Source organism: Numenius arquata, chromosome 6, assembly GCF_964106895.1.
Source record: "Numenius arquata chromosome 6, bNumArq3.hap1.1, whole genome shotgun sequence".
In the NCBI taxonomy this organism is placed as follows: Eukaryota; Metazoa; Chordata; class Aves; order Charadriiformes; family Scolopacidae; genus Numenius; species Numenius arquata.
In genome coordinates, this window is record NC_133581.1 from 4,902,444 (window position 1) to 4,973,966 (window position 71,523).

Here is a 71,523-nt window from a genome sequence, read left to right on the forward strand (position 1 = left end):
ATTTGGACTGGTTTTCTCTGCCTAGAATACAGACATACTGCTCCCTGGGCATCCTTCTGTGGAGATACTGTTGTGACTCTGTGCCTCCTCTCCAGAAATAAACAGCACATTACTGGTATCAAGATGGTAGCCACCTTCTCGACATGCAGCTATTATTTTTCTTGGACCACAGAAATGATATATCCAAGTAAAATAAATATATAAAAAGTAAAGTTGCTCACATGTTTTTGCCTGAATAATTAATTCCTCAGCAAATTTTCCCATAATAAAACATGTCCTAATGAGCTATCAAGAGGAGAGAAAATTCATCACTTACCTCACAAATATCAACTTGAGAGCACTGCTCATGTCAGATGGCAGAATTAATGACTTGAGAGGGAGCGTGGAGCAGCACAGCCAAAACCACAGTCCCCATCAGTCATTCCACATCAGTCCAACTCTCACAGTGATATTTTATCTACAGAGGATTAGCCAGGCGACTAGAAGGACATACGGGGCTGAAGGGAATACAGGCAAATATGGTATATCTGATCTTGATTTATCCAGGTTGGTTTTCTGCTTATCACTGAGGTACAATGGCAGTTGATCCTGCAGCCTGTTTTATTTTTGTGGCTTTTTTTTCCCCCCAGAAAAATAGAATTTACAAACTTTCAATATCACCCTCCCTGATGCTGAGTGAGCCATCTTCAATCCCATGTCAGCACATGGTCCTCTTGGGGTTTCTTCCCTACGGGAGATGGGACTTCAGTTCCTGTGCAGGAAGCCCAGGTGGGTGCCCAGGAGCGAGAAAGCCCTCTCTGAGCTGTGGGCAGGAGGCTCTGGGGTGTATGGGGGGTGCTTTGGAGGAACTGCTGTCCCTGCTTCAATGACAAAGCTGAGACAGCAGGCGAGTCATGTCAGCTGTTATAATGAGATCCTGGAATGGCCATAGCAAGTCAGACCAAAGGACCATCTCACCTGGGATCCCGTCTCCAATGACAGCCAGTAACAGATGCCTGGTTTAGGAAAGAATGGAGGATTCTGGCAAATGCAGAGTGATCATTTTGTGGCTCTCGTTGCTTCCCAGCAACCTGCCGTTCAGGCACTTCCTGAGCTGAAGGTTACTTCCCCAGCTCCGTGTTTAGCAGCCCCTGATGGGCTTTTTTCCCATCAGTTTTCTCTAATGTGAACCGGTATTTATTTTTGGCCTCTGCAGTGTCCTGTGATGAGTGCCACAGAATAATTACGTGCTGTGTGAAAGATGTGCATCTTTTCCTCTGTTTTAAAATTTCTACCTGATCTGTATATTTGATTCCCTGCAATATGTGAAAGAAAGAATAATTTTTCACCTTGCCTTTTACCTTTCTTCCCCAGTTGCACCATTTTAAGGAAATTAAGCCTATTTAAGTCTTCTTTGTAAAACACCGTAGAATTTATTCCACTAAAGCAGCTGTATATTTCAGGCATTAAGTTCCTGCCTAGTGTAATTTTTTTTTAAGGATTTACATGAGAGAAGAGTATGAGAAATCCAGGCAGCTGTGAAAGGCGTGATGTTTGACAGGTGTGATACCCACCTCTTTGCTCACTCTGGTGTGTGGTCGCTCCATCCGACCAAGGGCTGTGTTTCAGTAGCTGTCAGCCTGCTAAGTGCAGCTCTTTTACGTGTCTGTTAACATTTGCAGATGCCTAACTGCATTTTCCAAAACTCTCCCATAAGTGCCCGCTTGAGTTTGTTCATCAGCAAAGGCAACTTTATACGTTCTACAAATGACCCTCATGTTTCACCTCTGCAATAACCCTCCTGCAGCTGAGCCCTGTGGTTGCTGGTGGTAAGATCCGAGCACTGGGCTTGCCCGAGGCAAAGCGCCCTGGGCATCTGCTGGCCCCTTCTTCGGGCTCCAGTGTAAGCTATAATTGAGCTTTTATGTTGCTGTTGACCTCCCAAGTTAACTTCAGAAAGCATTATCTGGCAAATCTGATGTGTCAGGTTTCAAAGAAAAGAGTTTTCCACCTCAATCCAGGTCTGATTTCCTTCCAGATAAGCAACAAAAACCCGTTGGGAACCCAGTACTTTTTGGAAGCAAGGTTAAGAGCAGTAAACTTTCCTCCTTACTACCAGACTGAAATATCAGCAAAATCTTTCCTGTTAGGCGTGCACATCTATCCCCGCAGTGCCAGGCCAGTGCCTTATAATTCATCTTGCAAAACCACAATACAATTTTTAACGATCAGAATTGGGTAAGGATCAGAAAAATGGCCTGACGCATTTCATATATACTGACAAAAGTTTTTATTCAAGAAGTAGGTTCCACAGGAGAAAATACTTTCCCTGTATGGGTGGAGCAAGATTTCAAGATAATATGCATTCCATATGATTTACAATGAAACTGAATTAATGTCTTCTCTGAGAATCTCCCCAGTGCCTGCCTCAGGACTGTATCTGTAACCTCTAAACAGCATAGAAAAATAATTGTTTTGCTGTCCAATGGAAACACAAGCCTGAAGTCCCATGTGCAGTACATTTGGGGTCCCAGTCCCTCGTCTGCTCTTCTGAACACTATGCAGGAAGTACCACGGTGCCTAAAATGAGCAGAAACAACCCTGGGATTAAGAAGTCATCTGATACTTGCAGTTGATCTCAGACTGGATATGCCTCGGAAGTTGGATTAGGAAATGACTTTACCTGGAATTGGAGATGAACTGCGGAGCCTTGTGTTGAAGAGAGGATTCACGTTTAGATGGAAAAATGAAATCAAGATTGAGGGGAAACTCTGATTTGGGGTCAGTTTAGTTTGAATTTTTGTGCCAGGGGAGAACTGAGATTTCACAAGGCAGCAGCACAAGCGGGTGAGCACAAGTCACACCCCTCTTTCTGATGCCTTTTGCTGTCTTGCATCCTGGCCGTACAGTTTGGGGCCCTAAAGCTGAGGGGATGCTCTGATGCCTTTCCAAGAGCAGTGTGGGGCAGGAGACTGGTCCCTGGCAGCGCAGAGCAGGGTGGATGCCCACCCTTGGGAATTGGGTGAGTGGTGACCGTCCCTGCCACGCACATGCCATTGCTGTGCTGGTCCCTTCTCATCTCAGCGTCCAGCTGGAGCTCAGGGTTATTTTCTTTTACCCCTACTCCATCTGCCAGCCAGGGGACAATGCAGGTGACCCCAGCCCTGGGCAGCTGACACCGAGGCTCAACAAAAGTTATTCTACTTCTGGTGAGCCCTTACCACCACTTGCAATATCTTCTGTGTGTGTGTGACCAGCTGGACTAGGAACAAACCTACTCGGTCTTCAGGCCCCAGGGTGGCTGTGCACCCTGTCCCTTATTGCCACCATCTGAGGTTGGTGGCCAGATTTTTAGAATATGGGGCCAAAACTTGCTGGGATCCAGCAGCCAGGATGAAGCTGGTTTTCGTTTGTTTGTTTGTTTGCTGGTTTTTTTTTTCTTTTTTTTTGGTGGATGGGGGTATGTCATGGCAACCAGTGACATCAGTGTCCTATGTCATTAAGGGGATACCCCACTGAGAGCCGGGTTGTACCCAGGCCTGCTGGGGAAGCACGGACTATTTTAACCCCCTGGGGACCAGGGTGTATCAGTAGCCGGATTTTCCTGAAGAAGAGGGATCCCCTGCACCAGCTCTTCCTCTCTGCTCCCCCCACAAGCCCTGAAGCTATCGGCGGGGGCAGCTCCAGCCGCGGGAGAGGCAGCGGCTGTGTCTGGAGGAGTCATTGCATTGCATTGCATTGCATTGCACTGCGCATCCTCCCTCCCCACCCCCTGCTGCTGCAGGCTTCCTCCCTCCATCCCTCCATCCTCCCCCCACCTCCCGCCCGCATCCCTCCCTCCTGCATCTTTGCCTCCTGCATCCCTCCCTCCCTCTATCCCTCCCTCCCTCCTTCCCTCCCTCTGCCTGCGCAGAGCCGCGGACATGGCGCTCAGCAATTTCCTCTTCGCTCAGTGCATCTGCTACTTCCTGGCCTTCCTCTTCAGCTTCATTGTGGTGGTGCCACTCTCCGAGAATGGCAACGACTTCCACGGCCGGTGCCTGCTCTTCACCGAGGGCATGTGGCTCAATGCCAACCTGACGGTGGAGAGGCAGCGCTTCACCGTGCAGGAGTGGGGGCCCGAGGCTGCCTGCCGCTTCAGCATCTTCACCGGGCTCCTCTCCCTGCTGCTGGCCACAGTGCAGGCCTGGAGGACCCTCTTCTTCCTCTGCAAAGGGCACGAGGAGTAAGTACCCCTTGGGGAGGGCAGGGGGTGCCCATCCCTCCTGCAGGCTGGGGCAAGTGGGAGCAGCCTGGGGGTGAAACATCGGGCTTTGCACCACCCAGATCATCCTGCTCCCTAGAGGGGTTTGGGGTAAGGCGGTGTACTGCCTGCATCCATCTGCACGCACACCATGTACTACCCCCCACCTGTGTCTAGGGCCCTCACAGGAAGATGCTCCTCCGCAGGGGTTTGAGGTGGGGGGGCCAGATTCACCGCTATGCACCCTTTGGCAGGCTGGGAGCAGCATCTGGCCACATCTCTGCTGTGGTGGGCATGGAGGGCGCTGGGGACCATGGGGCGATGTTGGAGGCTGGGGTTCGCAGGTGCCTCCTGACCGTGGTCCCACTACGTGTCCCTGTGAAGGGGAAGCCAGACATACACTGGGTATGTCAAAACCCTTGAAATAACACAGCTGTGCGTGGGAGGGGGAAGAAGGGAGCGGTTGGTGGTCCCCCTCTATTTTTATCCTGCTTTTGTGGTGGACATGGCAACTATTGCGGAGAACAACTATTGCTTGGTTACGACATGAGAGTGGCGCTGAGCTCCCTGCAGCAGCCTCAGGACTGCACTGGCAGCTGGTTACTGTGCTCAGACAAACTGAGGGGCTCATTTTGCTCTCTGGTGGCCTGTCCTGCCACCTTGGGTACAGCCCCTGGCACAGGTAACCCAGCCAGGGCCCTCTAAGCATCTAGCTGCACAGAGGTGGGAAGGCAGCAGCATGCGTTGGTAGCTGGCTAGGCTAGGAAAGCCATTTTCCCATGTTTAGGGACCATACCAAGGGTAAATCACTCATTTCCAGGTCTATTTGGATCAGAGGTTTCTTGAGTCAGTGGCTGTTATGCACATTTGGGCTTGTACAGCACCCTGAGGTTGTTAATATTGGAGACTGGGTAGCAGTGCTGTCTCACTGGCTCCTGCTCACCACTCTCAAGCTGTCTACCACTAAACCAGTCTATATAGTCCGTAGTCTATAATAAGTATAGACTAGAAACTTAATTCCATATTAAAACTTGCCATACAGGTTCTAAATATGGCCATATACTTAATACATTTGAATTCAGCTTCCTCGGGTGACCAGATACCTGTAGAGGATTAGTTGAATCTAGATGCTTTTTTTTCAGTTTTTCTGTTGAGAACTAGTTAATATTTGGAAGAAACCAGCTGTGAAAACCTTGTGATAGTGAAATTTGGATCAGATGTTTGGCCAACTTCCTAGTGCGGCTATTTAGTTCAAAACTGTTGAGCAGGCCCCTGAAAATTGCCCTTTTAGGAGTTACCTTCAGGCTAACTTTGGGCTGAGGGTTAGCAGTTGTCTAACACTGTTCCTAATTGTTCCAGGCAAGAAAAAAGGCAGAAGGGCTGTGGGGCAGTGGGGAGTAAAGACAGAGCAAGTTGGCAGGATGAGACAGCCATAGAACATCACAGAAGGGTCAAAGGGGATGAGAGGGAAGCTGCTAGAAACCATCAGTTTTCTAGTAAGAAGGAAGGTCCGTCCTGTCCCAGATATGCCGCTGTCTCTCTGAAAAGCAGGCAGGACACACGCTGTTCTGATTTTAGACAGCTTATTTGTTAATGCTGCAAACAGGTGTGAAAACAGGTCTGTTTGCATGGAGAGATAAAGGTGAGCTCCTCACTGTAAATGAGGAGCTCCTTACCACAAAAAAGACATTGAGGTGCTGGAGCAGGTCCAGAGAAGGACAATGAAGCTGGTGAGGGGTCTGGAGCACAAATCTTATGAGGAGAGGCTGAGGGATCTGGGGTTGTTCAGCCTGGAGAAAAGGAGGCTGAGGGGAAACAACCTGAAAAGAGGGTGTAGAGAGGTGGGGGTTGGTCTCTTGTCCCAAGTCACAGGTGATAGGACAAGAGGAAGTGACCTCAAGTTGCACCAGGGGAGGTTCATATTGGATCTTAGGAAAAATTTTTACACTGAAAGGGTTATTAAGCCTTGGAATGGGCTGCCCAGGGAGGTGGTTGAGGCACCATCCCTGGAAGTATTTAAAAGACAGGTTGACATAGAGCTTAGTGACATGGTTTAGTGATGTTTTTTTATCAGACTTAGGTTGATGGTTGGACTAGATGATCTTAAAGGTCCCTTCCAACCTAGGCAATTCTATATGATTCTATGATAATGAATATTTCTGATTACAGGCAACTGAGGAACAACCAAACCAACATCACTGCTGATGCTATTGAGCAGGGTCACTGCTGCTGGGCCACCTGTGGAGTAAGTTGGCCTGAGGCAGTCAGGGTTAGCACCTTATGCCTCCTAGCAAGGTGGCCAGTCTTCACGTGCAATGGCTTTGAATGATTGCTGTCACATAGTTAGGATTGCTAAAAATTGTTCTTAAAAGGCTCTGAGCATCCCTTGCCTCAGGGACAGACTGAGCTTGAGTTGCCCACAGAAGTACGAAAACCAAGTGCTGGCTGCCAGCCATGCTCTGGGCCTGGAGCTGTTCACCTCAGCTGAACGGTAGAGATTCAGCTCAGATACTTCACTACTAGGACTGCAAAGTGACTTCTACTTTGCATGTAAGTATTTATTGTTACAAGGCGTCCACTCAATCTGGAATGTGTAGCTTGAAGTTCTGATCTTAGGAGCAAAACAGATGAGGCAGAGAGAGTTCTGTACAGCACAGCTCTGTACTGGGATGTGCTGGCATGAGGAACCTCCACCACATGGTGATGGTTACTGCTTGCCTGGTGCAAACCAAGTGCAACACTCAACCCTGTTTTGTCGATGGAAGGTCAGATGTTGGACTTGAGACCTCTTGTGCTGCAGGGTAGGAAGCAGAGGGAGGACTAGAGGACCTGGGATGGCGATGATCCACTGAATACTCCAGCAAACCGTTCCTTTTCAAGAGCTGTTACTAATTCTGGTGTCATCTCTGTTTTTATTCAGTGGATAGCTCAAGTCTTTTCTGCCTCTCAAGCCAGCATACCATGCACTGGTGCACACAGTGGATATAGTTTCAGTGACACTTGAAATGAAATTCAGGCTAGATGTGAAATCAGGACAGGGACAGTGAACCTCCAAAATTGTGGTGTGCTCATACCAGCTCCTTCTGCTATACGGTGACCCCACTACTCTGTGGAGGTGAGCTGATCTACTCCACCAAGTCCTGTGAAGCCAATGTTCATCTAGAAGTCAGGTGTCCTGACATCCAGTTCCTACTACAGTCTGTAAGGGCACTTCTGGAAGGTGGTTTATTTCACTTTTTCCTATCAGTGTTGGGATGGGATGACTGTCACTTTGGAGGGAACCTCCAGAGTCTCTCTAAAGCCACATCAACCCAGGAACAAACTTTCTAACCCCACTGGTAATTGTTTCCTCATCACATTTTAAAGAAGTCTTCCTGAAGTTACATATGCCTTACGATGTATAGCCTGTACAAATTAGGATCATAGAATCATAGAATCATAGAATGGTTTGGATTGGAAGGGACCTTAAAGATCATTGAGTTCCAACCCCCTGCCATGGGCAGGGACACCTCCCACTAGACCATATTGCTCAAAGCCCCATCCAGCCTGGCCTTGAACACCTCCAGGGATGGGGCATCCACAGCTTCTCTGGGCAACTTGTTCCAGTGTCTCACCACCCTCACAGGAAAGAATTTCTTCCTAAAATCTAATCTAAACTTCTAATCTAATCTAAACTCTTTCAGTTTAAAACCATTACCCCTCTTCCTATCACTAGGATTGGCTAGCCAAGAACAGGATTCAAACACTTACTCAAAAAAACTCTTAGTTTTTCATTTAATGAGCTACCAGAGGAAAAAAAATATCTGCTTTTTTTGTTCTTTGGCTTGAGTAGACTCCTTCTGTCCCCAGCACTAGTGGGAAATTTGTCATATTCATCCTTACCACCCAACCTGAATAGGATGACCTGTTTCCTGGAGTTGCTGGTCTTTCTCCAACCTAGAGTAGAGGTCCAGTTTTCAGACAATGAGACTTTCCAAGTGGTGCCTGGAGCAGTTTCAAGTAGCAAAAGACTTGGTCTGATGAATGAAAAAAGGATTAGAAAGTTTTCACGACCTAGAACTAAGGGGGAGAGTTAAGCGGTGAGGTTGGAAGATGAGTGGACATTTCCTTGGCCTTATGGCATCTCTGTAAGCATCCCACCCCACTCCAAACACAGCATGTGCCTAGGGCCGGCTCTGGTTGGACAGACTTAACGGGCCTGAGGTAAGTTGACATTCGTCTGGCAGAAATAACATACTGACACCAAAGTCAGAGAATTCCCAGGAGAAGTTGGCCTGCTCTGCAAATTGCCCATAAAACTGAGATTCGTGTCCTTTGATGGCAGTACCTTGAGTTACATTACTTAAAATGATTATAGCTATCAGTACTGTGTTGTTTTATTTTTAGTTTCCCTCTCCTAGGCAATTTTTGTCCCAATTATCACTTTAGTCATGAAATAAATTTAGCTCCAGTTACTATATAATTTGAGCTAATGACATTTATTTTAACAATGGTGATTTTCATCATTACAGCTAATGAAAGTCACGCTGTGTATGAACAATCACCACTTAGCATTTATGATTTAAAGTCCCATCCTCTTATGCTGAAAAAAAAAAATCAAAATCAAAAGCAATTACAAATGAAGATAATGTGAGACAAAATCATAATCCATAGTTTTTCAATGTATTAGGTGTTCTTAATTAAAGCAGATGTGTTTCAAATGGAAACTGCTATCTTTGTGCCCAGTGTATGCTGCTTAGAGAGACTGCTGATGTAGTGTTTCAGCTGTTTATGAGTTACATTTTTCTTCCCTTTTATTGCAGCTCTTTCTTTTATGCCTTCCTGAATCTGCTGATCAGCGTCTTTGTGGTGTTTATCACATTTATTGCTAGCACTATAGTGAGTGTAGGATTTAACATGTGGTGTGATGCAATTACTGAAAAAGGAAGCATGCCAAATAGGTTAGTATTGAAGAATACATTTTCTTCCTTTTTTTTTTTTTTTTTCATACATGCACAAATGAACAGTGGTCTTACAAACTGTAGTTATTACATGCTAGGTGAGCAAGGGGGAGAAAGCATTTGTAATGTGGAACTTCAGGCTTTTGTCATCTGGAAGAAAAAAAGCAAATTAAACTTTTATTTTGCATTTATTACCCCACAAGAAAAAAGTACATTTCCATGGTGTTTCACGGTCTCTTTAAGAGTCACTATCATATGCAAAAGAAATCCATTAGTTTAAAAATTTTTATTTCCAAAGCAGACCTAAATTTGGAAATGCTCTAAGAATGGGAGGAGTGTGAGCAGGGCAGGGGACTAGGAGTCAGGACTCCTGGCTTGCTGTCCTGGCTCTGCCACTGACCTACAGCGTGACACTGGGCAAGTCACTCATCCTGCCTGTGCCACAACGTCATCCAAAATTTGGTATAAAGATGCTGGCCTCATAGCGGTGCTGTGGATGCCCTGAGAGCCGCAGAATGAGAAGTACTTTGTAAGTCCAAAGTAGAGATGGTTGATACTTTCTTACGGTGCACAAAATGTACAGCTCCTAAAATGATTGTATCTACAGTTGTATCCCACAATGCTTATACTCCTTATAGGAAACATGGTAAGTTGAGGTAGATTTTTTTTCCTATCAAAGAAATAACAATGAAGAGAGAGGAAAAGGTGACATTTTATGTCATATGATATTGAATAGACGTACTACTTAAAGCATACATTTATGTTGCACATTGTCATATGTTGTAAAATGCCATAGTACATGTTCTGTTTAGGGCTGCAACGATTAATCGAATTATTCGAATATTCGGTTAAAAATTCAATTACAAAAAACGTCTAATCGAATATTCGGATAAGAACCCAAGATGACCGACAGCACTGAAAAGGAGAGAGAAGAGGCTACAGAAATCAACCAAGAGATAGAAAGACAACCTCAAAATCCTGGGATTTTTTTCACACCAGTAAAAGTCCAAGTTATTTGTAAAATCTGTAGGCAGCCTCTATCTTACCATCAGAGTATCGTCTCCTTGCTGGAGCATCCGAAACAAAAACACCCACACAATCCCTTCTTCTGAGGCTTTTCCTGATGAAGTCAAAAGGTAACGGAGGCTCATGCACTTTGTTTCATTGAGGGGTGAAGCAACCAACCTGGGGTGATGCCAGATGTGTGGGAGGCTCGGGGGTAGTGGGAGAAGAGGGTTTTACGTATACTGTTTTCATAATAACTATTACAGTTCCACTTGTGGAAGATTGGTGTTATCACTTACATAATTATACTTCTTCTTTTCTTTTTTTTTCAAAGAAAGTAATCACATGCCTCTTTTAGCCTAGTTTTAGAGAAGATTGGCAAGCAACCTCGTTACTGCAATGGCTTAAATATCTTTTGATAGAACATTCCATTGTGACTGAAACATTTAAAATGTTGTTTCATTTTATGTTTGGCTTGCCTGTTTGGAGTCTCTGAAATAATTTTCTTTTTTCCCCTCCAAATGCCTTCCTTGGGTAGCTGTGAAGAGTTACAGGATATAGATCTTGAACTGAACTTAGAAAACTCTGCTTTCTACGACCAGTTTGCTATTGCACAGGTAGGTCAGACTAGGTCATGGTTCTATTTCAGTTCATTTACCATTTGCTCATTGATCTGGGATTGCTGGAGCTGAACTACCATCCTTTGAAATCAATGGGAATGTTTCCACTGACTTCTGACAGTGCTCTATCAGGATGATAGTGACAGGCATATTTGTATTTTAAATTCAAAATAGATAGTTTTGAATGTGGACATGTCAAAACCTGACTCTGCCGCTGATGTAGTTATTCATGATGGAAAATTTATTGTTTCTCCAAAGGATGAACTGTGCAAATGTTGGAACATCCTGGTGTCTTGGAGCCCTTCGTTGCAGTTCAGAATAATGTCTGGCATGCACTAGATCATGGGGCTATTAGCTTTCATTTCCATGAGTTTGTCTGAGATCACCTGAGCCCATGTAAATATCAAAACTTTGAAAATAATTAAAGATCACTTTCATTTAGATAGAGTTGTTTTCTGACGAATCTTTGAGAATTAGACCTCTAAGGTTGTCAGACCTTTCTATTGAATATGCAAGCTCTAAGTCAACATTCAAAGTCAGTGAATTCTGAGACTCGAGCACTTGTATACCTGAGCATGTGCTGGTGCTGGCGCTACAAGGAGGACAACCCCATCCATGCACAGCTATACACATCCATACACATGCTTACGTTGTCCCACATGGGAAGAGGCATTAGCTTGCCTGGGACACTCCTGTAAGGTAACTGTGCCTCTTGGAGACAAGCTAATTTCGTGCCTTTGTTGCCAGAACTGGCATCGAGACACCCAGCTCAGACATATCTGTGTGTAGGATAGAAGTATGTCATATAAGTGACCCCTCTATATCGTGCTAGCCCTAGGCCAGGCTGTATTTTGTAGCAGAATTTGCCATTAACTCCTAATCTTCCAGCTAGAGAGAGGGCAGAGGAATTAAAGTTGGTATCTGTCCGTAGCTTTGAGTTCATGGGAAATAAATGTTCATGTGATCTCAGATGGACAGTTTGAAATCTATATTCAGGAGAAGGAATTTCTCTGACAGGGAGCCATGCCTAGAAAAGTCAAGGTCCATGCCCGTAGCACTTCAGTTGAAGGAAAGTTGACATATCACAGCACCGGGGCTCCCCACACCGATCCACATGGTAGTGTCAAAGTGAATCCTAATTGTGACTGTTTGAAGAAAGGACCAAGTAGGGAACAAAATGATGCATTTTTCTGGTATCTGGGATGTGGTAAGCAGAGTAGGATAAAGGCATGATAATGGGTCTGTCTATGGAGGCCAAATAAGTTTCTTTGAAACATTAGAAAGAAGAACCCAAGAATAGACTAAACTTAACTGGCTAAAGAAACCATTTCCTTATAAGTGCAATAATTTCCTACAGTAAGCTTTACTTAGAAACAGTGATCTGAATGGAGATATCAAGATTTCTGACAATTTAAGAATTACAAATACGGGTTCTGGATAAAATCTAGAAGGGAAGAACAAGCAGCTTAATTAAAGCGTTGGACACTTGTCACGTGTATTTGTGCGTGTACAAACACAGACACAGACCCCATCTCTGTCCCCTTTCCTCCATTCAGATGCTTCCAACACATCAGAATGTCTCTGGTAGTTTCACTGAATTTGGCTAAATCCACTTAGATGTTTTCATATCAAACATGCTGAGAAGACCACAGCAGTAGCAGCTATCTGAATACCATTAAGATAATATTTCATTAATGAAATGGTGGTTAAGAAATGAATGCAAAGTTTCCAATTCTTTAGATATGGTCATATAAAGCCTAATTAATACCTCTTATTTCCAAAGTTTGTAGAATAACTCAAAAGTATTTACCAGTGAACTGAGATAATTGTAAGTTTGGGCATACATGTTGAAGAGAATTTCCAAAGAGCACAGGATACATAGGAACATAAACTCCCTTTAAAAAATAGTAGTCCTTGCTTATCTGAATTGGCTATTAGAGTAAACAGCTGTATTACTGTCTGGAAGTGTTCAAATTGTTGTATTTTTTTTTTAATTAAAAATGCAATATGTCAAAAATGAAATAGAGGGATTCAATTAATGTTTCTTTGCTAAAGGCAGCATAGAATTAAAATGGAATTTCAGCCAGAAAGTCTTACTACAAATCAGTGTCCTCTGAGACAGGGAGGCCAATGTTCAAGTGCCTGTACGAATCAAAGTGTAATTACTTCTAAGAAGTTGAACAAGAGAGACTGGCAAGTTAGTGATGGAACCTATTGCAGATCTGAGGCTTTAAGCCCAGGTCTCTCATGCCAGGTATAAATGAGCCATCAGGAACTTGGATGGATTGGAGCGGGTTTCTCTTGCTCTCTGTGTTTATGCTAATGTGAACCAGTTACCTCAGAGTGTAACACTTCAATTGGTAAGATTTTATCAACCAAGTTTTGAATAGAAATTTGACCTTAAAATTTGTACTTCTCCAGGGGTAGTGGGAGGCCCAAAGGACTTGGGAAGAAAGTTTTCCAAAATGTCTTAAAACATATTGCAGTGCTAAACTAACAAAAGAGAAATAATCCCAAGAATTTTGGGCCATCCAGAATGTCAGATATGGGAAGTTCAATGGATGCAAATGGATTATACAGATATCTTTTTTTCATTATTGTACTTAATGCATTTTTGCTTCAATTTTTCTAGTACATAAAGAGTTTTTCCTTTTAAGCTAGGAATAGCTTGACAGAGTTGAGGAACACTGGGGCCAGGACTTCACTTGGTGTGACTTCATGGGTTTTAGTCCAGCTGAGATTTCGATATTCACCTGGACAGTTGACTTTGTTTTTACAATACGGTACTGACCTCTTTATCATTTCTTTTCTTCTCTAGTTTGGTCTCTGGGCTGCCTGGCTGACTTGGCTGGGAATTACTATTCTGGCTTTCCTGAAGGTTTATCACAACTACAGACAGGAGGACCTGCTAGATAGCCTGATCCATGAGAAGGAGCTGCTGCTAGGAAGATCCTCTTCACGAACCTCTTTGCAAGATGAGAAAAGTGGCATGATCTAAAGTGTAAGCCAATTTCCAGGGCAGGATCTAGATATTATTATTCAGTAGTGTGAGCTGCAGTTGAGTCAGGGTATTGAGTGTGTGAGATCTTTTCTTTCCTGAAAGGAGATGTACTTGTGAATCGCCCACTTCCTCCGTGAGAAATTGTTGGCAGAAATACTTTTATTAGGATACAGAGAATGAATGGCCCCATGTGCCACTAACACAGTAAACTTTCTGTCCTGTGCAGGCAAAATCTGTAACCTACTCTTGCTAGCAGAGCTCCTGCGTGCTATCACCGGCTTTTGGGGAAGGGGATCATTTTTGAGGACTGTGCTGGCAAGACCCGGCTACAGAGTCTAGGCTAATTCTTCAAACTATTCTGCATCAGCAGTTGTAACTGGGGCTGGGTCTAGTCCCTCTTTTCTTCCTCTCCCCCCTTTTACCAGTGAAGCTGCCCCTATTCTCACTTAATTCTGGGTAATTGCAGCTCTGGTCCAGGTACAGACTCTTGCTGTCTCTGCTTTTGCTATGTGTGGACACAGTGCTGACAAACCAGTTGCTCTTGCTCTGATTTTGAGTTCATTTAGAACATAGAGACCTGTGTTCCAGACTTGATATTTAATATTGGACAGCGTTAATGAATTTCGTGAAACCACTAAATTATTACATTATCTGTCAAAAGCTGTTTATCGTTTGGAAGGATGGTGGAGAATCTTTGTGGTTTTGTTTCTTTTTAGATTTTGGCATGACCAACATTTATTATGACTCCTGAAGTGTAGTGTAGCTAGCAACTGCTGAAGCTTGCATTCTAAGAAATTAGGCTGAATAGATAGTATTAATGCTTGTGCATTTATAAATGTAACTTGGTCCCTAACATTGTATACTATTCAGTTTTGAGTATTAGAATTTACTTGTGATATTTATTTCATATAGGGTATGCAAAATTACTGTAAACATTTGCATTGTAGGTATCTCTATATATCTGTAAACATACCAAGGAGATCAAACAGCTGAGTTATAGGTAGTTCAGTGTTGAAAGTGTCTGTACTCCCCACTCATGGGTAGGAGTTGCAAGGCTGATGAATTTTGCGGTGGAAAGGGAGAACTGTTATTTTCATAAAGCTCACTAGTGACTTTGTTGTTGCGTTCAGTTTTGCTTGGCTAGTGCTTCATCAAATAAGGTGGATGGTTGAGATGAGTAGATCCGATAATTAAGGAGAGTCACTCAGATGAGTGTGGAATTTGCATGGCAGAGAAGTGAAGTTGTACTAAAATTAAGCAGCTATCCCTGGGTATGCATTACACAGAAGACCCCGATTCAGCAGAAAACTTAAGCAAGCAGTTAAGTTTAGGTTGAAGAAGAATTTTTGTGATTACACAGGCACTGTCTGTGGCAGCTGTTTTTGAGTTGAGACTCACATTATTGCAACGTGAGTGCAAACCCTGCATATCTATATCGCCTGGTGAATAAGAAGGTTAGGGAGAGAAGACAGCAGGCTTCAGAGCCCAAGCCTGGGGCTAGCACAACCATATAGATTTACTGTTGTCTTCTGGGGATGATCTGGTGCTTGAAGTTAAGTACCTGCTTAAGCATTTGGTTGAAACAGAATTTGAAGTCCTAAAAAATCCCTGAATTTATAAGCATTCAGGCCATAAAATCTAACATTACATTTAACAGACAAATTCTCATAGGTTTAGGGAAAAAAACCCTCCATGGGCTGTAGGCACTGAGCTGGTCCTGTGAACATCGTTTACAGACCCAGCTGGCCACAGCTATCTGTAGAGAAATCTTGTTTTTCAGTGTAATTTCTGCCCACAAGGGAATGCAATTCCTTTGAAGGCTTTACAGTGGTGGCTTTGTTGTAGTTGTGAATCAACAGCAGAGGAGGAGATCCTGAAGAGGGAATCAGAGATCAAGTTAGTTAATACCAATTTAAAATTCAGAGATCAGGACTGTTGGAGTGCCTTTTTTTATTCATCTGGTCTAATAAGAGACAAACTCTTGCAGGTACCTAAGCCCTTTGCTTAGGTATGTCCTTTCTCTTCATACCCTGAAGAAGGGCTTGGGTCCTGAAAGCTACCCTGCTTCCTCTGTTTCCCCAGTTGTTTCTCCAACTGTAAAAGACACTACTTCTCCTTCCAGTCTCACTTTGAATTTAAGATTCATCAGTGATATCTCCTCCCACAGATTACTTCAGTGCATGTCTTACTCCTCACGTGGAACCATGCTGCTGCTGCTTTGTATAATATATTTAATGTATGTGCCAAATCAGGCTTAGGCTGAAGTAACATATGGGTTGCGACCACCATTCCTGGTCTTGCTTGGGGCTTTGAAGAACCAGGAGGCTGAAGATAGCAAGATGTCAAGTGTCTCCTCCTCAATCTTGCTTTGAGATACCAGGGCTCAAGCCTTGTCTCTGGGTCCGAGCAGGAAGAAGGTGCTGCTCATTGGTGAGGTTGTCCGGAGCTGATACTCTCTTCTACCTCTCTTTTCTCCTGTCTTGGGGTCTTTTCTTCCTTTCCACTTCCATGAGAAGCAGCAAACACTAGTCCCGGGGTTTCTACACTTGTTGACTTTTGTGGTTATTATTTTCACTAGCATTTGTCACCCCAACTATCTCCCTGACACTTATCTTCATTGTTCTGCAGCTCAATCGACAAAAAGTGGGATCTTTAAAACACCTGGGGCAGCCAGGATCCCACCTCCAAATAAAAGCCAGTAGGAATGAAATACTTCAGCCTTTGGAAAGTCCAGCCCAACACAAGTACATGTAAAGACTGACCTGTTAACTGTGGCATCAGGCCAACCTGGTGATACCAGGCTGAAAAGGTGTTACAATAGCAGTATTATTTATAGACACATACCTACCTGTGCTCTCTCTCACGTGTCTCTCTTTTGTACACTTCTGACCTCAGCTTTTAGTCATCCCTTTCCAAACTCGCTTTAATAAAACATGCACTTGTCCTGTATTTTCTTTTAAATCCCCAACGTAGATAGTAGGCTAGAAGGCCCTAGGCTGTTTTATCATCTCCCTTCTCCAAAGCCTCCCACCTCAAACACATTGCATGTAAAATCACTTTTACTATTTACATGATAAATTTAACAAAACTCTAGACAGTCATTCATACTGACAAGACTTACAGTATTTTGTGACAAGCTAATGTGAATTTTGACAAAACTTTTATCTTTTCTTCTAAATCAATGGCCTGGGTGTGAACATCCTTGAGCTAATGGGAATCCTGTCTGTATCCAGAGCCTACATTTGTGCCTCAGACCATTTCCTTTGCTGATGGAAACAGCCCATTTTTCTCTCATTGGAATGTTTGCTTTGGAGACCACAAATGTCCTTTTCTTATGCTTAGTCAATCTGGGAAGGGAGGCAGGTATTGCCTGGCTATTTTCCACACCTGCATGCAGTGAGAAAAAACACATGTAGCGTCACGAGCACTGAAATTTTTTTAGAATTATTTCTATTCATGGTCCTAATGCCTTGAAGTAGTGAATGCTTCTATTTTTGTCCTCCATAAGAAAAAGGAAAACTAACCTGACCTGTATTTTAGTATTCACATATACAGAACTAAAAGTCTTTTTAAATTTTTTTGAAATGACAAAATTCTACTCAGTAGTTTATGAAGCTCAGAACTGCATAGAAGACAGCTCTTTGATGTACTGCTGATGTAGAAGGGAAAAAAAACCACTGCACTCTCTCAGAAAACCTAACATTTATTTCTGCGAGGTTACACAGCAATTTACTTAATATATAGCAAATACTGCTTATTTCAATGCAGGCATGTACTGATAGCATCTTTCCATTGTAGTTGGGAAGAGTATTTACGTAGAAATGCTTTCTCTTTAGTCTCTTGTCCATGCCAAAGAGTGTAGTTGAACTGCTATTGCAAACATGGATTAATGTGATTGTATTCACCCGAGTGCTTAAACTTTTCTACCTCTCATAGCTGCTATAACTGCTTGAACTGTTATTGCACACAATAGTCAAAAGAACTGAATCCATGTGAGAGTCTAAATCCTATCTTCATAGATTTCTAAAGGATTTAGGATTTAACTCTTGTTAGCTTCCTGCCAGGTTCTCATTCCTAAAAAATGGGCATAGACACCCAAGAAGGGCTGTGTGAATAGCCCTTTTGATTAGTCAAATAATAATTTTATTTTGTTTTGTTTTGGGTTGTTTTGTTTCTTTCAAGTTTTTTTTTTCTCACCAAAACAAAAAGCCAGCAACTGTGATTTGTTAGACATGAAGGGTTATATGTTACCTGAAAAATCTGCATTTCACAAGGGTGAAAAAAGCCTGTTACGGTCCTTGCCCAGCTCTCCCCGCTGGCAGGTAACCACAAGCTACAGGTTTACTCCCCCCCTCTGTTTTGGGAGACACAAGCCTCCATCTCCATGGCAAATGCTTCCACCATGGTGTTATCCTGGATCCCCCTCAAATCTTCCTGCTGGAGCTTTCCTACATGGCTTGAAATTCTGAAGTAACAATGTTTTAGCTGGTGATTCTGGTGTCTATCAAGGAGACAAAGTACTTGGCAGGAAGCGCTGCTCACTGAAATAGCTTGAGTTACTTATATGTGGTGGAAATCCAATCTGAGAAGTTTTTGTTCCCCCTTTCACTCGACTATGTTGTAAAGTGAGGGCTGAGACAACCTGCCAGAGGTGGGAATGAAGAGTCATTGTTGCTATTGACCTCCTGGGTGATTTCTCACACAAGTGAGTAAATAGTTGTGTGGCAAAACTACTCTTTATCTACTTTATTTTCCCCTCGTTTCCCCCCAGATTTTGGTAAGTTTGACTCCAGTTTGTATACAAATTCTGAAGAGTAGTTGTGAATGTGAGAAAAACTGCAGTTCCTACGGTGAACTTCACGTTTTGTCAAAAAGTAAGAAAAAGTGTGGCAGATTTTCCCTGTTCTCACTTGGGGTCTCTGGGGTATGACATCAAACCCTTCCCTTTACACAAGCCAGCCTGATTTCAGTGCCATGTTACTCTAGGAGGTTCCCAAGGCTGGTGCCAGCAGTCCCTCGGGGAACCTGGTGGAGTTAGATGAGTGCTATGTTAAACCATAGATTTTAAGGCAGGGAAATGTTTGAGAATCGTGTATCCCACATAACAGAGTCCAGCGCTCTTCCCCCACTCACTCGTGCAGCAGAGGGAATTATTTTTCCTCGTTAACACTGTGAAGTCCAAGAGTTTGTATCTGAAATACAACACATCTTCCTGCAGCACACTGGATCTCGGTTTCACCAGTTAACCCTTTCCACTTTCTAGGCTGCTGCAACAGTTTTAACCATCATTGTTAAAACAGTGTTCAACATTTGATATCAGAAGGTGCTAACAGTCTCCTTATTAAACCACGGTCTTCTAGAGTTGCAAGCAGTCCTTTTGCTAAATGATGCCTGGAAGTTCTGTGCTGAACAGCATCCTTCCAGGGTGAGGACCACTGCATTGGGGTCCACGGCCAGTGCAGACTGATGGCACCAGGGCAATTCCGGTCAAATACTCTCTGAAAAAAACTATTGCTATTTTTCAGCCCAAGCTACACAACTGAGAAATCAATATATTGTGATCTGAAGTACACTCCTAAGAGATTTTTGAAGGTTTATAAACAAAACAAAAGAACAACAAAAAAAATCAACGGTTCCACTGCCATCTCCTTCCCCTGGATCATTTCATCTCCAAAAACATTCCTGCAAACCTCATGAAGGGTTTTATTGCCATCAAGCTGATCAGGCTTTATTTTTCACGTCTCTTCCTACTGGGGACAAGACCTGGTAAGGGGGACAGGAGAGTGCCAGAAATAGGTAGTGAGGAGAACCGTTAGTGCATGTGCTGTGAGGGAGGGACCCAGTGTGGCAGCACCTGCGCTGGCAACACTGACACCAGTTTCAGCCCCAACCTACTTACGTGGCTTCGCAAACTGCAGAGCATCTCCTTGAAGCATGTGTTTGCCTGAACTCAGCTTCTGGAGTGAGCTACCCGTGTCAGCTGTGTGGACACCTAGCGTAAAGGTGCTGGCATTGCCACCAGGGCTGGAGGGGCTGCTTGGAAAACCTCTTTTTTTCCACATTGGCACATGCAGATACCCTACAGCTGGCCCTTCGCCCTGTGGCTTGTGTGGGGAAGGAAAGACTCTTCACAAATCTCTGTAGACTTGTGTTTTTGAAAGGAGCTCATTAACATTCATAGTTTTAAAAGGTTTGCGTTTTTGTGTGGTACCACCTGCAAAGATCTGAAGCTGATCTTTCTTGCTTCTAAGTCAAGTGCGGAGCCTGAAAGCATTTCAGCCTCTCTGAAACGTATGTCCTGTGACTTACGTATTTGTGAGCTGCTGTCTCTACTTTTAGCCATGTGGGAAAAGCTTTATATGAGTCTAACCATCGCGTTATGCTGCTAAAGAGGTCCCCACATCACGGGTATTTGGGGACAAAACTGAACACTTCTTCATAATTTGTTTAACCATTGAAAGCAGTAGAGGGGCAGATCCTTCGCTGGTATATATAGCTTAGCTTTGTGAGCCACGCTGGAGCCACGCCAGTCCACACAAGCTGAGGGTAGAGCCTGGTCTGTTTTGAATATTTTCTCTTTTGATTTGTATGGTCTTTTGCAGTGTAATGACTGCTGATTTGGAGCTTTAATTGCATGCATTTGACAGAAACAGAATCGGAGTGAGGTTTATTATTGTTTTGATACAGTCTCAGAAAGGAAGCTTTTTACTAGCATTTTAATATAACCCTTTGTAAACACCTAGCAAATAAAAATTCAGAGTCTGATCCTTCTGCTAATTGAGTCACCAACAAAGTTTTCTTTGGCTTTATTAGGAGTTGGACTGGGTTCAGTATAAGTGATACACTCTAGTGTTCCTGAAAATGAGTTAATGTGTTTTATATATTGATGCTTTTTGCTGGACAGTGCATTGGCTTTTTATGATTTGGTGATATATACAAATAAATTATTTGAAAAGTCAATATTTCTGTGCCTGTTTTTTGAAAGTGAATTTAAATTTTTACAGTGTAAGATGAAAAATTGTTCTCAAGATAAGTGGTAGCGTCTTAGTTTGTGTACTCATTCCCCAACATCTCCATGCCACAGCTTGTATAGTCATGGATATGGGCAACCACCCTAAGCTGCCTGAGCCCTTTTGGCACCATCTTCCAGCTGTGAACCCTAACGCCACAGGAGTCAGGGAGAAGATGCTCCCATGTAAGCATGCAGCTGAAAGGCAGCTTGTTACCAAATACAGAGAAGGACCACAGGCTGCATGGGCAGGTTCATTTTCTAAATGCCAACTGGTTAATTTTCTTCATGTAGCATCAGTAGCATCAGCCTTTCTCATAAGATGTGAGCCTAAAGGTTCCCAACAGCTATCTTGAAGCAAGGAATTGATAAGAAACTAGTCCACACTATTATCTTAGAGGTTCCTGAGTTATTCCTTGAGGACAGCTGGTAATACCGTTTTCCAGTCACATGCTGCCAGCCCTTCAGTTTGTTTCTGAAGAGGCAATAGGCAGAAATGACAATTAAAATTGCTGCTATGGGCTTCTCCTGCTCCATTAACTTGTTTCCAGTCTCGCAGGGTTGGAGAGATGAAGGGAGGGGCTGGAACTAGAAGCAGTATTTGGGGCTGCCTTTCACCAGCGTCAATGCTGAGTGCATTAAAAGGTTAATGCAAAAAAAATCTAGTGTCATCTCACTGTGTCCTTCTCTATCTCTTCTAATCGTATGGGTACGGCCATGCCTGCTTGTGCAATCAGGTGCCGTTGACGAGGTGAGCCTGCCTGAAGAGGCTGTTGGCAGCTGCCCTCCGTTCTTGCCGCAGGAATGTCCTGAACACTGTCAAAACAACACGTACCCTGTACTGCTGTGGCCTGCTGATTTGTCTCCTGCATTAATTTCATACTCATTGCATAAGGGATATTAGGCATCATTTCCACCCTTAGGCCCTGTCACTAGCCTGTTTTCATGCACAGACCTCCTTCTACTCTCTTCTGGCCCCTTGACTCCTGTCACCCCAGGCACTGCTCCTGGGAAGCCCACCTACTTGCTGGCTGCTCAAAAATTCCTGCAAGGGTCCTGTCCTCCACCACTCCCTCTTTCAGCCCTTTAGAGCTAAAACATGATCCTTTCCAAGCTGGATTAAATAGTTTTTCAGAGCTGGTTGGCTGTAAGACTCTTGACTTCTAAAGCAATTCACCACACTGTCACCAGCATGAATTCAGGTGAGCATCTTGACTGTTTGTAATAAATTATATAGTCCTCCTTTTTTACCTCTTTATGAGCAATTCTTTGGAGTTGTACTAAAGGGAAATACTACCCAGTGTGGCCAACAAGGGAAATATTACCCAAAATAGCTGATTTTGGGTAATTTTAGAGCTCCTAACAGCTCTTCCAAACCCATGGATTCACAAAGACATCACACCTAGAAAACCAGAATTGAAAAGGAGAAATCCCATCCAGCTGACAGCAGTGAGGATAGATCTGTGATGGATAAAGAACAGGAAGAAGGGGCAGAGTGGGAAAAACGTGTGTGTGTGTGTGTGTGTGTAAGCAGGATGCATGACCGGGAAAAGAGCTTCATTCTGAGAAGGAAATAAAACAGGTGATTCCACAGTGAAGCTGTGCGGCAGTAATTAAATGCAGGCCCATGAGCTGGGATTTTTGCTCCTCTTCCCAGCCTTGTTATTGATCTGCTTCATTGGCTTTCTCAGCCCAAGTTTCTTCACCGGCAAATTGCCACCGCTCTCCCAGGGATGGGGTCTAGCTTTTATTTATTTCAATTGTTCTGGCTTTGCAGCAAATTTTTTTGTGCTTTCTGCAGCCTGCAACCTTTCTGACTGACTGCAGTAAACAATCCTGACCCGGGAGGCCTTGGCACGGCCATGGCGAGATCTCAACAGACAACTCAAGTGCTGCCTTTACCCATGTCCAAAACTGTCCCAACCAGAGCCTGGGCAGAAGCCAAGAATAGCTGTTCCTCTGCTTAATTTCCCTGACAGCCCAGATGCGATAGCCGTTCTTGCTCACAGCCATAAGGCTGGGCCCCCAAATGGAGAACGTGGCAATTCTCCTTTTAGAGCAGACCCGAGGAAAGGTAGTCCCAGGCCCATCTCCTGGGGATTAGCATGCATATGGGCTTCACGCTGGCTCTGCGTCTTCCCTCACAGTCCTAAGAGGAGGTCCTGTTTTACCTTAACCCTTTAGCTTGTGTTAAAGTTACCGAAACCAGGTTGCTGACATACTGGAAGGATTCACTCTATTGCTCTCGCTCCTGAGATTGTTCTGTTCTTGTCAGCTCAGGCTTCGCTTTCTTGTTGCAACATGTCATGACTTGCAGTGAGGGAACCATCCTTTCAGAAAAAGGCTCCTGTTTTGAAGGGGCTATTTGCTACGTGCTGGGAGGATGTGTCAACCCACAGCCAGAAAAAGAACGCCACAGATTTGCCAAAGCATTTCAACATAAACACTACAAAGATCATAAACATGAAAAAATGAAAACAGAAGTTGTAATGACCCCCTCGCCCCTCGCATGTACCGATCCAAACTTTTTCATCAGAGACTCACCAGCCCACAGGTTTAAAACCTTTCCTATTTATTACCTAAACAGCAGGGCTGAGGGAGGGGAGAGGGAAGGGAAAGCAGTGGTGAAACTTGCCCTCGGAGCTGGGGTGCACGAGTGATTTGCACAAAGACCCCCCCGAGCTAAACACTCCTCCTGCAGCATCCTCTGCCTCCAGTTGCTGTGGCCTTTGGCATCTTAGGAGGAGCAGAGAATAGCCACAGAAGTCACTTCCATCTCTTCTATCTTCTCTGCAGTGTTACCTTTTTTTTTTAATCTTTTTCCTTGTCTTCAGCTTTTACAGGTTCTAGTGTCAATCTTATCACACCAAATAAACCTGAGCACACATCAGGGGCTACTTGAAAAGAATCTAAGTTCTAAAAAGCTGACTGTGCCAGTTTTGTTTAGGAAGAAAACGTAGCTGAAGCTCATAAGCTTGCACTCACTTGTTCTCCTCTCAGAGCACCATTCCATGTTTGTTGTGTGATCTCCATTAAAAGGATTCCCTTCAGAGAGATGCATACTGTGGTGGGGCAGTGGAGGGGTAAAGGGGCTTTACCTCCCGCACCTTCATAAACAGGTCGTATTGCCATTATACCAGGCCTTGAACACCCAGGCATAAATGCATAACCTCTGGCTGAATGCAAGCACTACCATAAATCCTGTAAGCTCAGCTCGTGCAGTTTATGGACTGAATCAAACCCAGAGGATTAAACTACTGATTTGATAATTAACCTGGGATTCAATGCCGCTATTTATTATGTTAGGCAAATAAACTATTTACTGCTTAAATGAGTTTTCATGGGTTTTTTCACACCTGGGAGTCAAGTGAAACATTAAGAAACAGCTTTTGCCCATGGAGGGAAAAAAATGGATGAAGGGAAACAAGAAAGCCATTTGCCAAGATTTTACTAATAATCATTTCAGGTGTATACATATAGCAGCTTGCCAAGCCTTTGGCCACCAGAGCAGTGTTTGTGCAATAGCTCAGCTTTATTTTAATTTTTGCAGAATAGCTCTTAGGAGACTTGAGGGGAAACATGGTTTGATAATGTGGAAAAAAAAAAAAAAAAAAAGAAGAAAAAACCAAGGCGAACAAGCTACTGCTGGACAGTGCAAAACAAGGGTGGTTTTCTCACTCTTCAAGGTGGATGCTCACATGTTCCCTGCGTGTGGCTGGAGGAGACGGGGAGGTTTGCACTGCCACATGGTGGTTAGCAGTGCTCTGAGATAGGTATCTGTCAGGCCGGAGGACATTGCTACTGCCTCATAAACCAAGTCCAACATTTCTGAGCAACGTGCCTTATCTGAAGAAAGAAGATAACAAGTCGAGATTGAAATTCCTCCAGGACTTTGACTTCTTGCTTCATGCTGGTGTAGTAGAGACTCACAGCAAGGATCAGCACTGCACAAAATGAGAGCCACAGGAGCACGGGCAATCCAGATGATGACCTGTCATCTACTGAATGGTGACAAGGAGGAAAAAATAAAGCAGCATTATTTTAGTGTCATCTTAAACACTTCCCAAATTCGACCCCCTGCTGATGCATTTGTCCCAGTTTTCTGGGAACAGCAGGGTACACGGGGCTCTGGTTGTGAGTACTTCCACAGGCATCAGTTAAGTGATAGTGAGTCACACCTACTGGTGGAGGGTGTTGAGTATAAAAGATCTCATCTAATGGAGCATTTAAAGAGTTTATTTATATACAATAAGAACAGGATTACCATAGCTAATGCATGACCTCAAATTTCCCTCCAGCAATTATTTTTTTATACCTTTAAGTTAGATGTTAGGTTAAATACTAGGACAATATTAAGCTACCTCATCTAATTATTTAACGCTCACAAATGTTCCATAAAGAGAGAAGATCTAGTTTTCTGTCCTTTCCACTGGCAACTCAGCTTGTTTGGGGGTCCTGCTAATTACAGTAGGAACTGAGATTAATTACACTGGAACATACTCAACACTTGCTCTTAAGCAGGATAACACCATAAACTTTTTTCGTGCCTTTGAGATATAGTTCAAGGATGTTTAAAGTGCCATAGATCGGGCACAGTAGACATGTGGAAATCAATGGGCTACATATAAGTCACTGACATCCGTGCCCCAGCCCTTGCATGTGCATATCCATCCATGGGCCTCGGGGATCCAGTTTGGTTCAGATCTCGCTGCTCTGTTTGACAGCATGGTCATTGCACAATCAACAGTATTATATTATAAAGCACTTTGAGTATTAAACATGCAGTATAAAGCCAAATTCATGCCTGAATAAAAACCTGTAGTGTGCAGCTATTTTCCTCCCATATGCACATAATCAATAAGGAGATAAAAATGTGGTACGTATTATAATGGGTAAAGGGCCAATATTATCTGTAACATATTTAAATTAGCTTCTACTACGAGCCCTGGAATACACAGCAGTCAATTAAACTGTCATACAGATGTACAGAGAGGAAGGTAGAAGTCATAAAACCAAGCAAGAAACACATAATAATGTATCAAAAAGTGTATGGGGAAAAGGTAAAATGTTAATAGGCAGTTATTTTATAGCTAACCAGAAACCAAATCAATGTCCCATAATAGATCTGTGTGAATTATTTGCAGCAAATAATTTACTCATTTGAATTTAGCCCCTCTTTCTGTTTGCAAATTATCCATGATCAGACTTCAACTTTTATAAATTTGTTTATTTGGCATTATTCTATGAACGGTTTATATGCTTTTCAAAGCATGGGGCCTGGCTGACGAGTATACCTGGTGATAGTGAAACTTTTCTGTGAAAGCTAAACAGCTTTTCACATCAGCCCTTTTCTATGAGCTGCTTAGAGCCTTTTGCAATCTTGAAAAAGTTGCTTTCCATGTGAAATTTCTGGGTGGTCTCAAATGCAAACTTGGCTTTCTCTTATATCCTCTCAATTAGGGAGTACGTTCAGTCCAGGAGCAGGAAAAAAATAACGTGGAAAAATAATACCACCCACAAAACAGCAACGAGCTACGATCACAACAGCTTCTGCACATCACTACAATTATGTGCTTAATTTTGTTTGCTCTATTCTGGATTACAAATAGAAAATTAATGCTTAAATTTGTTAGTTGAATTGTTTGTTGGAACAGCACACTCAGCCGTAGAGATGTGCCCAGTCTAAGAAAAAGACAGCTCATCTGAGAAAAGCACTGGACTGGGATACGGGAGATTTTGTGTTAGTTTCTGCCTTGGACACACATTTCCACTGTCACCTGAAGGATATTTGGTCTTTCCTTTTCCACCTGGTTCTTTCCTGCCTATAGTACCTTGTTCCTAGCCCAATAACCACCTTAGCTTATATTGCCATTGGCATGAGCATACAATCCCTCCTCCTGGGCAATAGTAACAGCTGGGGGTGTGGGGACACTTGCTTCCTTTGGGCCTCTGAACACTATAGCTCTGTCTGTGTGTGTATACATACAGGTATATATGTACCCCTCTCCCCTAACTGCATGGCACACAGCAGGGGCTGGATATTGGCCAGGGCCTCTGGAAATGATCACCATCATAAGAACATCCAGATACACACATTTGCTTCAGGGTCTGTGAGGCTGGCTGGCCTCAAACATCCTTGCAAACAAAAAAGAAATACCAGATTATTTTTATTATTTCTACCCTGCTGCCGGCATATAAATGAATTGTCTCTTCCCCACATATGAAAGTCAGCAGGGAGAACTATTGTTTCGCTTGGGGTGCTTTCCCTGCATATCTTAGTGAAAAACCTGTACCTATTCTATCGCCATAAAATATATTAATTATATTTAAATTAAAAATAGCTTCAGGGATTTCATTTTTGTTTCCACTATTTGTCTGACTAGATGTCTTGTTTAAAATACTGCACCAGACCTCATCAACACCTTGTACTTTATATGCCGAGAAGAAAAAGCAACAACCACTGACAGCATGAAACGCTTTCTATAGGGAGGATATATTTGTACAGTGCATCCCAGCAGCCACAAAGCAAACTCGGGTTAGTGCCACGGATGGCTCACAGTTATAATGTGAAACTTTGACTTACCCACCACGTAGTCACAGCAGGAAATGGCTAGAAAATAGAATGAAAATGTTCTTACATGCCTGGAAAGGCCTCTTTGCAGCAGATGAATAAGAAACCCAGCACCAAGCGGTGTCTCTGAAATTGCCTGTTGCCTTATAGAGGCTGGGCTACCTCTTACACCGCTTTTGTGTATACAGATTTATGCCAGATGAGGATCTACCCACTCCATGCAAACATGCAGTTGTAGGTTTACTTCAGAAAAGTGAGAAAAAGCTATTGTTTGGGGGATTTCAGAGGCAGAGAGTGCTGCTGTTGCAAGGAGGTCGGGAGCCAGCTCTCGCAAAAAAGACCTCCCTGTTCCACAAAATTTCTAGAAGGGAAAGGAGACAGACCAGCAGACTGAGAGAAGAATGAAAGTGAAGAAAGCAAAGCCCACTGGCAGATGCAACTTTCATCCAACACTATCCTGGAACTGCCTCTGCTTGGCAGCCAGGACCCAAGAGCAATCCAGGATGAAAAATCCACGCAATGGAAAAATTCAGTGGTGCCAGCAACCTTCATCTTACCAGCCTCTACATTAATAACATTGCATGGGCAAACAACAAATTGTCTAAATCACAGGCTATTTGCAACACAGAATGCTAATTACGGGTTGGGACATTTCTCATGTCTTCATGGAAAAGACTCCGAGTCTTCTATGTCCTTGCAGCTCCCTGGAGCTCAGTCGTGGCTGTGCTGAATTCAGAGAAGGTGAGAGATGAACCATGTCTCCTGAGCTGGGCTGGGCTGAAGGACTACCAGTGCTGATAGAGGGGCATGGACCCTGGCAGGGAGCTGAAGGAGGTATTACATCTCATCAAAATCCTACTCTTGAGCAGTCCCATGACCTTTGGAGAATTTAGGGCCGACTCAGTGAGCATTCCCAGGAGTCCAGTTTTGATGGGAAAGCCCAGGCTGTGTCAACAACCTTATCAAGAAACAGCTTTTCACTCCTGCATTAGGAGGCAACAGAAACAACGTGTTGCAAAACCAGTGCAAGGTCTGTGTAGAAACACAGTAGTGGCTGCCAAGCTTTGATTTTAGAAGCTGAGTAGCCTGCCAAACAGGTGGCTGACATAGAAATGTCACCATTCTGTCACCTGTGTTTTTGCTGACTGATGTAACAAAACCAAACAATTTTAGTTCCATATCAATAAATGCAATTTTTCTTAGTTGGGTCAGTTTGTAAAGGTGGGAATGAAGCAACAGCTCTTATTTGTTTGTGAATTGTATATAGCGCGTGCAGAAGTGCAAACTGGATCCTTGTGCCAGACCTCTGCCTCAGGTCACTCCCAGTTGACCTGCAAACTGGTTTTTTTGGCTCATGAGTGAAAGACCAGAGGTTATGTTAGCTGTATCATTCATTGGGTGCCCTCCTTGGCGGAAATGGTTGCATCCTGGCTGCTTTTCACCCCAGTGGGCCCGCCAGGCTCAGACCTTTACTATTGTATCCGATGGCGCGCATGCTGCTCAGAAACATGAAGGGGCTGGCTCCCTCCTTGCCATTACATCCTCGTTATCCAGAGGATAAATTTGGTTTAAAAGTTGTGTTTAAATTTGGTTTGAGATCCTTTTCTACCAGTGGAAGCATTGTTCTGGGGTAGACCTGGGGCTCAGCCAAACCCATGCTCTACAATGATCCCTGCGGGGGCTGACTCAGGAGCTCACCACAAGAACAGCCCTGAGGCTGCTCTAATTTGATGCAGGAGCCTGTCTCCTCCCAGGGCAGGCAGGCAAATGGACCAGATACAGTTCTGCAGAGAACACAGCAAAAATTGTCTGTCCTCTGCTCCGTGCTGAGTTCCAAATCACACATAACGTTATCAGAGGGGGAAGCTAATGCAGACAGACAGGGTGAATGTCAAAAGCTGGAAAGGTCATGCCAAGGCTTAGTAGCTTGAGCGTACCATGTTCAATGACTTCTTCTGGCTCACGAAATCGAACCCTTCTCTCTGCTTTCCTCTTTTCCCCCACAGCTTGGTCCACAGGTGGCCTTTTCCTCAGTATTGAAGGAGGATAGTTACTGTCATCTGTCTAAAGAGTTGATCAAAACACGAAACACATGGCCATTCAAACTGGAGTAATACATCTAGGGGAAGCTTTGAGCTTTTGTGGCTATGTTACCATGTCCCCCGAAGGGCATGATATGAAACACATCTGTTTCGACATTTATAGTCAGACCACTGTAATATTTACAGCAAGACGATATGGATATTCCTTCATTGTCATAGATCTTCAGTACTCTAAAGCTGTCTTCTCAGGGAAAAGGCTGGTTAAAACAACGGACAGCAAAGTGTTCAGAAAGGATTTCTCTAAATTGGAGTGAACAGTTATTGAAGGTGGCTGCTCAACAGCCCTGGGGTAGACGAACATAAATGCGATATGAAATATATGAACCATATCATTGGGAACACCTTTGAAATGTTCTTCTGAGCTAAGCATCTCTGCTCTGAATGCAGTGTTGCTATTTCAACAACTGAGACTATGCAGCAGTCTTGGGTTTGGACACTATCCTGATGGGTACAAGAAGGTAAATTATTTGCCCTTTAATATCACCGTTATGTTGTTGCTCTCTTTTTCGCTTGGAAGCCACATTCAGTCTTTGATAACAGAATCAGATTGCTGTGGATTCTGCCAAATGACAAGAAACAGAGCTGCAACGATAATAGTAAATCACTCCTCTGTGTAGGAATACTCCCCAAAATGAATCCAAAACATTTTGGTTCAGAGACACCCACTGTCCTCTGAAAGTGGAGAGCAGATAGCAAATTTTCAACTTTTCAAAGACCTAAGTGGGTGGCAGAGATTCTTCGTGTTTTATTTGTACTTTAAGATCAAAGTCATCTTCTCTCCTCCTTTCCTCCCCTTCCTTCCCTTCCTCTGCTAGGTAAAGCGTATTATTTCTTAGATGGTTTGTTTGGTCCTTCTGATCACTGTCCCTGCTCCTTTGTTTTTTTCCCCTTGTGTGTCATTTCCCTGTGTGTGTCACTTGGTGATTGCCCACTTCTTTCTCTATGTTTCTCTTCCTGCTTTAATCTTTCTACTCCTCAATGCCCACTACTTCTGCCCATTTTGAGGCTCAAATAGCCTTACTCTACACCTTTTCTCTTTGGATGCTTTCCCCACACTCCCCATTTCACACACCTGCTCTTTGTGCTGCAGAAGCAGGATTAAGTCCTGTTACCTGCAGTCTGGGGGTGTCAGATCCCAGAGTACAGAGGATAAGTAGGTTTCTCTATGCATCACACACTGGATAATCTCAGAAAAGCATATGACATTAACAGCAGAAACTGCCATGGAGTGAGGAACATTTTCAGCTTTGATACCTTCTTCTGAGGGATTTATAAACCAGATTTCAGCTTAATTTGTCACTGATAAAGATGATTTCTCTGAGCTTAGGGTCATACAAGCATCCATTCTACTTCTGTCTCATTACCAGGGACACTGTGCATTGGAGCTCTATGTTTTTCATTCAGCAGCTCAGAAGATGGAAGACCCATCCAGGGTATGGGAAACCTGGATTCAATTTCTTTCTAAGTCCAAGGGAATATAAACCCACATCTCTTATACACACACCCTCATCATCAGAGGTGTGGTGCACATGTGGGAGCAGGGAATCTCAGACTCTGCCACTGAAGCCATCTTGTTTGGCCTCTTGAATAATTAAATATTCATTGAGCTAAAGAAAGAAAGAACGAAAGAATGACTTTACAGCCTGGTGTTTTGGTGCTCCCTTGGGGGTGGGAGAAATCTGCTCCTATCCTTGCTCCAATGAATACTTAATATGAAATACTTAAATATTCATTGGAGCAGTCACTGGGAACAGGGTCTCTCATCTACCAGGTGAGTACCCTAATCACTCTGCTATAGCCACACACACACACACACACGTTTTCTGGCATGATGAATATTTAATTACTCTGTGTAAAACGAAACAGGTTTAGGGAGACACAGCAGAAGATACCCAGCTCACACTAGCAGTGGTTTTAGTTTTAGCTGGGAGGGCTCCTCCCATGGCACAGCCAAGGAAACTGAACCTTATATTTGAAGAGATTTTTAACTCCACGTGCAGCTCTTGTCCATACGAGCTATTCCAAACACCTAACAGTTATATCACATCAGAAGAGAAAAACATTAAACAACTGGCTGGTTGGGTAGCACCTAGCCAAAGATGACCTTAAAAAGGAAGTGACATCTACAATATTTACTAGGCTTTAACAACCCGTGGAAATCAAAGCTACGCAGTGTCAGGAAAAAAATGACACGTTTTTCCCACAGACAGCGACCCGGTGTTAACATACTGTGACAAGTGCTGGAAACCTACCAAAGTGCTAGTCAGGAAATTAGATACCCTTAAAAAAACCCCGTTTGTGAAAAGCTCTGGGTTTTGGACACAAGGACTCTATCACTCGTCAAGAGATTACTCACCGGCAGCTCCTCTGCACTAGGATCGGAAGGTGGGGCTGGACATATTTGGGACATGTACTCTGGATGCCAACATGAAGCCTCCCACACGAAGCTTCTGTTGGAAAGCCACTTGCTCAAGAAAATGGGAAGGACCAGGGCAGAGTGTCTGGAGATCCCTCTGCAGCGAGGACTGAGCAGGCAGTGCCCCTGAGCAGATGGGAGCAGCCGCAAATGACAGAGGAGTGGAAAGAAGAGTTTCCGCCCTTCATACCAGCGTTGGCTTGGGTAGGATGACGTTACTTGAAATGTACTCAGTAGCCAAAAATAGCACAGAGTGATAATAGTGATTGTGCAGCTGGAAAGCATGGCTTTCCTGGCAACTGGAAAGGGGCTGAACAGAGCAAATCACAAATAACACCTACATATTTATATGCATAGACATGAAGTTGAGGCTGTTCTTTTTATCATGATTGACTCATTTCCATGATCATGTTGATCTCCTTTCCAGAAACTATTCCCAATCTCAAAAGTTTTGCAAGTGGGATTGCTTTTAATCCATTTTCCATTCAAAATATGTGGGTAAGGCCATCAGAAAATGATACAGATATAGTGGGATCACATATATCTCCCTCCAGTACAGTTATGGCCTCACTTTATATGTTTTACAAATTAGATCCATTATTATAGTAATAAAGTGGGTTTTTAACATTAGACATTTCTAAAGGTATTATAATAAGATTATTGATAGGAAGAGAGGTGATTTACTGTTCAAGAGGCTTTAACAGCCCTTGTCAAATGCTGAAGGCTGGTCGTCATCAAATATACAATTTCCAGTCAGAAATACCTGCCATGACTGCTGAAATATGACGGTTTACTGTCTCTACAAGCACAAGTTTGAGCCTTTTTTTGTTGTTCTTTTCCTGGAGGTATTTATTTGCTGTGGCATGTTCAAAGTGCTTAGTTGTGTGTAATTTTCCAGGAGGAAAATGGCATGCTCAAACTGGCCCTCATTTTGCACCTACCCAGTGGAGTGAGGGTTGCAAGATGCCTACATTGACTCTGGGAACTAGAGGGCACAACAGCTCTGCAGGCTTCACTAGTTTAATCTTTCTTTCGGGGATCTGGGAAGTGAGTGAGTAGATGGAAAGGGTCGGGATTTTCCCCCAGAGAAAACTGGCCCGGCACAGAAGGGGAGGCATCCATGGCTGATGCGGGGCCAGCAGCTCCCTTTGAGCCTCACTGCCCTTGCGCTTATAAGGGCTGCTGTCCTCAAACCCTTCCCTTTCCAGCAGTGAAAGCAGTAGCAACATGGAGAAGGACACATTTTGATGGCCTGGGGCTCTTCACTGAATGCATTGTATCTAAAAGCCACCTGGAGAGAGTCACCTTACCTTCTCTTTCCTGTACATTGGGGTGATGGAGGGCTTTTCCTCATGCTGCAACCGGCTCACAGCTGCAGGCCTTGTGAAACGCTCTCAAAATCCCCTCTCTGGTGTGTCCTGCAAGTGTTTCACAGCGGTTATTTTGGGATATCTAAGCTGAGCTTTTGGTGGGGAAAAGTAATGCTTCAAAATTTTGTTCGTAGTAGATCCTAGACAGAAAGGTGACAAAGCCTTTCAAACCATGGGCCCTAGCTTTTCCTCTGGTTTCTCATTCCTCCTATTGTTGTCCACTTGCTACTAATTAATATAAGAAAGAATTTACCTGTCTACTTTGGCCAGAAAAACTGGTGGAGGTGAGAAGAGGGAAGTCAAACTCTAGTCTTCATCTAGCTTTGACTTTCTCCATGTGAATTGTCTCATTTATTTTTATTGGTGTCATCCAGAAAGGCATAAGAAGGTCTCATGCAATCTCTTATTCCTGCAGAGAGCGGCAGTGAGCTTGTGAGCTTTTAGACCTGAATTAAAAATCCTGTTCCTGTCTTTTTCACCGAATCTGGTTTTATTGAAAGAAAGGTCTCACATTTTTTCTAAAAATTGATCAGAACATTTTTGGTATTTTCTTAAAAAAAATCCCTGTAGAAAAGTTGAGGAGGTTTGTCGTATTCAAGAAATGGACATATGGAGACAACATTTATCATTTTCGATGCCAGAAACCATTTCTTTACAGTTCTAGAGATTGCCCTTAAATGTAAACAATTTTTCTGTTTATGTGATTGAAAAATAATTAGGCAGCTTATAAATGTTTTCATGAAAGATTGCTGTCCAAATGCTACGAATGATCATTTCATAGTGCCAGTCTCACTTTTATCCCACAATGTGTTAATTATATTGATAGTAATGGTAGCAAATGCTTGAATAATTAGTAGTTACCTGGGCACTCAAGTTCCAGTGGATAAAGATGTCGGTTCAAATCTCATAACAGGGGCAGATCCATTCCTCCTAAGTGCTTTTGATTGCAGTTTAACAACCTAAAATTGGATACACATTAGGAATAAAACACAGTTTAATGCATGAAGTGAAAGAAAAAGGAAAATAACTTTACTAGCCTCTGAAATCACTGGTAATAAATAATAGTTACAATAGTGGGATAATTTCTGCTTTGGAAGCTGGAAAAATTTCCTTTAACATTGCCCTCCTTTTAAAGTAATTTTTCATCTAAGCTTTGATCTCATTTCATGCAACATATGTCAGAAGCAAAGCTGGACAAAGAATTCATAAATGAATTATTTAGCTGATGAGTGTCACCTCTATTTCTCTCAGCTAATTGTTCACAAATAGATAGCGACTTTTGTGAACGTATTCATTATTCAGATTTATTCAGTGGATAATTGCTGGGAGTAATTCTTTGTCTGTAGATTGCTTGGAAGCATTTTGCTAGTAACATTTAATAGTAAAAATCTATTCAGGCTTTCAATACAAGACAAAGTAAAAATATCTGTAACTACTGATGGAATCCTTAAGCACAAGCAATATACTGCAGTCTTAACGAGCAATGCCAGCATTTTCAGGAAGAACTCCACTACTTCTCATGGTACATAGGAGGGAAAGCAAAGACATCTCAGCTATCAGTGTGGTGCTGACTTTGAATGGTGCTCGTTGTATATGCAAATAAGTTTTTACAAGAAAAGCGTTGCTTAAGTGTTCGCTCAGCAGAAAAACAAAACAAGCCTGAACAAAACATGATTGACTTCCCAGTGAATAAATATGAACAGTCCACACAAAGGAACTAACTGCACATCCAGTATTTTTCCCGCAAAACCCCAATGGAAGATGTCTAGGAAATAAACATAACATGATAAAACAATTTTATGCTCAGAGGATAGCTGTGTAACCATATGAACTCTTTTTCCATTTCCTTCTGCAGGAATAAATATTTTAGACAAGCAAAGTACTTTGTAAATGATGCCTTTGTGGGGATTCGTCTGGCCTTGCTCAATTATTTTGAAACCTAGCAATTTTCTCATATCATTGAATCTGGCTTTATTGCAAATAGGGTCATAGAAATAGTCACTCATCGCGATAATGGACTTAGTTTATCTTAACTATGAACACTTCCAGCAGGTTTACACACACGTATATATTCAATATTCATGGACATGCACAGTGCATATATATTAATAATGAAGTAACTTTATCTTCAACAATCTGAAAACAAAATCACGTAATACCATACAGTGCGGGGTGCAGTGGTAACTGGAAGCAGCATATCAGGATAACAGAACAGAAAAGGAATAAATAAATTAGAAGGGAGTCTTCCATATCTTCTTCAGCTTCCAGAGTGTCAATTGAGCCTTTGTTCAATATTCCACCTTTCGTGGTTCTATGTGCTCTTGATTAATAATTTAGAGATGCACCTTTTGGCAGCAAGGTAAGTTTTGTATTTGCCAAGAGTGATTTTCCACCAGTCAGGGAATACATCAGGAAACACAAAGGCAATTGCCCCACAGAGCATAATTAGTGTGTGCCTTCTTCCTTTCTCTGCCTCTAGAGAAACAGATTTATGGCTGGAAGGTGTGGGACACCCATGAGGTGTCATACGGCACCGTTTCTGCTCCTCAGACCTTCTAGGGAGGAAAGCACTGCATAAATCCCAACCTTAAGATAAAAATCAGCCCTTTGGACTGTGCGTTTTCATGTGTATTGCATGACCAGAAGGGTCATGGTTAGTCTCTGATCTGATAGTCACTCCAAAATGGGGAGTTTTTGTGGAGTTGGGGAAAAAATTGATCAACAGCAAAGCATAATGGAGACAGAGAAATGAATGGTCAGGTCGTCTGATAACACTTGGCGTGTGTAGCCAGCTAGCAATCAGTTTTCACTGAAAGCAATCAGTTTTCATTTCTGTGTATCCATTAATTATTGTGGTGCCCAGAGACTTGTGTACCCAGGTGCATTTCCCCCCAGCCAAGGAAGGGCAGTGTGGTCAGTACGAAGAACATCGACAGTCCCTGTGGTTCTCCATGAAGGACCCACAAGATTATCCTCCTAGTGAGGTCTTCTCTTCACCCTTTATATGTTACTACCCTGGAGGTTTTCAGGATCACACAGATCTAGAAGTTCCCTTTTGATGCAGATAGGCAGACCTGGGGCTATCCATCCAGGAACTGCAGCCTTGCGTTGCTACTTTTGCAAAAATTAGATTAGGCATGGAAATGTCACATGCAGCCATCTGATCTAGCACAACAGAACTCATTTCTGAAGCAGAGGTCTGGCTTTATTTTTGGATATAGCAGGTAATTCTGAGAGACGATCATCTGCCTGGACCTGTGGCACCCCAGGGTGCAGGGGTTTGTACTGGTTCTGAACTGAGTTCTTCTCTAAGGCAAAGACATAAACACTGAGCAGAACATGGAGTAGGGGTTTGCACTGTGGTTAGAACATCCTCGCTGCAGGGCAGAGTGATTTCTGCTCTATTGGGACTGGCTAGAAGTGATTTAACTCTGTTGAGGAACTTGGTCTCAATTCATCCTTGGCATGAATCCATTGACTTATAAAAGGCATGGATCCATCTCCATTTCTTAAAATTGCCTCTCTTATTCATGCGTCTTTCCAAGTAGATGTTACAAATAACCACAGAGTACTTGTGGTGATATATAGTAAATACAGAGAGAATTTCTGGGCAGCTGAAATGAACTTTCTAAATAATTACAGAATGATTCCACATCCATTTCATAATTAGACTCCTGAGATTACATCCAAGCTATTATTTGTGATTCAACATGCATTTTTATTTTGGAAATGTCCCATAAGCCATTAGGTTTATCCCACCTGAGATTTTCTAATTCATTCTGTTCATCCTGCCGCTGGGATCTAAAATGTAAAGCATGTATTGATTGAATCAGAGTTACCAAGTAACCAAATGCTAATATCTGTTGCTGGCTCACTGTTTCCACACCAGCCAGTCCTGTTGATGTGGGATGTAGGAGATGGACAGGGCTGGAGTGAACGATGTCATTCTGAGTCAACTTTTGTCACATGCATATTGTATTTTAGGAAGAAAAAGGAGTGGAACTGAAACCTTTGTTTAAAGCATCCAGGATGCAGTTGATGGCAGGGCTGTCATCAGCCATGAGATAGAGAGGGATAGAGCCATGAGAATGAGAAGGATTAACCCACTGCCAGCAAGAGGATGGCTGAGCTGGCATAAAACAGAATGGGAGGTTAAAAAGAAAAGAAAACCCCTCAGAAACAGCCAAAAGAGAATTATCTTCAGGAATTACATTTTAACAGTAATCACTTTGTGCTCTCTGTTGTGTTCTGGCTCTTTCTGTAATGATTCCTCATTTCCCCCGGTGAGTTTTGCCCTGAGCAGAACTCAGGCTGGGATGACTGCAGGGTATAGCCTAAAAAGGGGATTAGCCGTCTTGTCTAAATCCCAGATATCAAAAGACTCCTGTTGACTTCTGCGAGCCGCTGTCAGTCCTCAATGGATTTTAGAAACCTGGTAGCCATTAATGCCAATCTGGCCCTGAAAAGGGCAGCGAGTGGGACTGACGGCAATGGGAAGGGAAGAAGCCAAGGGAATCATAAAGCACCTAGATGCAGGCATCGCTGCATAAGATGATTTGAAGGCACTGATGTAAATGCTCTTGAGCTCTATTTGCAGTGTCACCTTGGAAGGGGATTAGATTAGATTAATGACATGAAAGAAGAACAGAAAAATGGAGAAAAAAAGCAGATTGATATGTGAGAAAAACGTAAATGAGTAAAATATGCATGAATTGGGAAGAGGTTGGATGGTGATACTGGATGATGAAGAATATAAAAGGCAATTGGTGAATCCTGCTGTCATTGGCAGATACTTTACATTAATGTTAAGTCGATTAATGCCAATATTTGTTCTGGATTTAATTTCTTGTAATTAGTATGTAAGTCTCTCTCCTTCACCTCTCCAAGCCCTGGAGGCTGGTGTTTTCAGAATAAAACAAGTAGGTTTAACAAAGAGTAATAGGTACTATTTCCAAAACTGGCCAAGTGCTTCTGGAGCCTGTATTTAATTGCATCTCAATTTAAGCTGAGGTGGGGAAACGAAGCAAGCGAAAATAATCCCATCAAAACACATCAAAGAATGGTTGTGGACATCAGGACATACAGATAGAATCATAGAATTGCCCAGGTTGGAAGGGTCTTTTCAGATCATCTAGTCCAACCATCAACCTAACACTGACAAAAACCATCACTAAACCATATCTCTGAGCGCTATGTCTACCCATCTTTTAAATACCTCTAGGGATGGCAACTCAACCACTTCCCTGGGCAGCCTGTTCCAATGCTTAATAACCCTTTCAGTGTAAAATTTTTTCCTAAAATCCTGTCTAAACCTCCCCTGGTGCAACTTGAGGCCATTTCCTCTTGTCCTATCGCCTGTGACCTGGGAGAAGAGACTGACACCCCTGTCACTACAGCTTCCTTTCAGGGAGTTGTAGAGAGTGATAAGATCTCCCCTCAGCCTCCTTTTCTCCAGTCTAAACAATCCCGACTCCCTCAGCTGCTTCTCACAAGATTTGTGCTCCAGACCCCTCAGCAGCTTCATTGCCTTTCTCTGCACACACTCCAGCACCTCAATGTCTTTTTTGAAGTGAGGGGCCCAAAACTGGACACAGCACTCAAGGTGGGGTCTCACCAGTGCCCAGTACAGAGGGACGATCACTGCCCTAGTCCTCCTGGTCACACTATTCCTGATACAGGCCAGGATGCTGTTGGCCTTCTTGGCCACCTGGGCACACTGCTGGCTCATATTCAGCCAGCTGTTGACCAACACCCCCAGGTCATTTCCCGCTGGGCAGCTCCAGCCACTCTGCCCCAAGCCTGTAACTTGGGGCAGGTGTGACCCAAGTGCAGGACCTGGCACTTGGCCTTGTTGAACCTCATCCCATTGGCCTTGGCCAATAGGTCCAGCCCATCCAGATCCCTCTGCAAAGCCTTTCCAACCTCACGCAGGTCGACTCTCCCACCCAACTTGACGTCGTCTGCAAATTTACAGAGGGTGCACTCGATCCCTTTGTCCAGATCATTGATAAAGATACTAAAAGAGAAACAACCCCACTACTGAGCCCTGGGGGACACCACTCGTGACTGGCTGCCAACTGGATTTAACTCCATTTACCACCGCTCTCTGGGTCTAGCCTCCAACCAGTTTTTTACCCAGCAAAGAGTACTCCCACCCAAGCCATGGGCAGCCAGTTTCTCCAGGAGAATACTGTGGGAAACCATATCAAAGGCCTTACTAAAGTCCAGGTGAACAACATCCACGGGTTTTCCCTCATCTACCAAGCAGATCACTTTGTCATAGAAGGAGATCAAGTTTGTCAAGCGGGACCTGCCTTTCATGGACCCATGCTGACTGGTGCTGGTCGCCTGGTTGTCCTTCACGTGCTGCATAGTGGCACTCAAGATGATCTGTTGCATAGTCTTCCCAGGTACAGAGGTCAGACTGACAGGCCTATAACTCCCTGGATCCTCCTTCCCACGTTTCTTGTGGATGGGCGTCACATTTGCTAGATGCCAGTCAATTGGGACCTCCCCGGTTTGCCAGGACTGCTGATAAATGATAGAAAGTGGCTCGGTGAGCACTTCCACCAGCTCCCTCAGCACCCTAGGGTGCGTCCCATCCAGCCCCATAGACTTGTGTATGTCTAGGTGCTGGAGCAGGTCCCTCACCCTCTCCCTTTGGATTATGGGGGCTTCATTCTGCTCCCCACCCCTTCTTCCAAAGGCTATAAACTCTCCTTTTTCCCCTGAGTTGTAACCGTATCTCTCTGGTGGGTTTTTTTTGGGCATGAAGCCCTGTTCCCTTGCAGATGTACCTGCACCAGAGCTGCCCCTTGGCGAGTGACCAGTTTGATAAGCCAGGTTGACAGCCAGTTACGTTTTGTGCAGACAAGCTGCAGATTTAAGTTTTGTTTTTGTTCCAAATCAGAGCATCTTTTGGCATGCCTGTAGGAGTGTGGGAGGGTCCTGTTTACACCAAGAAAATTTGTGTCTTACAGTGGGGTAGCTGAGAGCAAGATGGGCTTTTACTGGAGAGTCTGGAACTAGGGTCCAGATCTGATCTCTGGCGGGTTTGGATCAGATCTTTAAAATGTGATACCCCTAGGAGGCAGCTTGTTACAGCCTTGTAACACTTAACAGCCCTCTCTCTTTTTTCCTCCTTCTCTCTCCTTCATTCTTATTGGAAATTTGGTCTGAGACCAGGAAACCTCTCAGCTTAAATTAATATGTTGGTCAGAATCATCTCTGCTCCAACAAATGTGCTTTTTCTGATGTGGAGCACTTTCATCAGCATATTTTTCATCATCTCAAATGTATGAGCCTTTCAATCAGTCTCCTCAATGAAACAATGAAAATTACATTGCCTTCTCTTCTAAAGCTAGACAAATGCAAAGGCAAGGAATAAGCTTCACAGCTATGGAGATGGTGAACTAATAGGGTCTGAAGGGAGCAGAATTGAAACCGAGCTCTTGGTTTATCATAAGTTTCTGGTTATATGGCTGTTCCCCGACAGAGGTAAAAGCTTTAGGTACAGAGAGCTGGTCCAGTGTCTTGCATTCTCTCTTTCATGCATTATACCTGCTGTAGCAAGCATTTCTGGGAGAAATATTGAGACTGGAGTGCTCTTCTGCTCTCTACCTAATGTTAGCATTTGAGGGCTGGAAAAAATTAGATCCCTTTTGGGCCACACTGGGCCAAAAGAATCTTTCCAGCTCTACAGTGAAAATGGTGGAAAGGTGATGCCACAACTTCTTCCCAGAAGAAGAAGACGTCTCCTGCTTCTATGACTCTTCTGAGGTGGTAGAACTGAAACATCTTTTTCCTGACTCTCCTGGTTTCGGCAAGATATGTCACTTGCTGCATGGATAGTGCCAGAGCTGGGAAATAATGTCAACTTCTTTGGTGGTCATATTTGACAGTCCAAACCAAAATTTTATTAGCAAGAGATTCTATAAGACTTCTTTACAGAAAAGTTGCCTTCTGTTTGACTGACATATTTTCTTTACAAGTGGTATTTTGTGCACTATTTCTAAAAGAAAGTAAAAGGACACCTGGTTGTCCCCCATTCGACAACCAGGGATGCCACTGACTCCAGTGAAGAGTTCTGCATGTGGAATCCAGGCAGGTTTTCAACTCTGCTGCTCACATCTATATTAAACGATCAAAACTTATATCTTATCATTTTGGGTCAAGCTGCCTTTCTACTTAAACCCCTGAAAGAATATTGCAGTGAATTAAATTTTTTTAGTGCACGTACAATGGCATATGCTCTTTGGTTAAGTGAAATAATATGAAACACAAAGACTGGGGCAAAGTACTGTTGATCCCAAAACATAGATATCAAGTTTCCTGTCTGACTAGAGCAATAATTTCTATTTTCCTCTGGTTAAAATAACATTACTGTGAGGGGGACAATCTAACTGTAAGGTTGGCACTCTGCTCTCTTGAGCTATGACTCTATTGGCTTCTGCCAAAAGGCCAAGTAATTTCATCTGTCATATTCCCACTGCCTGGTCTGCTGTCACTGGCTTATTACAACTGGTGAACTTTCAGCATTTTGGCACTCCCAATGCACTGATACACAGCATAATCTTCTAAAGAATATACTCTGCTTGCAGTACACGAGTGAGGAAAGTATGTCTGCTTCATGCTTCCTTCTCTTTCAATGAATTTTCCTCACATCCACCCATCTCTGCACAAATTCTAAGCCCAGTAGCCAGCCTGCTCCTTGCCTGCTCCTCCAGCCCAGGTTCCTTCAGGCTATGCTGGGTGACCTTACCTGGTATTTGTCACAGTGGCAGCAAATGTTGCAGACTTGGCTGCAGCCTGTTATGAAAGAGTGATGGGTGAACCAGGTGCTGAATGCCTCTCCTGTTTCAGATGGATGGGTATAATGAGAAAGACACACTTTCTTGAAGCCTGCATAATTTCCTTGGATGCAAAACATGTCCCTCGGCTAAAGCACATATAAAAATCTTTGAGACTAGAAGAGGAGAGGATTTCCTCAAACTAACCCTGGAGCCACCACTCTGTCATGTCTCTCAGGACAATCTGGTGTGAACCAGCATCAGTGTTGGAGAAGGAGACCAAGCAAGTGCTGGGCTAATCAAGGCTGGTGGGTTCCCATGACCATGATACACTACTTGTTCTGTGCTCCCCACTGCTATTCCAGAAAGGGCATCTTCATCTCCTTTGTATTTACAAAATAGAAATCAAGGCAGCAAAATGGCACTCCTTTTTTTTTTTTTTTTTTTTTTTTCTGGGAATGTGCAACATAAATATGGAGTATATGGGAGGAAAAAGAAAGACAATTTGGAGCAGGTGGCACTGGTGGTTGTCACCTTTACTTGCCAGTCCAGAGCTGGATTTGGGGTTAGTACATAGCAGAGGAAATGGGCTGGCTCTGGAGAGGAGAAGCCTGTGCTCCAGTGTACCAAGCAGCTCCCAGTCCTTCAAGTCACCTGCTTGCACAGGAATCTTTTTGTACAAAACCAGGGCTGGAGGAGTATCTTTGCACAAAGCCAAGGCTGGCAATGTTTTGGGGATGAATTCCCCCAAATCTTGGCTCTGCCCAACACTCCATGCATTAGTAGCTCTGGCCCCAGGCATGTGCAACCAGACCCCCAAAAATCTGAAATCTTTGCTTTATTTGCACACCAAAAAGTAAAGTAGCTGCTCCAGGACAGATAAAATTTTGCAAATTCAAAACCTTTCATTGCAAAACATTCCTGACTGAATAATGACCCAATCACTCCAAGTGCTTTATATAAGCAAAGTGGAGGTTAATTCCTGGTTTTGGGAACTGCATTAGGAAGGGAATATAGAGCTTTTCTGATCCACGCAATGTTAAGCAGGTCAGACGTCCTTTCTAGAGGTAAAGGGGGTTGTTGGGGATCTGAGATGTTGTCTACCTTGTTTTCAGCATTAATGGCAAAATAGGCTCTAGAGGAACTATGCTTTTATAGTCGTCATACCGCTTTTATACTGATCCAATTCTAAAAAGTCTGCTAAGAGATTTTATTGCAGCTCCTAATAAAGGTTATTATTGATCATCAATAATATGCTCATTTCCATAAGTCTTGTTTAGGACCAGAGCTATATAAGAGCTACAGATACCCTAGCTCTGCTCCTGCCCTGAAGTCTGTATGAACCGAAGGAGCAATGACAGTTTACAAATTTACAGCAGACTAAATATTTGGCCCACAGTTTCCAGAGAGACTGAATATACAGCAAGAAGGAAAAAAAAGCTAAGAAGCCACAACATTTTGACAGAAGCAGGTTAAGCAGTTTTATGACAGAGGCTCCCTCCACTCTGGCCTATGCAGGCAAGAACACAAAACCTTTTTCAGACGTACCTGTTGGTCATGATGAAAAACGTAGGCAGCATCTCATACTGACATGTCTAGCTTGGGAGGCCTGCTCAGAAAAATCCTTCATCAAAACAGCAGCTGTCTCCTTCCCTGGAGCAAATTTCTTTAAAGCTGTCAAAGATGCTGTAATCAGACTAGGTCATCAAAACCGGTCCTCCTGAGGACTGGAAATAAGATCCAGAGATGAGCGTTCAGCTACATGGGCAAGGTCTAAAACACTAAAGTTTCCATTGAAATTAAATGAAGGGACTGTAATTGCTGTGAAAGAAAAGCAAAGCAATCACTGGGAGAGCCCGAAAGCTTTCAAACTACCTCCTGAAATGATGCTGGCTGTAAAGCAGGGATCTATGTACCGCATAACAGAATCCGATAGCAGAGAGCTTTTACCAGGAAACCAACTTAGATAACTACTGGAGCATTTGCCTGTGTGGTTCCTGGAGCTGAGGCAAATTTTAATCGAGTTTTTGCCACACAGTTGAGTAGTTTTATTACCAGGTTAAATAAAAAAGGTTAATAAAGTAATAAAAATGGATTCTTTTTTCTTCTTGATTTCAAAACAAGAAGCTGTGGTCAATATGTTTAATAATTTGTAAATAGAGTGGAACAAAGCCCAATAGCCATGGTGACCACTGAGGGGGGATTGCGGTGCATTTGCACCCTCTCTTGCACTTGTGCTTGCATAAGCGGTTTTGCAGTTTCCATAAATCCTTTGTCAATAAGGAAGAGAAAATGGACTGGGTTCCGCTCTGGTACAATGTTTACTGCTGTCACTGGAGTTACATCTGGGATAAATTTGGCCTGGATTTGACTAAACTCAGTCTTAGATTAAATTAAAGGGTATCAGTGTATTTGATTTTAGCTGTATTTATAGTATATTGTTTACAGCATCTCTGTTTTTCCATGATTGAGGAATAGTATTAGAGCAAACAGATCAAAATGGGTTCTAAATGCTTCGCCAGTGCTCTGGCTTTAATGACATCAGATACTGGTTTCCAGCTCTTTCCTACTGCTCAAATTTAAAAAAAAAAAAAAAGAAATCATCACAGCGCATGGTGTGAATGTTTGCATAACTACAGAAAAAATTAGTAATAAACACCCTCTCTCCTAGGCAGGAATAGCTGGGGAAAGTCATTGATTGATCTGACACTTGATGCACTGATGGTCCAGCCACCCCTTTGGTACCGCTGGGCTTCGAGATGCCCAGGAGGAGCAGGCAGTGCCCTCACTGCCCAGTGGGCACTGGGGAAGGGAGGAGAGAGCCTGCCAGGCTGCCCAGTTTAAGGGGTGGAGGGGGAATCTCTGGGGTAAAAAAGAAAGAAAATGAAGGTAATATGCCCCACTGAGCTTCTGAGAAAGGTAGAGAATTTGCTGAAGCGCAGGAGGGGTGGAGGTATGACGTGGGGCATGGGGATCTCTAAAGCAGCTGGGGAGGCCCTGGAGCAGTAAGACATGGGGAATGCTGGTGCAGGCAAAGAACGGGCAGCAGTTCCAGGAATCCATTTCCCATTGCTGATTGCTGTGTTTATCAAAGTCTCTGAGGGTGTTTCACCCTGCTGGCTCTGTGCTGCTTTTCCCATCTGCCAGAAGGGGAAACTGAGGCACCAGGTCGCAAAGTGACTCGCCCAAGGCCACTCAGCAAGCCAGCAGCAGAGCTGAGTGCTGGGGTAGTGTGATTGCTCATCCCACCTCCTGCAAAATCCCCCGCTGCCTGGGGCAGGTGACTGCTCCGAGATGCTTCAACTGAAGGCTTCTGCGGGCTGTGTATCTCACAACTATCCAAGGAGAGGACACCAAGAATAATCAGAGCATAAAAACTGCGGGAAATGCTGCTATAAATCCTGTAACGCCAAAGAGCAATCCTGCAAAGGTTTTGCAGTGAGGCAGACAGAGTATGGAGCAGGCAGCAGAGAGGAATATCACAGTATATAGAGAGTTATGTACTTGCCTGAACCCTCTCGAAGAGCAACATCCACGAAAGGCACTGTGCTCGAGTGAGCCGCGGGGCTTCCTCAGCTGTTTATCCCGGAGAAGGATATTTAACAGCCCAGTCAACTGGCTGAAACTCAGCTGAAAAACCACAGTGCCAAAAGCACAGGAGACAGAGCCAGTGCAATAAACACGAGGCTGCCTTGGGACTTTTTTTGTTTGTTTGTTTGTTTGTTTTTTTCTGTGTCTAATTATACATATGTTCAGAATTCCTGGGCCTCAATTATGACCTTAAACTTGCTCTTCCTTCCTCCGTGTCTTTGTCCCTGAGTTAAGCAACCGAGAACAAAACAAGTGGCTTGACTCCGCAGCTCCCGTGCCACGTTATTCCCGTATCGAATCTGGCAGCTTCCAGCCTTCCCAGCACTATAATTAGAGCATCTTGCAGCCATCGAAATAGCACTGACCCTCGCCGCAGCGCTGACCTGCCTGCTTCGCAGCTCTCATCTGTCACGCACGACAGCTCCTCGCCCACGCAAAGCAAGTGTGTGGAGGGGACAGGGGGCTGGCGTTTCTGAGTCCGGGTCCACGCATCGTCCCGGTTTCCCGCGCACCCTGCCCTATCTTAGGGGAGGCTGGCTGTTCTCCAGTTTGCTGCTGGAATGGGGGAGCTGGGTGAAATGGGGGGAGGGGGTGGCGGAAGGAGGCACTTTAATTTAACATCCCTTCACCCAGGCTGCTTCTTGAATGAGTGCATGAAACTTGGCTCTTCTGTCAACATTTCATTCGGGTTTGATTTACGGGAACGTGCAGGCAGGCTGTGGCTGACTGTACAGAATGCTGATTTAGGGAGAGCCGAGACCCCAGGACAAATTAACACGGCCTGTTTTCCTTCAATCTGTGCTGTCTGTCGGGGCTTCCAGCTCCAGAAAACCCTCACTGAGCTCTGAGGAGGCCCCCGGCACCTTCCGGGCTCCCCACAAGGGCTGGGATAAGAGGAAAGAACAGAGGCCTTCCCTGCCAAGCAAGGATTGTGGGTTGATGGGCTAAATTGATCCTAAATCTGCTTTGAACAGTTAGGGGGATTCAAACTGCTCTCAGTATTTTGCTGAGTTGCATTTACAGGAATTTATCCTCCTTAGTAAATGGAGTGAATGAGCAGTCAGGAGAGGTGTAGGCAGTCCCAGAGAGCAGTTATCCATCCCATCCTATGAGCTCTGAAACAGATCAGCTAATAGCCCCCTGGCAGGGTTTCTCCAGGGAACCACGGTGGCTACCTTAGATCAGATACCTGAGTTGCTTGCAGCTGGGAAGGCATGTGGACTGGGTCCGCCTCTGAGTGGGACCGAGATAGTCCAAGTCCATGGTTTCATTGCTGGGTGCACATCGGAGTCAGCTGCCATGGGAACCGTGGGGAACTGGGTAAGGACCAGGACTTCTGTTTTATTCCCTGCCATCCTTATCACGCATGACCTACCATGCAGCATCCCCTCCCTCGCTCTTCTGCTCCTTCCCATGCTCACCAACCTGAAGAGCTGCAGAAGGTCCAGCTTCATTTAAACTCTTCTTCATTTCAGCCAACTGGCAAAAGTCAGCACCAAATCCATGCTCATTCAGATGGAGTAAAAGCATGAATGCTTTCACCCTGTGTAGGGTTTGCCCCCCAAAGAATTTCTGTCACTAACCGAAAAGTCAGGATTCAGCTGCTCTGACCTTCACTGCCCTGCAGATACCTCCACCTCCGTACATCACCCCAGCATCCCACTATTGTCAAGGGAGACAAATAAATGATTTTAGGGGCAATCCATCCACCCTAATTTACGTGTCTACATCAGCAGCAGATGAGTCCTGCCCTGTAGGTGCCTGTTCCTCTCCCCTTAGCAGGAAGGAGTAGCTCTGACGCAGATGCCTCCAGCCAGCCAGCTGGATCACACCTACCCTATGTTCAGGCAAAGAAAATTTTTTTCCTGAAGGCCAGAATGATATTTTACCATGTATTGCCCGGAGGCGTGGGAGGGGGAGATCTCTTCAGGGTGACCTTGCACTGGATGAGAGTTCTCTATGGTGAGTTCATTGGGCTGCAAGGGGAGGGACAGGGAGGATTTGCCAGAGTGCAAACTAACTCCCACATCAAAGTCCCAGCGCAGAACTACCCTGCATCGACACCTCTTTACGTCTCTCTCACCCTCTGTAACTGTGTTTCAGAGAGTTCAATGAAAATGTAAACCAAGCCTCTCTCCCCTCTTCTGAAGTCTCTCTTTGTTTATCAGAACATATTTTACATTTTCTTTTGCTTTTATGAGAGGTTTGGATTTCCGTGTATGTCAGCAGTGTACAGAACAGACATCTGAGTGGGTGAAGTGGAATTTTGATTTATTGGAGGAGAGTGCGTTATCAGTAAATTCAAGAGACTAAATCTGCCACGGAGAGGAATTCTTTTGTTTCCATCATCAAGTCAGACATTATAACCTGTCAAACATCCCAAGGGGTGCTTTTCCTCCAGGCACCAGAGGTAATAACTCTGCTCGGAAATTCACTGTATGCTGAAGTCTTCATCAACTCTTGTTCAAACGCAGGACACAACTGCAAGAGATAAAAAAATAGGCATGAATCCTTAGTCTTACCAGCCCTATGATATCCCTGTTTTTTTCAGTGCAGGCTGTGAGGTTCTTCATCTGAACTTTTTCTCCTGGTATGATCCCATGGCTGAGGGTGGTGTTGCCCAATTAAATTTTCAGATTTGGACGCAGTGTCACAGCATCATAAACATCAGTTGGCAGCGTCCCGTCACTACTATGATTGCTTTGTCACCTTCCAGTCTTCAGAATAACTATAAAGCTTGTTATTAAAAGAGGGATGGATTCTCCTTCCCCCCTTTATTCCCCTGTCTGGTGGAAGGTGACCTCTTGCTGTCAGGCGCCCTGGCGTTGCTCCTGACCCATGGGCTCAGCACAGCGCTCATTGGCCTCATGCAGAGAGGAACACCGTGGTCAGATCCCCCATCCCAGCATCTCTGCTTCAGTGACACTACTTCTACCTACAGCACTAACGTTGTGCGGGTCGCCTGTTGCTGGCTTAAATATGCTCAGCTCTGGTGGCATTTGTGGAGAGCTCCAGGTCATCTCAGCAGCTCATCCATTCCTTCACTGGGGGTTTTCATTTGCTAAAAGTCTCCTTTTTTTATAGAGTCAGTGAGACCTCTAGTGCAGGAAATTACCTCAGTTAACAGCATTTTACAGCATGCAGTCAGTTTTGGACCGTGCTGGTGCCATCGCTGTGACACTAGCCTATGTCAAACCATGTCCCCAAGGACAGTTTTTAACCGGAGATGTGGAGAGGATCCTGTCACAAGCTGGAGCGTTACCCCTGCTGCTTTTTCAAGCACCCCTGTGGCCCTTCTGCTCTTAGCAGAGATCTGGTGACCAACGGCAACATTTAGCAACTGATTTTTCATCCTCTTTCAGGCATCACAGGTCAATAGTGACCCACTGTTGATAAGTCTGAATGAAGCTCACAGAAGCTTGTACAGGGCACGTCTGGTGCAAGTTGACTAAAGAAATATACTCTTTAATGAGTTCCACAAAGCAGAGGGAGACTCACTGAACAGCCAGCTATTTATGAGTAAATATATCTATTCAGAGGGGGAATCACATAAAACAATGGGCTGGCAGTGGCTGGTAATTTAAAATGCAGCAGGCAGACTGTTGCTCACATTAGTAACCTTTGAGACACATCGCTTAAATAGCACAATCAGCCCCAACCAGCTCCTTGGGAATTGCTGAACCATTTGTGGTCTGCTTTATTCTTAGAGAAACTTGCTCGTAAGACTATTGTGCCTGTTTTCTTTATGTGCATAAACTTGATAACTTTAAGTGACAATGGTTTCCTTTAAACCATATGCTTTTCATTTACAGAAAGCTACATATAGTCAACTTTTAATATTGCTTACTTTGAGCTCCTGATAGGGTAATAATATTTAGCAGTCCAGTACTATGCAATTTGTTTTGTTATTTTTGTCATTTCATCTCTGATGTGCAATAGAGTCTTCTCACCACTAAATTTGAAACTAAACTGTATGTATTTCCCCTTGATTGTGTCTTGTTCTCATCATTTGGTGCTTATACCATGCCCTTAATTTTGCAAATACCATCTGTTGTACCACAGCCACTGTCAACAATGGGCTGTGTTTGTGTGGTGGCCTTTTTTCTAACAAAGAACTATATGGAAAATGAAGATTAGACTGTATGTTTGAAGTAAAAGGTGGACTTTTGATAAGCAAAGCAGTAGATCCTCATCTGGCCTCAGCTACAAATGGGAGTAGCTCTGGTAAAAGCAATAAAAGGTGCTAATTTAGACAAACTTACCCAAACGTGGACTTGAGTACGATTATAAAACAGAATAATCACACAACTCAAAAAAGTGTAGCTGAAAAGCTAGTTTTCCTTCTCTGTAGTTAAATAAGGCATTGTCTGTTGGAGGATACTAACCTATTCTTAAAGTGGCTGTGCTCATTTTGGCTGGGACATTTAATGTTCTTCGTAGTAGCTGATAAGGGGCTAGGTTTTGGACTTGTGCTGAAAACAGTGTTGATAATACAGGGATGTTTTCATTATTGCTGAGCCGGGCTTACACAGAGCCAAGGCCTTTTCTGCTCCTCACACCGCCCCACCAGCGAGTAGGCTGGGGGGCCACAAGAAGTTGGGAGGGTACACAGGCGGGACAGCTGATCCCAACTGACCAAAGGGGTATTCTGTACCATGTGACATCATGCTCAGCATATAAAGCTGGGGGAAGAAGAAGGAAGAGGGGGATGTTTGGAGTTACGGCCTTTTGTCTTCCCAAGTAACCATTAGGTGCAATGGAGCCCTGCTTTCCTGGAGATGGCTGAACACCTGCCTGCCCATGGGAAGTAGTGAATGAATGCCTTGTTTTGCTTTGCTTGCATGCACGGCTTTTTCTTTACCTGTTAAATTGTCTTTATCTGAGCCCACACGTTTTCTTAGTTTTACTCTTCTGATTCTCTCCCCATCCCACTGCGGGGGAGTGAGTGAATGGCTTCCTGGGACCTAGCTGCTGGCTGGGGTTAAACCATGACAATGGCTTGTGCAAAGTTTCTGTTTCTAGTTCAGACTGGAATAAATATGATCTCAGAAAGACTAGGAGGAAAACTGGCTTTTAAATCTGCAGCTAAAATGTGGACTTGAATAGCATGGGTAGCTGACCTCGGATGGCCGGTGGGAAGGATGACAGTCTGCTGGAGCAGCCAGCTAAGGTGGCTCTTTCTCTCTTTGCCATGAGCATAAGGAACAAACCACCCAAGAAGAAAGTTATCAAGTACTGTGAGGTTTTGTGGGGTGTGTTCTGGGTCTTTTTTATATTTTATTTTAAGTGGTTCAGGACTTTTCTGATATATTCAGCAACCAATGGGATGGAAGGCACAGGAGAGCAGTTTTTTACCTTATCTGCCACCTTCACCTTCAGGACCTAACTCCTTCACCCAGTCCTCCCTTGAACCTCAGACTACTTCCATAAGATGTCTCCACTCACTCCTGGGATCACCATCAGTGATGCTGATCCTACTTGTCCTTTCTTTCCGTTAACCCTTCACTCACCCCGTTTCCACCAATTGTACCATGCTTGTGCAAGTGACTTAGCTGAGCTAACTAATAACAACTACAACAACAACATGACAAGGATCCACTGAAGTGAAATGAAAATGAAATAAAAGGTTGCTTTGGCTCTTGTTTTCCAGCTTTTTATGACTTTTTTTCCCTAGTGCCTTTTGACCGGACAGGATATTAACAACATTCATGGAGATTGTGTTGCCTCAAAATGACAGTCCTTAAAATCAGCGATTAAGAAATTAATTTGGAGATCTGCTGAATGGTGACCTAGAAGCAGAAGGATGCACTAGACATTAAATCCAGTCCCCTGTTACACGCAATCACATCATACAATTTTATTTCTAAATGCAGAAGCCTCCATACAAACAACAGCGTACTAACTCTCAGCCCTCAGCATCCATCAGAAACCTTTTTCAGACTTGCTTTTCTTCCAATCATCATGTTTAAAATTATTGATGGCTAGTTTATAGTCATTTATTCTCATGACAACATCCTTTAGCTTCCACAGCTCCTCCACAGAAGAAACTGTAGTGTCATTTTACTTTGATATTTAATTATTCACATCAGAGATAATGCTGTTAAATGCTAAAGATCAGGATGAGACCTAATGTGTAGTTATGATGGGGAAAATCATTCCCAGATATCCTGCTGAGCACATATGGTAATTTCTGTGTTTGGGTATGCTTGCAAATATGATTCAGCATCAAGGAGTGACAAGGTAATGAGGGAACAAGAAAAAAGACATTACAAAAGAAATTCTCCCTCCCTCCCCCTTGCCTCTTCTCTAAGTGGTGAGTTTCCTGCACTCCGTCCTTCAGGAATGGCTGGGGTAATTACTGGAATGGAGATTTTCATTCCACTGAGGCATCATTTCAGAAAGTCCCTCTGCTGCTTTCTGAGCAGTCCCTGTGATGATGCCAGCAGACACGATGCTGTGGCATCTCCTGCTCATGATCACAGCTCCATCCCAGTCCATACCAGAAGCTGAGACAGAAGCTGATTTTACTGCATCTTCCACGTGCAATTTCATTTCACCTTTACTCATGAAAGAGTGACAAGGTTTAGGATATGTTTGTTACTGCAAAAGGCACGTAAGCTCCAACCAGCTTTTTGGAGAGGGCTTGGCCGCTGCAACGTCTTTGTGGCTCAGGAATTTTCACATTGGGTCTCTTATTCCCCACTAGGATGCTGTAAATGACGGTTCCTCAATTTCACTTTCCTCAGTAAACGGATGTTTTGATGTTTAATTAGGAAGCAAACCATATAATCAACTTTCTGCAGACATAGCTGCACAGTGTAATCGGTCTCGTTCAGCTTCTTTGCATGCTGCTGGAGCACCAGCAACTGCTGAATTTATCAACAATGTTGTGGCTCAAGTGGCAATTTGCCTAAGGATTTCTCAATTAATAAATATGTAGCAGCAGGCAGTCCAAGCACTGCACAGGCTACGCTGCACATCTAACATAGTGGTTTCACTCTATTTTTGTCAGGAAAGCAACTCCAAAGAAATCAGGCAGAAACACAAGTGACAATAATAACAAACTACATTTACCTTTTTGTGTTTGAATTTTTTTTTTTTTTTGCAATATTTCCTTTTCAGACTCCCACAAAGTGCTTGTCTGGGAAGTGGAATTTATCCCGGCTGGCATTCAAGGCTATTGCATTCTTGGTGAATGGTCCAGAGCCCAACTGCCAGGCAGGTGGAGTTATAGAAAGTGGGAGAAGGATGTATAGCACACTTCAGAGGTGCAACAGAAATACAGAGGTGCCCCTGTCAAAGAGAACTCACAGGCCCACAGCTCCTAGACTAAGCAGGAAAAAGCAGTAGGTCCGGTCCAAAGTGAATGCTGGCTGGGAGTGGGATCCTTGGGAGAGCAGTGGACTGGAGAAAGTGGGAATAAAAGCGTATACCTGAATGCTCAAGGTGGAAATCCTTTCTCCTGGTGCTCCTAATGCAAGCATGGGAAGAAAGGTCTGAGTTTAGAAGGTGAACTGAACTGCTTTCTGAAGAAATCTTTTCTTCTCAATCATCAGCAAAGGGAGCCAAGGAATATTGGCCTCTAGCAGGTGCCTGCGGTGGGTCTCTGTGGGCTCCTGGCAAGAGAGTGCTCATTGAAATCTGTGGGTGTCTAGATATTTTCCAGTGAGGGTATAGACCCTCCCACGGTGGGATAGTCTGGATTCTCATGCTGAAGGCCACAGGGTCTCTGATATCCACCCCACCTGGGTTCTGCTAAGGTCTACAGCTGCAAAAAATATGTTATCTGCATGTTCAGCCCCATCCCTTTTTCTTGCGATGTTGCAGCAGCAGACTGCCACAAACGTCTTTGATCTGACCAAGACAGCTGGTTTTGAACACAATTTCTGCTCAGCCCCCGCCTCTTCCCCACCCCCCACCCCCAAATCTGCTCCCAGTCCCAGGACAGGGAGGTTGTTGCAGAGGACCTCACTCTTCCCTGTTACTTACAGTTAATGAGGAGCTGCACATCTGTCAAAACGATGCATCAGGAGTGCCTTCGGAGACACTTTCTTGTTATTTTGGCTTTGGCAGCCCTCAGTCCCTTCATGCCACAATCATTTTAACCCCTGACACACTAATCTTTTTCGACACTTCCACTTCTTTAGCCCATTCAAGCTGCACTGAAACATGAAGTGCCTCCCAGGCTTCCACCGCAACCTGTTCAGAAGTGTTTGCCCTCTGTCCTGGAGGAGGCAGAGCTGCTGTATCCTTGTATGAGAATGTCTCTGCATCTGGGTTTCATGCACCCATGACAAACCAGGGAGCAAGGACTGGGGGAACAAACTAGGACAACCTCTTATGGTTCCTAGTCACCCAAGAGAGCTCTGATGGAGAACAATGGAAAGCAACAGATGAAGCAAAGGGCTCAGACAAGCAACTCTGACAGTTGAGCAAGTGACTGCACATCAGCAGGTCAAGATTAACCACTCTTATATGCCCTCACTGATCATGGTTAGCAGGTCCAAGGAGGTGATTCTGCTCCACTACTCTGCTCTCATGAGACCCCACCAGGAGTACTGTGTCCAGCTCTGGAGCCTTCAACACAGGAAGGACACGGACCTGTTGGAAGGGGTCCAGAGGAGGGCCACAGAGATGATCAGAGGGCTGGAGCACCTCTCCTATGAAGACAGGCTGAGAGAGTTAGGGTTGTTCAGCCTGGAGAAGGGAAGGCTCTGGGGAGACCTTATAGACCCTTCCAGTACTTGAAGGCAACTAGAGGAGAGATGGGTAGTGACTCTTTATCAGGGAGTGGAGTGATAGGACAAGGGGTAATGGTTTTAAGCTGAAAGAGGGAGATTTAGATTAGATACTAGGAAGAAAATCTGTCCTGTGAGGGTGGTGGGACACTGGAACAGGTTGCCCAGAGAAGCTGTGGATGTCCCATCCCTGGAGGTGTTCAAGGCCAGGCTGGATGGGGCTTTGAGCAACCTGGTCTAGTGGGAGGTGTCCCTGCCCATGGCAGGGGGGTTGGAAGTTGATGATCTTTAAGGCCCCTTCCAACTCTAACCATTCTGTGATTCTATGGTTTTATGGCAACTGGGAGATAAATCAGCCTACCTGATACTGCTCTGAGAGATCTACACTAGGCGACACTATTGTCCATTCTTTGCACATTAGGAACACATATGTAGACTGTTAACAGAACTTCCCCGATGTGCAGTAAGTGCACGTCTGTGTAGTTCTGGAATATGGATAGACTAAATAAGTTTTCATGTTCTAGGGAAGAAAATGTTGGAGACTGACTTTAAAAGCAGGCAAACTACACACTGAAAAGTATGCATTGAATTAGATGTCCAGGGCAATGTCTGAGCATTCGCAATGACACATGTGTTCCAGCCAGATGATGTTCAATATATGTAAGAAGCCAATAGAATTTTTTTTTGGCTTGGATTCAAAAATGGAGAATTAGAGATTGATAGATTATTTCAAGCTCAGAAAAATCCATATTATTTTATTACCTCCACAACACTGACCCACACTGAGCAAAATACGTAGTCTTTGACCGAAACATGATTTCCCAAATGGTGTCTAAACATCATTTGCAACAGAAAATAATTGAAAAATCCCAAGGCCCAATTCCCCACTGCTATGTAATTACTGATGCCTATGTAATACACTATTGATTTGCTTGTGTTTTCCTACTCATTTTGCACAGGTGCTAATGACTTACAAAACGTAAAGCATTGGACAAACAGCCCCAAAGTCTTAACAAGAGTCAATCACAGTTCAAAGGTCCTTAATTCCCTTATCTCCATATTCATTTGCAGTGTAAGTTCCCCACCAGCTACGCGGAAGTGAATGTGACCTGACCGGAAATGTTGCATATTTAAGGCCTTTTACCTGCAAATGTAACCCCACAACCTTCCTTGCTGCCTTATGCACCACTTGCTGTTAGCAGTTCTCCTCCTGGTTTTGTGGACCATGGCAGAAGAAACAACCAACCAGCGGCTGCTCTGGAGATCAGGAATGCAGCAATTCTTTTTGACCGCACAGCCCTTTTAAGGATCCCAGTGGTCCTGTCAATCAATGTTTACTTTTAATGAGCCCAATTAGGTATATCTCTCCAGTGCAGGATTATGAGGATTTGAAAGGGTCAATTTGCAATGGTTCTTGCAGCGGTCGCTGCTACCTGCAACATTAATGAAGATTTATTAAATTAAAAACACATGTTTTTTCAGTAATCCAAAATTCACACACACAGTTAATTAGGGTTGGATTCTATACATGCACCAGCTTGGTGAGCTGCTTATATCTTATGTGTGCAGAATTGATTAGCTGTAGTCCTGGAATATTCATCCAGAACCTTGCTGTGCCTAGTTATAATCTGTTTTGCTCCTCATAAGATCTTTTAAAAACTCAGTGGAGTGCTGCCTGGATTTAAACCAGACACTCCCACAAAATGTTTTTTCTCAGCCTACTGCAGAGTCTTCAGAGAGTAGGTAAGGTTGCTGCAGAAAGCTTTTGGGGATTGAATGGGAAATCGATTTTATTTTTTACATTTCTTTCTCCCCCTCGAGCCTCAAATTAATGCATAAGACAATAGTCAACTACTTCACCAAAATCACTCAGGCATTAAGAGAAGAAATGTCACCATAATACTTCAGGGAGGAATATTCATGTAACAAACCAGCCCATTAATTACATCTTTTGCTCACATTTTATCACCTTGAAAAATATAGCTCAATCAAGGAGACCTAAGTACTTTTACAATATTCAAGGTTAGCTTGAAGGGAAATGTTCAGGCCAGATGTGTGATCTGCACTAGATATCTAGTAAATATTTAAACTACGAATCTGCCTTCGTTCAGCAAGGAGAATTCAAAATATCTGATGCAATGCTTTTGGACTTTTTATCTCCAGCTGCAAATGGATGGTTCTGTTGAGATGCAGTAGATATCTGGGTATTTTGGAAATTTTGGGAATAATTCTCCAATTTATCAGAAATTTTACTTCTGTCCTGGGCAAGCTACTGCCTCCATTCAGCCAGAGGTGGATTAAGGTTGTGTAAATAGATTTAATCTGGTTTGCGTGGCTGTAGCAGTATGGGCTCTACTAATTGCATGCCTGCTGGAAAGGGAGACTTTTCCAACATCTATCCAACTAAGGTATTTCCATCCTTCTCGCATTACTGGCATTACATCCAAGCATAAATCTTAATGTATTTTCCACCTGGAGTACTGGGTAGGTTTTCAGTAAGTAAAACCCCGACCCCTGAAATTATAGTTATAAGTGTCCAATTTAGAAAATAAAATCTTGCCTACGTATTGAATCTATTGCTGGGGACATACTCTTGATCTCCCTCATCCTCAGTACTCCTTCCTATAAAAAGGGGCATAATAAAACCTCTTTACCTGGCTGCTATATGGACAAATACATGAAAGATCATGAGGCTTCTCAGCTACTATTACCATGGACGCCATACAAATAATTGAGACAGACACCAGGCTACTCTGCCATGCCACTTTATGCAAACCATGGCAAGGGTGCTTAGCTGGAGGGTAAGGTAGCTCTAGTGTCCCATTAGATGGACACCCTGCTGCCTTTCATTTATAGGAATGAGGAACTGTACTCCTATTTCGGGTCTGACTTGCTGAACCCACTCCCTTCCCCCTGTGCCTCCCTGCCCTGGATGCTTAGTCTGAATAATTGCTTCACATCTGCAACCAAATGGTCTCAGAAGAGTGAAGCAGCAAAGGCAGCAACATTGCAAGCCTAGCAGGGCAAGGTAAGACTCTGGGAAGAGCAGAAGGAGACTTTTTAAAATAACGGTGACAATTGCTGATAATGCTGAAATTTCCTCTATTCCCCAAAGATTTCACACAAGTGGGAATGCTAACTGGGCATAAAAAGATCATCAGTCTTTAACTAAAATCACTGGCAATATTAATGTTGCTCCAGCCCTGAGTGTCACCAGAAGCATATCAAGCCCCACATCCCCTCTCTTCCCCTTCACACTGGAGCGTTTTTCTAACCCTACTCCCCAGCAACGGTTTGATGGACAAGACATAGACCTGGAACATGAGTGTTGGCTCCCACAGAGACCTCAAGCTAAGGCCTGGAGAAGTCATGTTCATCTACAACCACAAGTGTATTCAGGCACCTAACTCCTGCATGAGAAAGTTAAGTCCCACTAACGTTACTTTGCTGACGGTGTTTTATTTGTTATCTCTGGGAATTAGCTATTAGGGGTAAGGCTTTAAATAGTTTTGGTGAATATAAAGCATTGTTGCTTGGCGCTTAGTCTTCTAATGGGAATAATAATATTGTCACACCTCGCTGGACTGTTGTAAGACATCTACATTAAAGATTATGAGATGCTCACATGTTATTGTTATGAGGGCCATGAAAGCACTGAGGGAGAGAGATGAAGTGATACCAGTGTGAGAAAGAGAACAGAGATAGAGCCTTGACTGATTGCTTTTTTTTTGTCTTGCAATAACGTATACAATCAGTGCAGATCAAACAATGAAGATTGTGGAAGCTGCCATAGAATTAGACTTTTTTACAGTGCAATTCTAGTATGAGGGATTGATCCAAATCTGGACCGTTTGATTAGCACATAAAGGTAGAGGCTCTGTGTTCAAGACCTCATGCTGCTTCCAGCCTCCTGTGTGGTTGTCATCAAGTCATTCAGGCCCCGCTGTGCCGGCAAGATCTCCTAAGTGATCAGTGAAGGCAAAAATACTGAAGGCCTTAGTCAACTACTGCAGAATTAACCTATGGAGGGGTCACAATATTATCTACAGCTGGTTTGTTAATGCTTGTTTGTGGTAACAGAGTTGGGTGAAACAGAGCAGTGTGAATTGTGGCTAGGCTGAACCTCTAAGAGGTATTAGCCTGTGTGCTTATTCTCAGTGTTTTACAGAGCTAAAGGGAAGATGTGTCACTAGCAGGTGATATCTTACACCTGGTTCGCCCAGCAATGTGCGGCTGCAGCTGACCCACAACCCAGTCAACACCTTGGTATTGCTTGACCCCCAGGAGCCCATGACGGGTTTGAAAGGTTTCGTTGGGTATTTCTTTGCCTTATTTTGTGTGTCTCATGCAGATGTAGGGCTGTATGAGGGACTGGGATTTGCACTAAGGAGGGAAGGGGTCATGGACCTGCCAAAGCTCTTCTGCACTCCAGGCTGGGGAGTTGTGGGGCCAGGGGCTGGGACTGTATCTGTGAGTGTCCAAAGGGACTGCTCCCCATGGAGGGACAGTGTCTTGGTGGCACATCACTGCACTGTTGTGTATGGCTGTACACACACTCCAAGAACCCATGTTATTTGCAGAGGAGTATTGCTACGTAGGACCCACTGCCCCACTGTGCGCACCTAGGATGCAAAACTGTATGCAAAACTTAAAAATTACTCTCATTGCTCATTAGCTACAATTAAACTGCTGTCAAATCCCTGTGCAAGAGGGAGTCTTTGTGCAACCCGTAGGTTTTGATTGTGTAGAGGAAAGCAAGCAAACAAAACCCGACCTTGTCAGCGGTTGGAAAGCGGTATGAAAATGATTTAGAGTAGCCTCATCTCCCCTTGCTGGTCTTTGGCGGTTATTGCAGCCCCGGCTTTGTTTCTGTGGTCAGACTTTGCACTGCATTTCAGTCGCAGGTCCGCAGGATTTCCCAAGTATTGCCGGAGGAATAATTTCACTTTGCTTGTGCATGCTTATGAAGCTAGAACTGAGCTTAATTCTTTTGATGAGGTTTAGCTAAATAAATGTTTTTGGTTTGTTTTTTTTTCTCTTCTGAAAGGCCTTTATTCATACCTAGCACCAGTATTCAAAGTTACTGCAAAGGGGTGTTTTAAGTGGGTCCAGCATAGCCACTCTAGAGTTCTCCACGGCCAGCAGTCTCCTGGGCCTGGAGGCAGCAAGGGGTGTCAAATGTACGGGCAGGGAGGGGGGACATGGTAGGTCTTTGCAGCATAAGAGGAGTTAAGCACCAGAGAGCAGGATGAGATACCTAAACTAGCAACAGTGCTGGCACAAGAGCAGATGGGCTGTGAATACGCTCAGCTTGGAAATAGCAAGAAGATTTCCTGCCATCAGAAGCAATGGAGCAGCTTGGTAATAAAAATAGGTCTGAATGAAGCCAAACTCTGTGTGTACGAGTCGATGAAGGAGCTTATATGATGTGGGAACCAGATGTGATGATTCAGGAGGTAATTTTCAGACCTGTGTTCCTAAGAGGGTGGTCAAGCATTGGAACAGAGAGGTTAAAGAGTCTCCATCCTTGGAGGTATTCAAAACCTGATTGGAGATGACCCTCAGCAACTTGCTCTCACTGACTGTGCTTTGACTAGGGGGGTTGGATAAGGTGGTCTGCAGAGGTGCCTACCCACTTGATCCATTCTGTGGTTCTGTGGGGTAAATACATTACCCAGTGACAGTGAAGCAGGTCTCCAGGTTCTTTTCTTCTGTGTTTAGGTTTTTAGGTTTGCGCTTTATGGGCAAATTCACCTCTGTTTCCCTCCTGTATTGAACCCCAAGCTATACATCACCTGTGTCTGAAGCTTGCGGGAGTAAGTGATGAGTGGGACCAAGGGTGGACCATTGTTCTGAAGCTTAAGATCAGCCAGGATTAACGCTCCTTTTTAAAAAAACCTCAGCAGCGTTGTGCTGTATAGCACAGGAAGGTGCTCCCCAAAAACATAGGGGAAGAGCTAACTTAAAACTTTATCTCCAGCAAAGGACAGTACACTCAGGAATACATGTGGGTCAGCTGTTCTGATGGGCTGAATTTCGATTTACTCCTCTTTTCCCTGTGGTTTCTTTTTATTCAGTTTAGAGGTTTTATTTACAGAGGGAGAAGACTTCCTGTTGCCTATTCCCACTTACTTCAGCTAAGGGTTGTTTTGGGAATGGGAGAGATTTACCCTTTCCAAAAATCTTTCTCTCACAGACTGTCTACCCAGGGTCATGAAGATGTGTGAAGTCAGAGCCCTGGTGGGATGCTGCACTGAAGGATGGCCAGAGTGCTCAACACAGTGCACAACTCCTCTCTCACGTACATACATCCCGGAGCCCGTTCAGAGCCACATCCATAGCTGTCAACGTGTGAGGGCTGAAACCTCTATATGTCATAGTTTTTTTCCTATTTATCTTTGAATAAGCTTTGAAAATTAATTTCCTCACCTTTAAATTATTTCTTGGCACAAGATCCATGCTTCTGGCTCTATTGGTTAAAGAGCCATGGCTGGATTTACTGCCCTCTCTGACTTTAACCTGCTGTTCAAGGCTACGGTGATTGAACACTGGCTTGAAAACCCAGCTCCTATATTTTTTATACCATATAACTTTTGCTGGTGGTATTTCCCTAATGGCCTGGGAATGTGCATCATTTTTTCCAGTGAAATAACCACCCATTTATATATTTCTCTTAAGAGACAGCATGATCTGACATTGCATTTAACCCACAGCAAGATATGTGGTTCGTTGAATGAGTACTAAGAAGGGACAAACACATGCAGCATAGTTCATAATAGACAGTCACTTACCAGGTAAAATACTGCTCATATTGGAAATACAGCAGGATTAAAACAATGGTATTTTCAGTCCCGTCTTTCTCCATTTCTACTGCATAACCATTTTATGTAATTTATAAACTAAACTTTATATACCAGAAGAAAACTTAAAATTAACAAATCAGTATGAGGCACCACTTCAGCAGGACCAGTAAAGACTGTTTCTGTGCTGACTGGGGAACACCCCAGCAGCAAATGACAGAATTAAAACTTGTCTGTTCAGTGAGGAAAGGCACGATCATCCATGGATAAACACAGCCCTGTCAGCTTTGCCCGGTCTCACTGGATTCAGGATAACAGCCAGGATTTCAGTTTATGCTGATCAACTGAGTACACACCAGTGGAATGTACAGAGAGCTGAACATCTGTGCCAGTGTGTTTTTATGGGTCAGTCAGGCATGTGGCTACCGGCATTGCAGTCACACCTTCCTCTTTAACACCCCCGTGCAGATGCAAAAGCCACTGAAGTCACCAGAATATCTCTATTCGTGTCAGTGGAGCAGGTTGCTCTTGGATTGAAATCTCCCACTAATGTAATTATTCTCTGCTAAGGGAGGAAAATGGAAAAGTGAAGATGGCATTTTGTGCATCAAGGTCACACAGGCCAGCCAGCTCTCAGCATCTTAAATGGCACTGTACAGAGATTTTATTCTTTTCCAGACATAAACATACGTGAAGCGCATCACAGCATGGCCTCCCTCCTGCCACTTAAGGTGTATTTTGATTGAGAGCTGAAAGAAGATGCTCTGCACTTCAGGCAGAGGGGCCATCAGGGCACATGGGGGAAGAGCATCACATCTGACCTGAGTAGAATTAGGGGCAGGGGACAGAATTTGGGAGGACTTTGCTGGTCTGACCCTGTGACAGCTTTCAAAGGCCACGGTGGCTTCACCGACCCTGCTCTGACCACGTGGTCCTAATTTCCAGGACTTTCACCCTCACAACCTACTTGTTCTTCCATCATTTCAACCAAAGGCACTTTTGCAATAAAGAAATATTTCTTCATTTGTTAAATGGTTGTTTTCTTATTTTTTAGGAAGTGAATCATCTATACCCTGACTGGAAGCACTAAAAAATCTATATCCCTGTCTAGCTTTGTGTTTGTACTCTGGATGAAATTATAGTAGATCAGTGTAAGTTGGGTTAGTTCAAATAAAATTGGACAGAATGTCTCTTGAAAAACAAATAAAAAGTATGAAAAAGCATCTCTGCTTCAAAATTTTCTACCCAGGAAAGCTTTGGATAAAAAGTTAACTTTTCAGGTGAATACCTTGTTTGACTACGCTAACTATACCTATTTAGTGATTACATGAATCATTCAGTTCCTAAAAAGTCAGTCCTCTCCGCTCTCCTCCACCCTGACTATGGACGGAAGTCAAGGTGAATCTTTCCATTAACTTCCGCGATCTTAGGATCAAAGACTGAAACACGAGCACGAGAGTTGGGCATTGATAATGAACCTGGGCACAGTGAGGTTATCTCTGGCCCAGGTATCCTAATACCAGGGTAAAACCAGGGCAATGAGACACAGACCTGGCACTTACCCCGCAGAGAATTTGTTTGGAGCAGCTGTAAATACAGTGACGCCAGATGCTCCAGACACGAGCTTGGAAATGCTTCTTTTATGGTCTTAAGGGAGATTTGTACCTTGAAGAAAATGGCTTCTGTAACCAAACAGCAGCCTGTTAATTGTATCACATTATCACTTGATAATGGAGCGATTTAAAAGTGTGACTACAGCAAACAGGAATTTCTGTTTTGCACCAGAGCACTTAAAAAGCCCTGCCTTTATGTAGGGCATCAGGACTTTTCCGTGTCACATTCTATTTCCGTTTCTTATTAAGAGCAAAATTGATTTGATGTGCCAGGGGCTTTCCATTTGCATTTCAATTACAGATTTCAGTGGCTTCTTAGGCTTTCCAGGCTTTTAAAGGACTAGTATTTCCTCTAAAATATTCTGAAGAAAAAAATTTAGGGGGTGAGGGGGAATGAAGTTCATTAAAAATAAAGCTTATCACAAAGACTGCCATCCCCACAGTTAAATTCATTGGCGATTGCTCATATTTTCATTGTTTGCTAAATAAGTAAAGAAAAAGTCATTACTTAAAGCTGAAAAACATATGTGAACAGATGACTTGTATGATTTTACATGTCCCGAAGTCTTCATTCACCCCAACTTATCAGTGAGGCAATGAAGTCCCTGGAGGTTGTGTGAAAAAGGGTAAAGAAGTTGATAAAGCCAATAAGAGTCCAACTGGGAGTGTGGGAGTTCGGGCTCCCAACACTGTATAGGCAACCAGGGAGCCAGAAAAGCTTCCTTCAAGATCAAATTCCCAGAGCCTAACCTTAGCTGGAATTGCCAGGAACAGGGACCCAAAACCGAGGTAGAAATCCTGGCACTTGAGTGTTTGCAAAATTTCAAAATAAAATGTTGGGATTATTTTGAAAACAATTCAGAAACTCTTCTCTCCCCCGCCTCCAGTCCCATCTCTCTTCCCCTGAGCACATCTTCATTCTGAGTAGAAACTACATTTGCGAATCTCAAATCAGTGAGTTTTCTCCACGTTTTTCTGTGCCAAGAGGAGACGACCTTTAATCCCAAGGAAAAAGCTAAATATGGCACTGTTTAATGCAATACCACATTTTATTGCTCTGTCTCTGCGGAACCGAGCAGACTTTTTACCAATTATTTGCTTCTCTCCAGAAGGGATGCCTTTACAATACACGCTGTAGATGGTGCACAGTGGGGACTCCTGGCAATGCTGCCATCACTTTCCTTTGTGCCACACACTCTCCCAGCTGGGTCCTCGTGGACCAGCTCTCCCTGCTCTGGCTCCAGCTCCTCTGGCAGAGGAAATGCAGGAAATACAGCCCTCTGTGAAGCAGGAAAGGATTTCCATCCAGTCGGTAATTCACTCTGCTGTTTCCATGTACCGCACATGTCCTTTCCTACTGTTGGAAAGGAAATTAAGTAATTACACTGCCTGCAAGAAACATGCTTTATGGCATCCATTTATGATAAAATTATGGAGCTGTTGCAATGAAATATTCCATCAATACATTAAAACAAAGCAAAATCAGTGTGGCAGTAAAACCCTCTTACTGTCCCAGTTTCATCCCTGGTTTTCTTTTGTTGAGTTTATTTAGTGCCTTTATTAAAATATTTCAGTTATAATACTGGTTTTAATGTTACATTGTTTCTATAACGGTATGATTTTTATAGTAACATCACCTCCAATTTAATATCTCTTTCCATTATATGTGAATTGCTACTAAAATGGAATTGCTGTTGTAATGGATGTAATACCCTTGTAGGAAGTTTTAAGAGCCATTACCACCACATAATTACAAAAGAAAAGCCAGGAAATGGCATGAGGAAGAGGGAAATACTCTCAAAACAGGAACTTTTTGTGATAAAGACAAGCCAAAAGAAAAAGCCAAAGAGACTGGTGAACTGCAACTGAGGAAAAATATCTCAGAGAGGAAACACAAGAAAGAGATGCCACCAGAGCCTGGGCTGGACATCCTTCTACCTTCTCTCCTTCTCTATTCTTCAAATGAAATTCAGAAGAGCAGGATGGAGCGATGGTTGCCTGCTCTTTGACCATTGTGAAATGCCCACCCAGACTCTGATTTCCTGGTGATGGTGCCTTCAGAACGCAATGTGTAAATGCAAAAACTGCCTCTTGAACAGGGGGCTTGAGGAAGGGACAGAGCTCACGTACTTATTTAATTTCTACTGCTAATGTCGTATTGCATATACCCCTCTTGGAAGCTCTTTGGATGGCTCTTCTTCCTCCCTGGCATTGATCTGCTCATTTAAGCTCAATTTCTATTATCTTTAACAGAAACATCCAAGGTTATTCTGGGGTATCCTCACCAGGGAAACCAGTTAGTGTGAATCTGAACAGGGGAGTCCAATGCGTCCCACCATGAAAATCTGGAGAACACAAATCTGACAGTACAGACATACCAAAAAAAGGGAGTACTCATCCAAAAAGCTGGGGCTAAGTTTACTGAAATACCTTTAGCTATGGATTCAGATATATAATATAAGGCACTCATATTTAGCAGTAGTTTCTGCTGTCAGATGTGCCATGTTTTAGTGAAATAATAACAATAAAATGAATCGATGGCCTTAAAAGTTCTACAGATCACCCAGATAAGGCGTGGATACATTTTATTTTTCATGTGACATTTTGAGGGAGGAATAAAACCCCTTATGTTCGCACAGTTCTCCTTTGGATCATTGAAACATATGGTAGCAGATTTATGGCAGTTTATCAGAAGATTTGTATATACATGGATACAAACTAAATATGCATGGCTCTTTTGCACTCTAGCTGAAATTTATCTCAGGGTGGGTCTGCAGTTTCCAGAGTGTGAATTATAGTTTGAATTCTGAGTAACAGGATTCACTGGGTTTGTTAGCCCCCGTATCTGAGAATAATACATTTTAATCTCAGCATCAATCTAGGGTGGTGCAAATTAAAAAAAAAAAGGCAAAGCAACAAAAAAACCCACCAACATACACACACACACACACAAAACCTGTGAAGCCAGTTTGATGAATTTCTATGATCTTATCTCCGCAAAGCATTTTCTCTTTGGCAGGGTAGAGTTTTTTTGCTTCAGCGGATAATATGGGAATTCAATCATTGTTTTCCAAAGTACATATTATTTGCAATAGTGTGGTCTGGGCGATTGCCTTTCTCAAAGAGCAGGACAATATTTCAGCTAACAGGGTGGAAATCAATAGCAAAAGATTAAAGCTCAAAGGACGAACAAGTGCACGTGAACCAAAGGAGAAAGTGACAGTGAGAGCTGCCTTTAAGTGATAGCAGGTGCTCCTGTAGCCAAAGAGAAGAACGAAGAGAGACGCTTCAATTAGCTCATCGCTGTGCTCCTGATAGATGCTGCTTTGTTCTTGGCTTTGAAGGATTCTTTCCTTTCTTCTGGTAGTTTTGCAACTCCCTACCAATTTCTTGCTGTGGCTTGATCCCATATTCCAGTCAAGCCCTGGTCAGTCTGTTATCCTGCCTGATGACTTCTTTTGCTGACTACGTTCTGGCTGAAAATCAGATTAGCTCCCCTCGTATAACAGAATAATTTCATGCCTGCCCCCATCGGTGCCAGGGTTCCCACGCCCCATAGTGATGCCGGGGTGCTTTGTCTGCAGCCCTTCCCCTAACAGCTAAGCTCTCTGCACGTGCTGGGTCAAATCAGCAGAGTCAAATAAGCAACTTACGGGTTAGAAATTATTAGGAAGAAAAAGAGAACAAAAAAATTATGCACCCACACGCTGAGCACTGCCTGCAGTTTGGCTCCACTCTTCTCTAAAAGGAGAGAAGGGCTGGAGAATGGCAGCACAGATACCCAGACCTGTGCTCGCCCCCATAGAAGGAACGGTTACACAGACCAGGATGCTTCAGTTCGGAAAAGATTAGGTCTAGGTAGGATACAGTTAGAGATTACTAAAATTAGGAGTGGCATGCATGGGGCAAATTGGGAGCAACTGCTCTCTCCTTCTTCCAGCTGGGGAGCGGGCGAGGAGCGGCGTAGTTGGCAGATCTGAAGGGAAACCAAAAGTAGTACTTCATTGCCAGTGTGCATTTAAGCTGAGAAACTCCTCTATGCAGTATGTTGTGGATGCTGAAAGTTTACAGGGCTACAGGTTCTGACTAGATAAATCCATGGATGAATAGTCTATCCATCCTGTTCCTTGCCAAGAAGTGCCTCAGCCCTGACTGCCGGCTGCTGAGAGCGTGCTGTAAACACCTTCTGCCCTTGTGTCCTGGCATCAGAGGTCAGAGAAGGGATCCGGGACCAGTCAGCCTCCAGTCCTTACCGGTACAGCCGTGTGTATGTAAACACTGACTGTCTGCGTCGAGCCTTGGTGCTCCAGCTCCTGCCTGGGATGGTCCCAGAGGTCTCCACCAGCAGTACTCCAACCTGCCTCCTTCCATCTCTCGTCTCATGCTGGGGAGGGCTCAGACTCACAATTTTCCTTGCTTTGAGAAATTATGATGCATGAGCTAATCCACACTGTTAGCCCAGGGAAAATACAGGTGGTGGGACTTACAGTGTGGGCTAAGATAGGCTGAATTACTTTGTGCTTGCGGTTCCTACAAGTTTGCACACAGATCATTGTTGTGCATCTGCTGGTGCACAGGAGCTTGTTAAGTAAGATGCACTGAGCAGAGAGGAAAAGAGAGCAGAGAGGAAGAGAAAAGGGAAAAAGAGAGAGGGAGGGAGACTTCTGGTTTGGCAAAGGTGGAAATGCTCCATATGTCAAGCCCAACAGCAGAGTGATGCGAATATTATCATACTCTTCCTCTGAGCCTCAGCTAAAGCCAGAGGCAAGGTAAATATCTGGGAGAAGCTGCCATTCATAGACAGAGAGGTAGAGGCATGTAATTCCCTGCTAGGAGAAGCCACTTGGATGAACTATTAACTTTTTTTTCAAGATAAATCCACACTTATTATGTCAAGGGCAGCACCATAAGCAATATCCTGTTTCCATCCATGGGAGAGAAGGAAGGGGAGCAGAAAACTGCAAATTCCAGGTTGAAAGAGCCTCCGTTTTTGCTCAACACCCTCTTTAACTTCTACTTTTTATGACTAAAACAAGATTCATAGAATCCTGTTCCTGGTTAGCTTTACTGAAGAAGTGAAAGGTTGATGTTACCAATAAATGGCCCTAATTCCCATGGCACGTCAGTGATACAGGGATGGAGGCCATGAAGAAATTTTGGAGGTCTGAAAGGAAATAAGACTGTAACTTAAAAAAAGGGCAAAGTGCAGCTACAAAGAGAGCACAGAAATAAAACTCAGTCTGTATTTTTCTCTGTGAATTATGAACCGGTGCAACGATGCTGCAGGAACTCTGATGTGTCTCTGGCTTTCGGGGCTTTTTAGTTCTCTTCTTGTAGTTTTGTCTCTGTAAACTTTTACTAGCACTTGTGTATCAATATTTTGCTGGCACCATGCACAGGGAGAAAAGGGATGGGGGAGAGTCACACTCACTGCCTGTTTTCTCATGTTATTCCCTCCCGCCACCCCCAAAACGCAGTTTTATAATAGAAGTTCAAAGTTGAAAGTTTATGACTGACTCATGACACAAAAAATCAGGCAACAAAAATAATGAGAAGCCAATGAAATAATTTTGGTTGTATTTTATTTCTTTTTTTCTTTTGAAATTCTGCTAGCTGGGATCTTTCTCCAAAATTTGCCAGGATTGGCATCTGGTTGTATTCCTCATTACATACAACATTTCTACTATGTCTTGTCTGACCCAATATTAATTTACTTATGTTTTATGCACTTAGAGTAGCATTGAGTGATAAGATCTACTGGAGGCCTCCGAGCACTAAAAGTTGGCTGAAGGAAGAAAAAAACTATTAGGATTTGGGTTACAAAAACACCTCCTCAGTGATTCAGGAACCAAATTCTCATTTGTGGAAGAAGGTAGAGGCTGTTGACACCTAATAGAGTTAGCTAATTTAGGTGCAGAGTTTCTCTCGTGCTCAGAGGTCTCCCTTATTGACCTAAGACCAGTCCTCGTTTGCTTCTGGTGGCCGTGCTGGAGACAGTACCCTTTGAGGAGTCACAAGCTCTTGGGGAGTCACTGCACCTGGTACTTAGCGCTGGGGGGAAATTCATGGGGAACTTGACCTCTGACGGACACAACTCATCCAAAATCCAGAAATTCCCACACCAACGTGAGCTGCCCCTTAGAAAAGAGAAAAAATCACCCTGCAGAAAAAGTGGAGAATTGATGGACTGCTGGGACACTGGGTATTTGAATGTTAACCAGTTGGAGACACAGGGAAACCCTTGTAGCTTTCTGATACTACCGATTGCAGGGTTCTGCAGTGCCTACATCATATGACAAGAATAACATCTGCAGCACGGCCCAGGTAACAGCTCTCTCGCTGTGATTTCCTCCCAGCCCTACAGTACCTCCTCACTCGTAGCTCAGCAACAGCAGGTGAATTCACAAGCTTCCACTGACAACAGCCCAGAGGCAAGAGACATGTACAGCAACCTGGAGAACAAAACATGCCACCCGTATTTATTAACATAGCCTTGTAAATCAAAACAGTCTGCCTGTCTGGTGTCTTGTCCAGAAATTATTGGCTCATTCATCTTAGCCATATTAAGCAGGCCACATTTATCACGGTCGCATAAAAAGAGATGTTTAAAGACTATTCTTGGACAATATTTACATGCAGGTATCATGCCTACAGCAACTGCCCATTTTGCAGGGGTGTAGCAATTGGTTGGCATTGCCATGTTGTACGGAAGGAGAGAGAAAAGGTGCTTGGCTTCTCTGTGTAGGTGTTCAGGCAGAGATACAAAAAGAAATGAAACCCAGAGAAATTTTAGGTCAAATAATGGCACGGGCTCAAACATGCTGAATTCAAGGACCTTATTCTGGTTGTGTGGATATTTTAGCAAAGATTTTGTGCAACTGCATGAGATAATAACAGTATCCTCTGTCTCCTTCCGGTATACCCCCCTGAAGTACTGAGAACACAGACCCTCTACTGATACATATTGTCAGAAATCTGGAATAAAGTTTTGCTGGCATTCACTCATTTGTTAAAACAATTGTCAGCAATGCTTCAATTTAGATACACATAGTTTATCCAAATAAGCAGTACATAGGTTGCATCTCACCAGACCCAGCTGCCATCTCTCCCACTCTTGGTCGCTTGGTGGCCAGATCCCTCACGTGACTTTTTAGCCACCTGAATGAAGACACGGCCATTTTCCCACTGGCCACCTTGCCAAGGTCAGTAGGTCCAGGGTAACTACTTGAAGCTATCTGTTCCCTCATACCATTTAGGCTTTATCTTTCGCATCAAATGCAAGTAATTTTTAAATGGTTGACACTAAGTCCATAAAGTGGAATTATATTTCTCTCCCCATGATTGCTATAGTGTTTAGTACACAGGGGGACTCTATCAGAGTAGTATATTATTGTGCTGGGCAGCGCACAGACACCCAGGGAGACCCTGCCTCTGCGAGTTCCCACACTGAGAGAAAATCTTTTTCTCAAAGAATTTATAGCCTAATCAGACAAAACAGAGGATGGCTGAGGTAGCATCTTGCCATGAACACGTCAGTAGAGCTCGCTCATAAAGGAAAGCTGTCAAACTGCTCAAATTAAAAAGAGAGTATTGTCTCGGGGTTTTTAATAGAAAAAAATAGATGAAAATGGGTATTTTAAAAATCAGTGGTTTAAAAAAACAGCTTTTTTATCTGCTTTATTGAAAAAAAAGTTATGCACGGGTAGTACAGTAGCCTCTGGGAAAATGATACACCATACACGTTTTGTTATTTTGCTTAGACGTCACAATGAAAGGCATAGTATAAAACCCCTGCTGATTTCCAAGATGGTCAAACCCACATATGTAATAACCCATGCTAGTAAGTATTTATAAATATCGTATTTTGGAATTTTTTCCTTTAGAATTGTAGAATCTTTTTACTGGATCATTCTTCTGTATCTACCTTACCCATCCGTAATCCCACTTTGACCTTCCACCACATGTGTGGGGAACATATGTGTTGGAAGAGAGAATAAATGTTAAAAAACCTTAAAATCATCAGAGATACATTTTCCATAGATCACTGTCATAGCCTTAAGGCCTGAGAACCAGCGAACCCCTAGAGCTTGCCGTAGACGGTTATATCGTTAGAAATCTTAACATCCCAGCTCCCTGAGATAGGTGTTTCTAGTGATGACAGGTAAAGCTGTTACATGTTAAAACACTCCCTGCTCCATGCTCATATAATGGTCAAAGCAGAGCGATTTGGGGAACAAATTACAGCACAAAGGTGCGATGTCATACGTGTGGTGTTCTGGGATGTTCCTGCAAACCAGATTATTTCTAAAAGCAAAATTCCAGGTTAACAAGAAACATGGAAGATTTCTGAATTAATATTTTCTGTGTTGGACTGAGAACCAGATCTTAAAATTTCATGCGTGTGCGTGTCTAAATGTAGGACAGAGGAGGGAATCCTGCCTCGTGAAAGCTGATAGCCCCAGACAGGGGGTGCAGGTCAGTTCCTTGCTCTGAATCTGTGGAGCCCCCAGCTGATGCTCTGGCTGCAGAGCCAGCTTTGTACGTGGACGTTGTGGTAGTTTCCTTAACAAGGAAGCTCCAAAAAAGGGAAGAGTAAGACAGGACTTGGCTCTGCAGGCCATTTGCTGTGTTACATCTCCTAATCTGAGTTGTGGCTGTTGTTGTCCCTCTACCTATATCACTGTGATGAGGAATTGAGTACATTGAAACCTGTAAGTATACATCCACTAGTAAATG

General features: G+C 43.7%; 2 protein-coding genes across 3 annotated transcripts; one reads left to right on the forward strand and one right to left on the reverse strand.

Annotated features, from left to right (window-relative positions):
* Positions 1-3,902: 3,902 nt before the first annotated feature.
* TMEM179 (transmembrane protein 179) lies at positions 3,903-13,785 on the forward strand. Its single transcript, XM_074149836.1, has 4 exons — positions 3,903-4,204; positions 9,025-9,162; positions 10,706-10,784; positions 13,606-13,785. The coding sequence occupies exons 1-4, from the start codon at positions 3,903-3,905 to the stop codon at positions 13,783-13,785; spliced, it is 699 nt and encodes a 232-aa protein (XP_074005937.1).
* Positions 13,786-23,348: 9,563 nt separating this feature from the next.
* C6H14orf180 (chromosome 6 C14orf180 homolog) lies at positions 23,349-45,860 on the reverse strand. Of its 2 annotated transcripts, XM_074148848.1 has the most exons (7): positions 45,554-45,860; positions 43,594-43,772; positions 34,118-34,215; positions 33,197-33,304; positions 29,306-29,432; positions 27,381-27,407; positions 23,349-24,798 (listed from the first exon to the last, which is right to left on the reverse strand). In XM_074148848.1, the coding sequence occupies exons 4-7, from the start codon at positions 33,212-33,214 to the stop codon at positions 24,596-24,598; spliced, it is 375 nt and encodes a 124-aa protein (XP_074004949.1). In that variant the 5' UTR covers positions 33,215-33,304; positions 34,118-34,215; positions 43,594-43,772; positions 45,554-45,860; the 3' UTR covers positions 23,349-24,595. The 2 variants fall into 2 exon arrangements, with proteins under 2 accessions (XP_074004949.1, XP_074004948.1); XM_074148847.1 differs by lacking the exons at positions 33,197-33,304; positions 34,118-34,215; positions 43,594-43,772; positions 45,554-45,860 and adding an exon at positions 31,827-32,071.
* Between the last annotated feature and the right edge of the window lie 25,663 nt (positions 45,861-71,523).

Coding starts and splice junctions, on each gene's coding strand:
- TMEM179 (XM_074149836.1), top strand. CDS start 3,903: ATGGCGCTCAGCAATTTCCTCTTCGCTCAGTGCATCTGCTACTTCCTG. Junction 9,163..10,705: donor AAAGGAAGCATGCCAAATAG/GTTAGTATTGAA, acceptor TTCCTTGGGTAG/CTGTGAAGAGTTACAGGATA. Junction 10,785..13,605: donor ACCAGTTTGCTATTGCACAG/GTAGGTCAGACT, acceptor TTTCTTCTCTAG/TTTGGTCTCTGGGCTGCCTG.
- C6H14orf180 (XM_074148847.1), bottom strand. CDS start 31,880: ATGTCCCAAATATGTCCAGCCCCACCTTCCGATCCTAGTGCAGAGGAG. Junction 29,433..31,826: donor CTAGTGCAGAGGAGCTGCCG/GTGAGTAATCTC, acceptor TCAACTCTTTAG/ACAGATGACAGTAACTATCC. Junction 24,799..27,380: donor CTGCTGTGACTACGTGGTGG/GTAAGTCAAAGT, acceptor GTCACCATTCAG/TAGATGACAGGTCATCATCT.